Source organism: Mesoplodon densirostris, chromosome 6 (genome assembly GCF_025265405.1).
Source record: "Mesoplodon densirostris isolate mMesDen1 chromosome 6, mMesDen1 primary haplotype, whole genome shotgun sequence".
In the NCBI taxonomy this organism is placed as follows: Eukaryota; Metazoa; Chordata; class Mammalia; order Artiodactyla; family Ziphiidae; genus Mesoplodon; species Mesoplodon densirostris.
The window spans coordinates 89,949,153-90,021,241 of NC_082666.1; the positions used below are offsets into that span (position 1 = coordinate 89,949,153).

Here is a 72,089-nt window from a genome sequence, read left to right on the forward strand (position 1 = left end):
CTTCCCTCCCTTCCTCTTCTTTATTTCCTTCCTTCCTTCCTTCCATCCCTCCCTCTCTCCTTCCTTCTGGGCACATCAGTTGAAAATCCAATGAGTAACTCTCTGGAAAAAAGGCTTACCAGAGATGGGCAAACTGGGAGGATCTAGTGTGAGCTGGGTACAGGACGTCTGTGGCAATATAAGAGTGAACTCCTCTCTCTCTCTCTCTCTCTCTCTCTCTCTCTCTCTCTCTCTCTCTCTCTTTCTCCCCTTTCCTCCCTCCCTCTCTTGTTTTATAGTTTGACACAACCTCCCACCAAGAGGTAGGAACAGAATATTCCAATGAGGCAGAATGAACAGCTAATCCAAACAGCATGAAGGGAAGGAAGCAGGAACTTCATCAGCACGTGGAGGCAAGGACAGGAGAGCACAGATGAGAACTAGGGTCAGGCTCACTGCAGCATTCTGTCCTCAGATAAAAAGATGCTATAATGGCACTTGGGGATTTTTTTAATGGACTTTTTTATTCTTCTTTTTAATTCTTTTTTTTTCCTTTCAGTATTACTGAGATACAACTGACATATATCACTGTATAGTTTTAAGGTGTACAGCATAATGATTTGACTTACATGCATCATGAAAGGATTATCACAGTAAGTTTAGTAAACATCTATCATCTCATTTAGATACAAAATTAAAGAAACAGAAAAAAATTTTTTCTTGTGATGAGAAATTTTAGGGTTTACTCTCTTAACAATTTTCATGTATAACATTCAGCAGTGTTCGCTATATTTAGATGACAGCTTTCTTAAGTCACACTGTTCCAATCAGGACCATTATCCTTCTGCAACTGCAAAGTCTCTCATCCTGGGCTCTCCCTTCAGTGTATCTCTGGGACTTGCACTTCATACCATTCCTGTGCTGAATCTCTTATTTCCTATATTCCATGTCACTTACTCTTCCTTTGTTGGAACAAGTTCTCCAAGAACTTCTTTTAAAAGTGCATAGAGAGGGGGCTTCCCTGGTGGCGCAGTGGTTGGGAGTCCGCCTGCCGATGCAGGGGATGCGGGTTCTGGGCCCCGGTCCGGGAGGATCCCACGTGCCGTGGAGCGGCTGGGCCCGTGAGCCATGGCCTCTGGGCCTGCGCAACCGGAGCCTGTGCTCCGCAACGGGAGAGGCCACAACAGGGAGAGGCCCTCATACTGCAAATAAAAACAAAACAAACAAACAAACAAACAAACAAACAAAAAAATAAAAGTGCATAGAGTATATGAAAGAGAAGGTTTTTGGAGACCTTGAATATCTTGAAAATGTCATTATTATTGACATTTTCTTGATAGTTTGGCTAGGTACAGAATTAAAGTTGAGAAAGAATTTTCTTTCAGAAGTTTGAAAGCATTGCTTCATTGCCTTTTGTTTCTAGTGTTTCTGCTGAAATGTGCACAGCCATTCTAATTCTTGTTTCCTGATTTTCTTGCTTCTTCTCTCTGGAAACTGGGACAATTTTTTCACTAGGCATAGGGTCCTAATGATGGTATACTCTATTTTCATCCATTCTTCTGGGTTCTAGATAGGCTCTTTCAATCTAGCAACTCAGGTCTTTCAGCTCTGGAAATCTGTCTTATTTTGTCATCCTGCTTTCTCTGTTGCTGCCTTCCAGAACAGCTATTCTTGGATGTTGGCCTTCCTTCCTCTCCTGGTTTCTTTCTTTGTGCTTTTCTTTCTGGAAGACTCCTCAAATCTGTCTTCCAAACTCTGTATTGTTAACTTTTTTAACTTTGCTGTCATGTTTTTAATCTCTTTTTTTAATAGATCTTTATTGGAGTATAATTGCTTCACAATACTGTTAGTTTCTGTTGTACACCAAAGTGAATCAGCCATATGCATACACATATCCCCATATCCCCACTCTCTTGAGCCTCCCTCCCACCCTGCCTATCCTACCCCTCTAGGTCATCACAAAGCACTGAGCTGATCTCCCTGTGCTATGAAGCAGCTTCCCACTAGCTATCCATTTTACATTTGGTAGTATATATACGTCCATGCCACTCTCTCACTTTGTCCCAGCTTACCCTTCCCTCTCCCCGTGTCCTCAAGTCCATTCTCTATGTCTGCAACTTTATTCCTGCCCTGCCACTAGGTTCAGCAGTACCATTTTTTTAGATTCCATATATATGTGTTAGCATATGGTATTTGTTTTTCTCTTTCTTACTTCACTCTGTATGACAGACTCTAGGTCCATCCAGCTCACTACAAATAACTCAATTTCTTTCCTTTTTATGGTTGAGTAATATTGCATTGTATATATGTGCCACATCTTCTTTATCCATTCACCTGTCAATGGACACTTAGGTTGCTTCCATGTCCTGGCTATTGTAAACAGTGCTGCAGTGAACATTGTGGTACACAACTCTTTTTGAATTATGGTTTTCTCAGGGTATATGCCCAGTAGTGGGATTTCTGGGTCATGTGGTAGTTCTATTCTTAGTGTTTTAAGGAAACTCCATACTGTTCTCCATAGTGGTTGTATCAATTTACACTCCCACCAACAGTGCAGGAGGATTCCCTTTTCACCACACCCTTTCCAGCATTTATTGTTTCTAGATTTTTTGATAATAGCCATTCTGACCAGCATGAGGTGATACCTCATTGTAGTTCTGATTTGCATTTCTCTAATAATTAGTGATGTTGAGCATCTTTTCATGTGCCTCTTGGCCATCTGTATGTCTTCCTTGGTGAAATGTCTATTTAGGTGTTCCACCCATTTTTGGACTGGGTTATTTGTTTTTTTGATATTGAGTTCCATGAGCTGTTTGTATAACTTGGAGATTAATCCTTTGTCGGTTGTTTCATTTGCAAATATTTTCTCCCATTCTAAGGGTTGTCTTTTTGTCTTATTTATGGTTTCCTTTGCTGTGCAAAAGCTTTTAAGTCCCATTTGTTTTTGTTTTTATTTCCGTTACTCCAGGAGGTGGGTCAAAAAAGATCTTGCTGTGGTTTACGTCAAAGAGTGTTTTTCCTATGTTTTCCTCTAAGAGTTTTATAGTGTCTGGTCTTACATTTAGGTGTTTAATCCATTCAGAGTTTATTTTTGTGTATGGTGTTAGGGAGTGTTCTAATTTCATTCTTTTACATGTAGCTGTCCAGTTTTCCCAGCACCACTTATTGAAGAGGTTGTCCTTTCTCCATTGTGTGTTCTTGCCTCCCTTGTCGTAAATTAGGTGACCATATGTGCGTGGGTTTATCTCTGCGCATTCTATCCTGTACTGTGGATCTATATTTCTGTTTTTGTGCCAGTACCATACTGTCTTGATAACTGTAGCTTTGTGGTATCGTTTGAAGTCAGGGAGCCTGATCCTCCAACTCCGTTTTTCTTCCTTAAGATCACTTTGGTTATTTGGGGTCTTTTGTGTTTCCATACAAATTGTAAACTTTTTTGTTCTAATTCTGTGAAGAATGCCATTGGTAGTTTGATAGGGATTGCATTGAATCTGTAGATTGCTTTGGGTAGTATAGTCATTTTCACAATATTGATTGTTCCAATCCAAGAACATGGTATATTTCTCCATCTGTTTATGTCATCTTTGATTTCTTTCATCAGTGTTTTATAGTTTTCTGAGTACAAGTCTTTCGCCTCCTTAGGCAGGTTTATTCCTAGGTATTTTATTCTTTTTGTTGCGATGGTAAATGGGATTGTTTCCTTAATTTCTCTTTCTGATTTTTCATTGTTGGTGTATAGGAATGCAAGAGAGTTCTCTGCATTAATTTTGTATACTGCAACCTTACCAAGTTCACTGATTAGTTCTAGTAGTTTTCTGGTGGCATCTATAGGGTTTTCTATGTATAGTATCATGTCATCCGCAAAGAGTCACAGTTTTACTTCTTCTTTTCCAATTTGTATTCCTTTTTCTTCTCTGATTGCCATGGCTTCCAAAACTATGTTGAATAAGAGTGGCGAGAGTGAACATCCTTGTCTTGTTCCTGATCTTAGTGGAAATGTTATCAGTTTTTCACCATTGAGTATGATGCTTGCTGTGGGTTTGTCATATATGGCCTTTATTATGTTGAAGTAGGTTCCCTCTATGTCCATTTTCTGCAGAGTTTTTATCATAAATGGGTGTTGAATTTTGTCAAAAGCTTTTCCTGCATCTATTGAGATGATCATATGGTTTTTATTCCTTAATTTGTTAATGTGGTGCATCACATTGATGGATTTGCATATATTGAAGAATCCTTGCATCCTTGGGATAAATCTCACTTGATCATGGTGTATGATCCTTTTAATGTTTGTTGGATTCTGTTTGCTAGTATTTTGTTCAGGATTTTTGCATCTATGTTCATCAGTGATATTGGTCTATAATTTTCTTTTTTTGTGATACCTTTTTCTGATTTTGGTATCAGGGTTATGGTGGCTTCATAGAATGAAGTTGGGAGTGTTTCTCCCTCTGCAACTTTTTGGAAGAGTTTGAGAAGGATGGGTGTTAGCTCCTCTCTGTTTGATAGAATTCACCTGTGAAGCCATCTAGTGCTAGACTTTTGTTTCTTTGAAGATTTTTAAATCACAGTTTCATTACTTGTGATAGGTCTGTTTATATTTTCTAATTCTTCCTGGTTCAGTCTTGGAAAATTGTACCTTTCCGAGAATTTGTCCATTTCTTCGTGGTTGTCCATTTTATTGGCATATACTTGTTTGTAGTAGTCTCTTATTATCCTTTGTATTTCTGTGTCAGTTGTGATTTCTTTTTCATTTCTAATTTTACTGATTTGCGTCCTCTCCCTTTTTTTCTTGATGAGTCTGGCTAAGGGTTTATCAATTTTGTTTATCTTCTCAAAGAACCAGCTTTTAGTTTTATTGATCTTTACTATTGTTTTCTTCGTTTGTATTTCATTTATTTCTGCTCTGATTTTTGATTTCTTTCCTTCTACTGACTTTGGGTTTTCTTTGTTCTTATTTCTCTAGTTGTTTTAAGTGTAGGGTTAGATTGTTTGCAATTTTTCTTGTTTCTTGAGGTGAGATTGAATTGCTATAAACTTCCCTCTTAGAACTGCTTTTGCTGCATCCCATAGGTTTTGGGTCATCCTGTTTTCATTATCATTTCTTTCTATGTATTTTTTTTATTTCTTCTTTGATTTCTTCAGTGATCTCTTGGTTATTTAGTAGCCCACTGTTTAGCCTCCATGTATTTGTGTTTTTTACAGTTTTTTTCTTGTAATTGATTTCCAGTCTCATAGTGCTGTTGTCAGAAAAGATGCTTGATATGATTTCAATTTTCTTAAATTTTCTGAGGCTTGATTTGTGACCCAAGATGTGATCTATCCTAGAGAATGTTCTGTGTGCACTTTAGAAGAAAGTGTACTCTGCCACTTTTGGGTGGAATGTTCTATAAATATCAATTAAATCTATCTGGTCTATTGTGTCATTTAAAGCTTGTGTTTCCTTATTTATTTTCTGTTTGGATGATCTGTCCATTGGTGTAAGTGGCATGTTAATCTCCCCTACTATGATTGTGTTACTGTTGATTTCCCCTTTTATGGCTGTTAGCATTTGCCTTATGTATTGAGATGCTCCTATGTTGGGTGCATAAATATTTACAATTGTTATATCTTCTTCTTGGATTGATGCCTTGATCATTATGTAGTGTCCTTCCTTGTCTCTTGTAATAGTCTTTATTTTAAAGTCTATTTTATCAGATAAGAGTATTGCTACTTCAGCTTTCTTTTGATTTCCATTTGCATGGAATATCTCTTTCTATCCCTTCACCTTCAGTCTGTATGTGTCCCTAGGTCTTAAGTGGGTCTCTTGTAGACAGCATATATATGGATCTTGTTTTTGTATCCATTCAGCCAGTCTGTGTCTTTTGGTTGGGGCATTTAATCCATTTACATTCAAGGTTATTATTGATATGTATGTTCCTATTACCATTTTCTTAATTGTTTTGGGTTTGTTTTTGTGGGTCTTTTTCTTCTCTTGTGTTTCCCACCTAGAGAAGTTTCTTTAGCATTTGTTGTAAAGCTGGTTTGGTGGTACTGAATTCTCTTAGCTTTTGCTTGTCTGAAAAGCTTTTGAGTTTTCCGTCGAATGTGAATGAGATCCTTGCTGGGGAATCTTGGTTGTAGGTTTTTCTCTTTCATCACTTCAAGTATATCCTGCCACTCCCTTCTGGCCTGCAGTTTCTGCTGAAAAATCAGCTGATAACCTTATGGGGATTCCTTTATATGTTATTTTTTGTTTTTCCCTTGCTGCTTTTTTTCTTTGAATTTAATTTTTGTTAGTTTGATTAATATGTGTCTTGGTGTGTTTTTCCTAGGGTTTATCCTGTATGGGACTTTCTATGCTTCCTGGACTTGGGTGACTATTTCCTTTCCCATGTTAGGGAAGTTTTCCAATATAATCTCTTCAAATGTTTTCTCAGATCCTTTTTCTCTTCTTCTTCTGGGACCCCTATAATTCAAATGTTGCTGTGTTTAGTGTTATCCCAGAGGTCTCTGAGATTGTCTTCAATTCTTTTCATTCTTTTTTCTTTATTCTGCTCCTCAGCAGTTATTTCCATCATTTTGTCTTCCAGCTCACTTATTCGTTCTTCTGCCTCAGTTATTCTGTTATTGATTCCTTCTTGTGTATTTTTCATTTCAGTTAGTGTGTTGTTCATCTCTGTTTGTTTGTTCTTTAGTTCTTCTAGATCTTTTTTAAACATTTCTTGTATTTTCTCAATCCGTGCCTCCATTCTATTTCTGAGATTCTAGAGCATCTTTACTATCATTATGCTGAATTGTTTTTCAGGTAGATTGCCTATTTCCTCTTCATTTATTTGGTATTTTAGGTTTTTACCCTGCTCCTTCATCTGTGACATATTTTCTTGCCATGTTTTTTTTTTTTTTTTCCTAATGAGTGGGATTGTCTTCCTGTCTTACTGGTGGTTTGGCCTTAGGCTTCCAACACTGGAGTTTTTAGGCTGTTTGGTAGAGCTGGGTCTTGAGGTTGAGATGAGGACCTCCGTGAGACCTTACTCCGAAGAATATTCCCTGGGGTCTGAGGTTCTGTTAAGTCCAGTGGTTCCTACAGAGAGCCCCCACTGCAGGAGCTTCGGCCCAACCCCCGGTGGTTCACTTGGGGGTTCCTCCCGTCTCCTTGGGCGTCAGGGCCCCTCACCAGTGGCCGGCAGGCGCCGTTGTTGTAGGGAGACATTAACTCGGTGTCTTTCCAAACCAACATCTTGACTCTGCCCCCTTTCTTTTATTTCTAAGAGCTTATTTTTGCTCTGTGAATGTTCCTTATTGATAGTACCTTGTTCTTTTTTTTTTTTTTTTTTTTTTTTTGCTGTACGCGGGCCTCTCACTGTTGTGGCCTCTCCCGTTGTGGAGCACAGGCTCCGGACGTGCAGGCCCCACGGCCATGGCTCATGGGCCCAGCCGCTCCCCGGCATGTGGGATCTTTCCGGACCGGGGCACGAACCCGTGTCCCCTGCATCGGCAGGCGGACTCTCAACCACTGCGCCACCAGGGAAGCCCAGTACCTTGTTCTTGTTTCATGGCTGCGATAGTTTTGTCTAGCTCTCTAAATATATTAATGATAGCTTTTTTTTTTTCCTCCATAAGCTCTATTCCCCCCAAGTTGATATTTTTCTGTTTATTTGGTCTCCATTTTCCATGTTAGAGCCTTCCACAAAAAGCCAGTGATCCTTCGCTTGTTCAGGGGAGCTAAAATTGAAAGCTCTGAGTGATGGGAGCAACTTGCCAACTTTACTGTAGGGTGATGTGGGCAGGGTGCATTTCTTCGGAAGAGGTCTTACCTCTTAGCTGGTCAGTACTCCACAGAAAAGTCTTTCAATCTCTGGAAGATAAAGGCAACAGTATCCTGAAAGCCGAGTGGGTATTATTAGCTTTAGGCACTGAGCACTCAGATGTTGTCACTTAACTCCCCTGCTTTTTGAATAGTACCAGTATACTCAACTGTGCCCAGCATAGCCCCCAATCTAGCATCCCTCTCTTTCACTCCAGAAAATACATCTCCAGACTTTGGTCAGAGTAATAGTGGCACAGCATGGGAGAACAATACTTAAGGATAGAGCTGCTTCTCAAAATGCTTTCCCCCCACCTTCCCTTATACCCCCGGTTCCAGAGGTACTTGCTTCCACCAATTCCTGAGCCTTTTGGAAAATCTTCAGTGTAAATCTAGATTCCTCTCAGCTTTCCCCCACTACTGGCTTAGGATTCAGCTTTCTTAGGTTGTTAACTCATTTCCAAATTTTCCATCTGCTCTCCAGTTTCATAATTTTGTTGCTATTGTCTTCTGTCTTTGTGGGTTTGTACCTTTAAAAGAAATATCCATTTGACTCTAGTTTCAATGGAGTTTTAGACAGAAGAAAAATGATATATTGTCTCATCCCAGAAAACATTCAATATTTCTGATTCTTAACCCAATTTTCCTCAATCTTTGTACCTTCCTTACTTCCTCAGCCCATGTTCATGGCTATAAGAGGGATGATTAAATCAGGCTGGTTTCAGAGCTGCAGTTATAAGACAGGAGATGGATTACAACACATTCCTGCAAAGGCCACATTTTATTCTTAAACTTCAGCACACTTGATGGGCTTGAACCATTGGCCATGTACATCTTTTTCTTCTGTGAGATTTAGCTTGCCAGCATATAAAATAGCATCTATGGTTTTAGCACCAGGCTCCCCTTGCTTGGAGCCTCAAGGGGCATGTATTAGCAGTTAAGTGTAGATCAGGTGTGCAGGACAGAGCAGGGGGACCAAGCTCTCCTTCCCACAGTAGGCTTCCAAACTGAATTGGAGCATGGAAAGGACTAACATCTCTAAATCAAGCTTGGAGTTTTGATTACTACATTGGAATTCTCATCTGAATATACTATGTTTGCAACTTCTCACCCAGGGTAGGGGTTCTTATTTGGGGCCATGGACTCATTGGGTCTATGGATAAAAATCCATATTTCTATCTTGGATGGGAAAAAAATTACATCTTTGTGGTCAACCCCTACTATAATGTAATATGTTTGAGAGTCTGTCTTACCCACTCCACATCCCCAGTGTCTAGAATCATACCCAGGATATGATCAGGCTCAATAAATGCAACTGAATTAGTGAGGGAACAGTTAGGAGGGAGATCACCAAGGGGCTGAGAGATCATGGTAAGAAGTTTTGGGGTTTTATCTAAGAGATAAAGTATCTATTTCTAGAATGACTGATCAGGAAGAGATGATATTTGTGGTAAATTAAAGAACATTAACTTCACCCCTAAAACCACACTGGAGCTACTCATGACTCCCCATGAAGAGATCTTAATCCAGCTCCTAAGCTCTACCCTGCTGCACAGCAAGTAGGAGATGTGCCAGAAAACTGGGATTGAAAAATGTTCATAAGTCCCAAATCCTAAGAACAGTGTGAGACTCTACAAAAATGTATGTCAAATGCCATGAAACATGGTTTGTGCTCTGCCAGCCTGCAAGGTCACAAGTTAAAGGGCCTTACAACTAAATTCCCACTCTGCGGAAATTTAATAGATATAAATTCACAAATAAATCTGATACACAGATGCAGAAAAGAAAATTTTAAACTGGGTAATTATTCCTAGAATTTGCACTTGAAAATTTATCTTACCCTGTAATTTCAAGTTGAAGCATTTGTGCCTATTTTCCTTTTTCATCTATGAAGATATATCTTAATGTCTAGATCTGGAAAGAAGAGATGTTATTTTTATTTTAAGGCTTGCAAAACAATATGCTTTGCTGGGGATTCATTCCCATCTTGAGGATTTTTGCATATATTCACTGGAGATCCTTGTCAACAGGCTACTTGTCCTACTATAAAGGTTAGTTTCAATTCAGTTAGAAATAGCCACCACCACTTTTACTGCCATTTAGATTCAAAAATCACAGACAGAGCTCTGGTATTTTCTTAACCCCTTCAACTACTTCATCTAATCAGCCCTTAATAAATGGAGATCCTACACTTATAAGGACTCCATTCACAACTCTCCATTCTAACTTCCAGGCCCTCATTTTTTTCTCAATGATTTCCTTGTCTTTTAATCCACTCTACACAATATTCTATCCTATATGATACCCCAACTATGTATCCATCAAAATACCAAGAAATGTGGGAGGTCAGTGAACTTATGTCAAAGTGAATCCTCTACAATGCCCCATCCCACAGGTAATCTGGTAAATTTTGGGCATCTTATCACACACTGATGATAGTATCCATGGTCCTGAACAAGACCAATGCAATCAATTGTGCCTCAAAACTTTTTCATTTTTAATTGAGTGATCAAAGTGCCAGGTACTATTCCAAGCCCTTTCCATATAGTAACTCATTTAGTCCTCATAACAACTCCACAAGGAAGGTGCTGTTATCACCCCTATTTTACCAATGAAGAAGCTGGGTTACACCCCTTGCTCACAGTTACCTACAAGTAGATACATGAGGCCAGGTTCAAACCAGGCAGGCTGGCTACAGAGCTCAGACCAGTGGCCACTAATACATGCTGCCTCTTATTTATACTGTCCTTGACCATTGTGTATGTGCTGCCTCTTATTTATACTGTCCTTGACCATTGTGTATGTGTGTATCTCTGTCAATGTGCACCTGCAGAAATTCCACAAATCCTGCCTTAGTTAATTCTTTGAAGCAGCAGCAGACAACAGGGATAAAGCTCAGGGAATATGTCTAGTTGAACAAGTATGAGGGCAATAAGAATGCTGACCAGTTAGAAAGGATGCTACAGAAGTGAGAGCAGACAGCCTCATCCTGGTTTGAGGTCGAGAGGGGAAACTTCCTGAAGGAAGTGATGCTTAAGCTAAGGCAGAAGGATGAGCAGGAGTTAGCTAGATGTGTATGGGGGTGGGGGGACGGGTCAGAGAAAGGAACTAATCCCTGAGGTCATAAGGCTGGCCAGAGCGCATCCTATGAAAGCCTCACTATTCCTGGCCATGACACCCCAAGCTGGTCAACTGGCCGAGATGACAAGGCTGTGCCGCATGCACAACATGTGTTCATTCTTTTCTCCCCCAGCCAGCTGCCAACTGCACAGTCTCATGTAGACACATCTTAGAACTAAAACTACTTCAGGGATACCTGCAGCAAAGCTGAAGGGAACATCCAGAAGGCCAAAGAAAGCATGCTTTATTGAATTTACAATGCAGAAAATATTTGTAGTTCCTTAGACATTTGTATTGCCATAAAAATTATACTTTATGGGATAATTATTAATGGTTTGAGGAGAAATAAACAGTATAAGCGAAATAGAGCTGATACTATGAAAATGTAAACCATATAAATCAAAATCATAAAATAATTATTCAATACTCAGAGGCCTACTTAATATATACATATGAAATTTCTTACACACATATACTATAAAAGCCCACAAAGACCATCACTCTGAAGCCATTCACCGCACAAATATGAAAATAAATCTTTATCTTTAACCTCGATTTTATCTTCAGCAAGAGGATTGTGCAGTTTGGCTTTATGCAAATCACATTTCGTATTAAATAATCAAATGTCACCTATGTCATATAAAGCAGCAAGTAGAAAAAATAAATTATGAAAATGCATGAGGCTAAAGTTAGCAGTGAAAGATGTCTCCATATCCAACTTTCTTTTCCATGATGAAATTAAAGTATTATCCAGTGTGTCAGGATACATAAAAAAGAGTGTAGTGTAACTGATTTTAAAAGCTCTCAAAGGAAATACTGAGCCAAGATGAGTTACTTGCACAGAACTACGCAAATGTATCAAATTAAATCTGTTAAAAAAAATTAGATACTTTTCCTTACCCAAAATGTTCTTTAAATTTGAGAACACCTTCACGAAACCAAATGTTGATAATAATCTTGATTTCCTAGCAAGGCAATGGAAAGAGATGTAAGTAGCTTTTCTTTAAACAATATTGCTAACTGGAACTTTAATTTTCTAATTTGGCTTTTGTTGCAAAAATATTTATCCAGGTTCAAAGAGCTACAGATGATGGCTTTGTGTACCAGAGGCACCTATGTAATCTAATCAATTTGGGTGTACTGGCTGTACAACCCAGAAGCAAAGATCAAGATGATACTTCTATATCAAATTTACATTCTTATATACAGATCGTAAGACAAATATAGACACTTTTGGGGAAAATAAAGACAACACAATAACATGTATACTAACACAGTTTTGTGCAATTGCACCAAACACCTAAACATGAGTACCATAAGTCAACACATAGGTGTCGGGTCCATTCTTACCTGGGCTCTGTAGATGCCACCTAGGCAAACAGCAGTGGCAGAACTTTCGTCTGACCATGGCACAAAAATAACCACTACTCCCTCCCTGGTTCAGTTTGACATTCCCCACCAGCAAGACATTCCTCTTGGTCAAAAATGTAAATTTTTTCTAGGACCAAAAAACAGGAAACAGGAATCCATGGTAGAGTTGCTGAAGACACAACCAACTTTCCAGTTTAAAAAAAAAAAAGATCTAGTTGGTAGAGAGAAGGCACACTTTGAAAAGCTAAACAACATTGTGGCTATTTATAATCTATGTGTGTAACATATCTGGTCAATATGCATTAAAAATAATAACAATAAAGCTTGGGGAATTTAAGGTCTGATCATAAACATCATAAACAGGAGAAAAACTGCTACATGGAATTGTTTTAATTCAACAAAAAGGGATGTTTTTAGATGATGCAGTACAATAAATAAGAGCTATTATTTCAGTTTTTTCAGCAAGCTACTTGGGGCCTAGCCCTATCACAAGGTAAGTTCAAGTCTCTGGTTGGGAATAACTTGGCGAAGGCCACTGAAACTCAAAAGCCAAACCTAAAAACCAGGCCTCACTGACCCACCCTGGGGTCAGGTGTTGACTCATTTAGCTGTTGGAGACATTTCACTGGGGAATCTGGGTGGCAGCACAGCTTCTAGGAGGGCAAGACCCACCAGGCTGCGGGTGAGAGTAACTCACTAGTCTCCTCAGACAAAGGACTCTGACTTACCTGTCCCCTAACCACAATCCGCTTCAAAAGAGATGATTTTCCAAAACCACATGTAACGTTTCTTTCACCGTTCATTATTTAAGAAACTGAATGCTGGCAACCAGGGAGTTAAGGGATTTGAGTTATACTGGAGATTATGCTTTTAAATCACAGGGAGGTTCAAGCATGAGTATTTTCATTTGGCAAAATGGTAAATCGTTCTAAGTACTAGTGTGCTTTTTTAATGAGATATAATTCACATACCAAAAAATTCACCATTTAAAATACACAATTTAGTGGGTTTTAGTATATTCACAAAGTTGTGCAACATTATCACAATACAATTCCACAACATTCTCATCATCCCCCAAAGAAACCACACACCCATTAGAACTCACTCCCTGTTCCTCCCTTCACCAGCCCCTGGCAGTCACTTGCTGTTGTTGTTTTTTTAAGTGAAACGTGACAACTTTCCTGTACTTTGTATTTTCAGTAGCACATGGCTTTATACGTTTTCACTAGAATTTTTATTTATTTATTTATTTATTTATTTATTTATTTATTTATCTTTGGCTGTGTTGGGTCTTCGTTGCTGCACGTGGGCTTTCTCTAGTTGCAGCGAGCGGGGGCTACTCTTCGTTGCGGTGCACAGGCTTCTCATTGCGGTGGCTTCCCTTGTTGCGGAGCATGGGCTCTAGGCGCATGCATGGGCTTCAGTAGTTGTGGCTCGCAGGCTCTAGAGGGCAGGCTCAGTAGTTGTGGCACACTGGATTAGCTGCTCCTCGGCATGTGGGATCTTCCCGGACCAGGGCTCGAACCCGTGTCCCCTGCATTGGCAGGCAGATTCTTAACCACTATGCCACCAGGGAAGCCCTTCATTAGAACTTTTAACACTTAATTCAAACCATGGACTTTATAAGTATTCTGAGATTATAAAATACTCTCTTCTATATACAAACTATTTCTGTTGCAAAAGTTTTCTTTTTTTATACATAAAAACATAGATCTTTCTATCTCCACTGGAGCTTAAAACATTACCATTTTTTTCCTCAATTAAATTCTGTTCTTGTATATGAAGTGAGAAGAATCAATACTCCAATATTTAAAAAGCATGAATGACCCGAGTCCTTATTAACTGTGGGCCATCACGCTCTCCTTCCCACTGCTTAAAGACCTACAGAGCTTAGAGGGCCAAGGCCTGAAAGGCAAAGCTGCTTGTTTACAGACAAGGAAACGGATCTAATGTGGGCTGGTGACACGTCCAAGACCACAAGGCTAGTTTACAGCACAGCTAGGATGGTAACCCCCTTTTCCTAGTTTTCTAGTATTGAATATTGGAAGTAAATGTTATAGGTTATCTACAAAATCAGCTACCATATGAATCTGTCAGTGAATTTCTTCTGTAGCTTTGATCTGAGCATGTGATTTTTTTTTTACCACTTTAAAAATCTATATGTTATCTGGTAAGACTTTGTAAGGACAAGACAGGTACATTTAACCAGGGGGCCCACATCATTCATTGAAACATAGCAAAAAAGAGCTGAGGTCTGGAGGGACCCCAGAGCATCTCTCAGATTCCACACACTGTAACTCTCCACATGACAGTGTCCGTAGGATGCACCACTATGCTATGTAAGAAGTGAACAAGTCACATACATTTAGTACTCTGGAAATGAAGGCCTCATGGGCCAAGAATGTTTGGGATTTAACCATTGCAACAATTCATCTGGGCTGACTTTTTGGAACTGGTCCCACTCAGACTAGTAATGGATTTGCTGTCATTCTCACCGGTTCTTTTCTTCACTTTCCTGGAGAGAGAAAGAGAGAGAGACATATAGACAGAGAGAGAAAGGAGATTACTGAGGTATAAAAATGAACCGTAAACAGCTCTATAGAAATAAAACAGCACTACTGAGCACTTGCTATGCACCATCCAGTGTTCTAAATGCTTTGTAGCTGTTGACTTATTTAATTCTCACAACTACTAAGTGATTTTATTGTGCCCCATTTTATTTTTTTTAATTTTTTTTTAATGATTTTGGGTTGTGTTGGGTCTTCGTTGCGGCGAGCGGGGGCTACTCTTCGTTTGCAGTGCGCAGGCTTCTCATTGTCGTGGCTTCTCTTGTTGCGGAGCACAGGCTTAGTTGTTCCGCGGCATGTGGGATCTTCCTGGACCAGGGCTCGAACCCATGTCCCCTGCATTGGCAGGCAGATTCTTAACTACTGCGCCCACAGGGAAGCCCTGTGCCCCATTTTATATGTGAGGAAACGAAGGCAAAAAAAAAAAGTTAAGAAATTTCCCTTCGGTCACACAGCTGGAGAAGTGGCACAGCAGTTGGGCTCCAGCGCCTGCATTCTAAGCACCAGGCCACACACTCATGCATGAACACACACACATGCCCAGGTGCATACACACATGTGCACAGACACACATGCCCAGGTGCATACACATGTGTGCACACACTCACGTGCACAGACTACTCTTGCTCTCTCCTGTGGTTTCACATGGTTTATAGTCTGCCATACGCACAGCTCATGCCTTAGGATTCTGGAACCTGGCTCCCGTCCCCAGCTAATGCACAAAAGCAATGATGGGGCTTCCCTGGGGGCGCAGTGGTTGAGAGTCCGCCTGCCGATGCAGGGGATACGGGTTCGTGCCCCGGTCCGGGAAGATCCCACATGCCTCGGAGCAGCTGGGCCCGTGAGCCATGGCCACTGGGCCTGCGCGTCCGGAGCCTGTGCTCCGCAACGGGAGAGGCCCCAACAGTGAGAGGCCCACATACAGCCAAAAAAAAAAAATAAATAAAAGCTATAAAAAAGCAATGATGACTTTATAACCATTCTGTAATTATACACGATCATGGAGATAACAACAGATGGTTAAAATCCAGGAAAAGAAAGTCTTCCTTTTGCCTCTTCCTAAATTTCTTTTAGAATTAACTTCTAGAGGCAGCACTGGACCGAAGATCTCCGTGACCTTATGAAAGCCCCCTAGGAAGTCTCCTAGCCCTGGGGATGCTTGGGAAATACACCCTTAGACAAGCTGAATGGCAGTCTCTGTGGGTGAGGAGAGTGTGGCAGCTCGTCCCCAAGAGGGTCCCAAAGGATTCTGCCTCCCTCTAATGGTGAAGCTTGTGCCGCTGCCCCCTGGTCAGCACCGGCTCTGTGACTGCTCAGACCAGTAGAATGGCGAGGAAATGGTGTGCTGAGATTTCCAAGCCAGGCATTAATCAGGCCTGGCCGCTTTGAGCTGCAATTTAAGCAGCCCAGGGTTCTTCGCTGGAGAGAGGTCAGAGAGGTCCCGGGGGCTGAGATCCACAGGGAGGAGCATCCTGGCCGCACACGTGCAGACGCGCCACAGACCGTGTCCATCTGACTGAGAACACATGAGACACCCAAGGGAGAGGAGCTGAGGACTCTCCAAGTGAGATCCAGTCAATTCTGGCCATTTCAGAAAATAAAAAGTGGTGCTGTTCTAGGCAATTAGGTTTTGGGTGGTTTGTTACAGAGCAGTAGGTCCTAGGAACTGGCATATTCCCAGCACAGTGACGCTGTTCAACAGGAATAGAATGTAATATAATCCACATATGTAATTTAAAATGTTTAGCAGCCACATTAAAAAATGTAAAGAGACAAGTGAAATTAATTTTATTAATATATTTTATTTAACTCAGTATTGCAAAAATACTATCATTTCAGCATGTAACCAATAAAAATATTAATGAGGTATTTTACAATGTTTATACTGTCTTCAAAACCCAGTATTTATTTAATATATCCGGCACATCTCAGCTTGGATCAGCCATACTTCAGGCAGCTAGTGGCCACCAAACCGGTCAGCACAGCCCCAGAAGGAGCTGATACCTGCTAACCTTTGAAAACCACTGCACTGTGAGTAGGAAACAAAAGGGAAACTAGTTCTTGCTGAAGGCCAGTTAATAAATGCTATGTTACATGTCTTCACATATTCCTTATTTAATACAAATAACACTCACACCCGCTCGCACAAAATCCTGACAGGTGACAGGTGAGCATCACTGTCCTCACTTCACAGATAAGGAATCAAAGACTCAGGAAAAGAAGGAAGGTACACAGTTCAATCCATAAACCCTATAAGACTCAGTTCAGACTTCTAACCTCCAGAACTGTAAGATAATACATTTTTATTGCTTAAACCACAAGGCTAGTGGGAACTTGTTACGGTGACGATAGAAAACTAGTACAACTTCCAAATGCCAAATCTCGACCACTTGGTCATTCAATAAATGTCTGATTTATGCCAAGCTCTGGGATCCTCAACTAGTGAGCTTTGAGAGGGAGACAGATGTCTTCTAAATAAATTGTTACCAGGTCCCAAGAGAGCTGCTAACACACAAGCACAGCGTTTGCAGCAACACAAAAGGTGCACCACAGTTGTGCTGGGGCGAGGGGAAGGCAGCTTTGTGGAGACTGAGCTTCAGGGAGACTTTGACAGTGGAGCGACCTCTTGATGGGATAGGAATTCACCTTCATGTAATGAGGAAGGGAGATCTCAGGTGCAGGAAACAGCATGCATGAGGCGAAGAGGCATAAAAGAACTTGGCCACAACTGGAAGCAAAGTTTGCTGTGTGGATAGATTACCTTTCATTTGGGAAGCAAGATAAGAGATGCAAACAAAGGTAGGTGAGGTTGGGCTCTGAGGGACTATTAGCCACTTGTTAAGGAGCTTGGACTCTATGCTGTAGGTAGGACAACTACCTACAGCAAGAAAGAAAGTCTTACTTGGATTTTTATTTACAAAGATTACCCTGTTTACAGGGTGGGGGATGAACTGATGCTGGAGAAACTCTGAGGCAGAAACTGAGGTGCCTCCTGCACTACCTGGAGTAGGAAATTCTGAGGCCTGAAGCAAAACAGAAAGAGAGAGAGAGAGAGAGAGAGAGAGAGAGAGAGAGAGAGAGAGAGAGAATACGGACAGATTCAAGAAAGATTACAGAGAGGTCACCTAATCAATAGGACCCCAGAACCCACTAGAGGTAGGTGATGGAGAAAGAGAGGAAGGAGTCAAGACTGATTCTGGTTGGTAGTTTCCTGAGACAGGAAATGTAGAAGGAGGAACAATTTTAAGGAAAAATTAACACATTAGAATTTGGACATGTTGGGGCAGTCATGCCTATGGAATTCCCATTTGTTAGTGGATGGGAATATGGTCATGGAAATTTTTTAAAAGATGGGAATTAAAAATACAGAAATTGGGGCTTCCCTGGTGGCACAGTTGTTGAGAGTCCGCCTGCCAATGCAGGGGACACGGGTTTGTGCCCCGGTCCGGGAAGATCCCACATGCCGGGGAGCGGCTAGGCCCGTGAGCCATGGCCGCTGAGCCTGCGCGTCCGGAGCCTGTGCTCCGCAACGGGAGAGGCCACAACAGTGAGAGGCTCGTGTACCACAAAAAAAAAAAAAAATACAGAAATTGGAAGTCATCAGCTAGACATAGTTCTAGAAACCATGGGGGTGGAAGACATTAGGCAGAGAGAGAAAGGAAAGAGGAAGAGAGTGCAGAATAGAATCCTGAGATTACCAACATTCAAAAGGCAAGCCAGAGATTCAGAGTAGTGAAAAGTCCCAATTTTGCTCTTAGTAGCTGTGTCACTTTGAGCAAGCTGATTAAGCATTCTAATTCCCAATTTTCTGATCTGTACAATGGGAATAGTACTCACAGCATCCTCACAAGACAACTCACATCGCTCCCTTCTAGGAGGTCCAACAGCCTCTATTAGCTACATGTCATATGGCTGCCTGGTCATATATTTTGTTTTCTTTTTTTTCTCTAATATTAAATTGTATGGCCTATCTTACATACCCTGATATCCCTACACGGCTTTGATGCTGAGCACTCATAATTATGCAGATATTATTGAACCTGAAAGCAAATACTAAGGGAAAAAAAATAGGTACCCATATTGTTCACCTGGACTTCAGTTTCTTTAATCTGCCAAAAATGCAGGCACATCCCACTTTAAGGAAATCAGGAAGATACAATTTCATACAACTCAAACAGGTTTAAGGCTGGGAAGATTAAATTACCTCACCAAAAACTACCATGTGCTTCACAACTGCATTTTGAATGACTCAATCTTATGGACAGGTTTACACCCAGTGGGCTCAGCAATGGCGCTGATACATCAGCCTGAACTTTTTGTGTTTTTCTCAAATTTCAGGCCATTGATCGATTTAATGCCTGTTGAACTTGAATGTTTCAAGCCTGTGGCTCTAGTGACGGCAAATGTATTTACCAATGGACAATGGTTGGGATGCATTTCCTATCAGCCCTACAGGGAAAGTGCATTTCTAGGAGAAACGTTTCCTGGGATTGAGAGGTTTTCCAAGAAAAAGCAGAGGAGTTCAGGCTGTTAAGCAAACATTTATGGCCTCCCTTTGAAAACAAATTTTGTTTCAGACAGTGCAAATCCATAAACTCTTCTAGTTCAAGTTTTATGACATGACGTGGAATGAAAGGGACCATGTTGGGAAATATCTTATGAAATCTAAATCAAGAACTTACATGTTTTGCATTATATATAATATTCTAAAGGCTGTAACACTTTATTTTTTTGTCACATCTTTATTGGAGTATAATTGCTTTACAATGTTGTGTTAGTTTCTGCTGTACGACAAAGTGAATCAGCTATATGTATACATATATCCCCATATCCCCTCCCTCTTGCTTCTCCCTCCCACCCTCCTTATCCCACCCCTCTAGGTCATCACAAACTGAGCTGATCTCCCTGTGCTATGCAGCAGCTTCCCACTAGCTATCCATTTTACATTTGGTAGTGTATATACGTCCATGCCACTCTCTCACTTTGTCCCAGTTTACCCTTCCCTCTCCCCATGTCCTCAAGTCCATTCTCTACGTCTGCAACTTAATTCCTGCCCTGCCACTAGGTTCAGCAGTACCATTTTTTTAGATTCCATATATACGTGTTAGCATATGGTATTTGTTCTTCTCTTTCTTACTTCACTCTGTATGACAGACTCTAGGTCCATCCACCTCACTACAAATAACCCAATTTCTTTTTTAATAGCTGAGTAACATTCCATTGTATATATGTGCCACATCTTCTTTATCCATTCATCTGTCAGTGGACACTTAGGTTGATTCCATGTCCCAGCTATTATAAAACTGCTGCAGTGAACATTGTGGTACATGTTTCTTTTTGAATTATGGTTTTCTCAGGGTATATGCCCAGTAGCGGGATTCCTGGGTCATATGGTAATTCTATTTTTAGTTTTTTAAGGAACCTCCATACAGTTCTCCATAGTGGCTGTATCAATTTACATTCCCACGAACAGCACGAGAGGGTTCGCTTTTCTCCACACCCCCTCCAGCGTTTATTGTTTGTAGATATTTTGATGATGGCCATTCTGACTGGTGTGAGGTGATACTTCATTGTGGGTTTGTTTTTTTTTTTTGCCGTACGCGGGCCTCTCACTGTTGTTGTCTCTCCCGTTGCGGAGCACAGGCTCCGGAAGCACAGGCCCAGCGGCCATGGCTCACGGGCCCAGCCGCTCCGCAGCATGTGGGATCCTCCTGGACCGGGGCACGAACCCGTGTCCCCTGCATCGGCAGGCGGACTCTCAACCACTGCACCACCAGGGAAGCCCTTCATTGTGGTTTTGATTTGCATTTCTCTAATGGTTAGTGATGTTGAGCATCTTTTCATGTGTTTGTTGGCAATCTGTATGTTCCTTTGAGAAATGTCTATTTAGGTCTTCTGCCCATTTTTGGATTGGGTTATTTGTTTTTTTGATATTGAGCTACATGAGCTGCTTGTATATTTTTGAAATTAATCCTTTGTCAGTTGCTTCATTTATAAATATTTTCTCCCATTCTAAGGGTTGTCTTTTTGTCTTGCTTATGGTCTCATTTGCTGTGCAAAAGCTTTTAAGTTTCATTAGGTCCCATTTGTTTATTTTTGGTTTTATTTCCATCTCTCTAGGAGCTGGGTCAAAAAGGATCTTGCTGTGATTTATGTCATAGAGTGTTCTGCCTATGTTTTCCTCTAAGAGTTTGATAGTTTCTGGCCTTACATTTAGGTCTTTAATCCATCTGGAGTTTATTTTTGTGTATGGTGTGTAACACTTTTTTAAATGGTAGTTTTACCTGTGGTAACTATGCCATTTTCACTTAAGACTTGGGTACTTGGACAAGCAAATCTGATGGCACAGTATAAAGCAAATTAAAGTCTCTACATGTTTGTTTATTTCTAATTTTCATATTTAACACATTGTTAACAGAACTCAGAGGACTCAAGCCAGGTCACAATACAGTAACAACCATTTAAAAAACTCCTTGATAAGTGGTTCACAAGAAGTGACCTTGTTATCAAACGCTTCTGCACACCGGTGTTTTGTGTTCCCAAAGAAACACAAACCTGAGTGGAAGCTACACTGTAAACAGGGTGGTGCCGGGCTGAGCCAACTCTCTGGCAGGAGCACACGGGGGAAGGGCACAAGCGGCCTCCAGCTCTCCTATCCTTGTAACATAGAGAATCGATTATAAAAAGAGAATCAATTCTGCAATCTGGGTGTGACAGTGGCACTTTGGAGTCATTTAACTGTAATATGGCCCCACAAGGCAAGTCAGTGTTAAATAGTGATTATGTTATTCAGTGGAGTCCAGGCTGTTATATATAGAATCATAGACTGTCAGGACTAGAAAGGGCCTTAGGGATCATTTTCTTTGGCACCCTCGTTGTACAGATTAGAAATGCCTAAAGGAAGACAGGGACTTAGTCAAGACTCTTCAGCTGTTCAGGGTAGATTTAAGATCAGACTTTGAGCCTCCTGACACTACACTCCTCCAACGTGCTGGGCAGAAGCCGGCAGCCATGCGGAGGGCCTGACCTGCAGCGTCCTTTCCTGCTCATCCAGGACAGCAATGCAGCACCCCCTGCCTGAAGCTAAGGTAGCACCGAGGCCCTTATTGTACTAAAGTTAAGATTCTTATAAAACCAGAAACTTACAAATGATCAGGAAAAGAACTACACGCCTAAAGTTATGTTTTTGCTTTGTCAGCAATTAAAGTATCATTTGCCTGGATTTTGTTAATGCATGTTTCTTTTCTCTCTCTCTCTCTCTTTTTTTTAAGATATTTAATCCCTTTAGACCAGCAAAGAATCATCTTCTCATTTGTGGCAGAAAACTAGGCAGAAGAAATAAATCTAATAGAAAATATTCTTATTTCCTAAGAATGCTGCAAGGATTAAAGTACAGTTAAATCCAAGTTCTTCAATGATGCGATTTTCATTCTAATCCACATCCCAAAATATTATTTATTGTTAACACCATTGACTTAGCTTAATAATTACCTGGGTAATAATTTAAACAAAGTGCTTCCAACTGGCATGATATACAATTTGCTTTGTTGAGTTTTTTTTTTCCCTTTACCTTGGAAAATGTCATAATAGATAGCTATATTCATAATAGTCTCCTGTGTTTAAAATCTGGTTCCTGCAAGTGATTCATACATGTCAACTATTAGCTTTGTGGTGACATTTTGCAGAAACATCAACGACACCTTGGATGCACCTCCTTTGTTTGGCAGTAAAGGTATTTTGTCAAAGTTCACAGTGAACAAGCAGCATTACCAGTTTTTATAAAAACCATGTTTGTTTCTCCAGCCACTACTGAAAGACAAGACAGTGTTTTCCAATGTAGATTCATGTTATGGTCAAGAAATCTGGCACACACAGCAGCTAAGTGAAAATTCAATCCTGCATCCAGTTTTCAAAATGTAAGGCCAAACTTTACCGAGAGAGATGGAGAACAGCTTCCACTATATCCGAACCATCTTTGGCATTTGTTTTATAAAATAATGCCCCATAGGTCTGTAAAAAATATAAATACACCATTAAATGAAGGCTTTAATTAGGTTTCCTGGAATGTTAGCTTTTAAAACCAATAAAATAAAATAAAAATACTCCCCTTTTGAGTGTGCTAAAACTAATAGCTAAGAAATTGAATTCAAACTTTCAATACTTTAAAAAAAAACAGGTTTGAGCCTAGTTATTCCAGGAACAACTCCTAGTCAGAGGATTTTTATTTTGCATCCAAAAAAAAAACCCATAATACAAACTTTCATGTTTTAAGGTTCTTATTTCCAGGAGTCACACGTGCTACCAAGAGTTCTCTATCAAATAATTTGAGAGAGAGAAAAATGATAGCTTAAGGTAACCACTCAGGAATTAAATGTCCATCTAAAGTATGTGATGAATTGGGAGGTTTGGATTGACATATAGACACTAATATGTATAAAATGGATAACTAATAAGAACCTGCTGTAAAAAAATAAATAAGTAAGTAAGTAAGTAAGTAAGTAAGAAAGTAAAGTATGTCTTCTTTTGGCCAGAAGCTAACACACATTCCCCTTCACCCTATCATCTTTTCCTATCAAGATTCAACAGCCTCTCTGTCACTAAAACCAATGGACATTTTCTAGTCCTCTATTTTTCAACCCCCCAGTGGTTATGCATACAATCATCGATCATACCACTCTCCTTCTTCAAACCCTTTAATGCTTTCCCCCATCCCTCTCAAGTAATACTGAAATGCTTACCTGGCCAACAAGGCTTAGCTTGTATGTGGCCCCAGCCAACCTCCCAGTGTTACCTGTCACCACTCTCCCTCACTCACAACGCTCAAGTTACCCTGGCCATCCCTCTATTTTCCCAATGCTCCAAATTCCCTCCCACCTCAGGACCTGTGCACCTACTGTTCCCACTACTAAGTCATCCCCTACCCCACTAACCCCCTTCACCAGGCTGACTTTTACCTCCCTTCTAGATTTTTAGGTAATCCTCCCTTGAAGTTAAGTGTTTTCTAACTCTGAAAAGTCGATATTAGGTTTTCCTATTATAAAACATCTTGACATATGTATCTTCCCAGTATAGCACTTGCCACAGCTGTAATTGACCAAGTTATTTTTGTGTGTCTTTGTCTAACAAGCTGGAGACAATTTCCCTTAGGAAAGGAGAACTGTGTGTGCTGTGGGGCTGGGAGTGGGCGACATAGCCCTGTGTGGGATATGGGCAGGATGTGATGGGTGTTCCGGAGCAGAGAGAAAGGGAAGAACCTAACAACAGGCAAAGACTACCGTGAAACCTTTACCCATGAGCCCCCAAATCCAAAGAAAAGCTTTAAAAAAACAAACATGAATGTATTTCTAGTAGAAATGGGTAGTGCTGCTACCTGGCACAGCCAGGATGTTATGGGGTGAAATAGAGACTGCCTTTGAGGACGCAGGAGGGTGGAGGTCAAGAGATGCATAATAAGGAAGCAAACCTCGGGAAATCTGAGAAATCGTGAAGAGGGAATAAAACTGTTCTGCAGCCAGGAATTCTGAAACCTCTAGAGGGACACGTGGATTACATGAGTTTAATATCTATCTGCCCCAGACAGTAAACTACGTGAGGGCAAGGACAGTCTGCTTTGTTCTCTACCCTTTGCTCAGCTCACAATAAGTGCTTTTCACATGGTGGATACAATTAAATATGTGTTGAATCAAACTCTTCTGTATTTCATTGCCTAGTTTTGATGTTTATCATATTTGGTTCAAAGTTCTAAAGTTTAAAACAAGTAATAATTCCAACTTAAAACAGTGAGGTTGGGACTTCTCTGGTGGTCCAGTGGCGAAGACTCCGAGCTCCCAATGCAGGGGTCCAGCTTCAATCCCTGGTCAGGGAACTAGATCCCACATGCCACAACTAAGAGTTTTCAAGTCGCAACTAAAGACCCCGCATGTCACAACTAAAAGATCCTGCGTGCCGCAACTAAAGATCCCGTGTGCCACGACGAAGACCTGATGCAGCCAAATAAATAAATAAATAAATAATATTTTTTAAAAATAGTGAGCTTGAAACTTCTTTTTAAAGTTAACATGTATATGCTACAGAGCAGTGCTTTCATGGTGCTGAGGACAGACAGCAACGATAGCAACATCAGGTCAGCCTGTTATGGTAAGAACCTCTTATTTAACCCAAGGAGCATCTGGTTCCTTGTTTGGGTAAAACAAGTCACAGGAGGGCCATGCAGCCTTCTGATACAATGATAATAATGAGAGAATAAACATTACCCACAATAACAATCTGGACAGAAACAGGGTCCAACCACTATACAAATGCATAACCAAAAAGAATTTTACACTATTCCAACTGAATACAAACCTTACAGAAAAGAACAAGTCTTCCAATTCCCTTCACCCCTTCACGCAGGTGACACACAGCACCACCTGCTGCCCCTTGGCACAGGGACCCTCTGGAACCAAACCCATGTTTTCAAAATAGGACACCCATTCTTTTCCCTTTACCCAAATTCCGGGACTAGAGAAGGGTTCCAGGAGCTGGGGAAGAGTGAGGAGGAAGACGGGATAACTTTGCCTCCTCTTTATCCCTGACACTCAGTGGGGGGAAGCGATCACGTGATGCTTTTACCTCTCTAAGGGATTTAATTCTTGGTGCAATTACTAACAGTTATGGGGCAGACAGGCATGGGGGGTACTGGGAGTTCTGCCTGTATAAGGACGGAAGACGCATCAAACTGAGTGGAGGTCCATCAAACAACCTCTTCAGCTAAGGGTGACAAAAGTGGAAGACCCCTTCCAGCTTGGACCCACTCTCACTCTTACCATGGCCAGTTTTTCTCCAAGGTACCCTGGGACATGTTTTTGTCCCTCTGCTTCAGCAGCGTCATGAAGATCAGCCTTGTTTCCTACCAACACGATAGGAATGCTCTCATGGGCTGCAGCCTACCATGAAGAAAAGGAAAAAACTGTGCACACGTCACACATTCAACAAGTTATGAGGATGATGATGACAACAGCTACTATTTCCAAACGCCCCTTATGTGCCACGGATGTGTACACAATATCTTCAAACCTCAAACTATCTCTAAAAGGAGCCAAACTTTCTCCCGTTGCCAGGTGAGAAAATTGAAATTCAGAGAGGTTAAATAAGACCTCGTAAGGACCAGGGCCAGGGTGCTCCAAACTGATTCCATCACCCTCGCCACTCTACAAACCAATAAAACTCAAGAGGCGTGACCACAAAACTCTACTCGGCTGTGGTGCCCACATAATTTTCCACCACTTTCACTCCAAACAGTGGTGATTACAAATCAACTTCATTACCCCAGGTATAAAACACACAAGAATTCCCTCAGCTACAATGGGACAAAAATGGAGTTTGAAAGTTCCACACTCACTGCTCTATGGTTTATAACAAAAGCAAAATACAAGGGCCCTAAAGGTCAACAGTTTTCTTGCAAGGAGTCACTGAGCGATCACTCAAAGTAACAGACTCTTAGGATTAATGCCCCCAAATCAGCACAGCACGCTGTCACACAGCCCCGACACTCACAGGGGAGCTGGCGAGCACAGCGGAAGCGGTGAGAGGCAGGATTAAGCTTGAGACCCCACCAAGCCCACCACGTGGCTGCTCGCTGGCTGCGTGAAGTCAGGCAAGTCTGTTCCTGGTTCTGCCTCACCTTCCCTACCTGTAAAATGAAGGGATCAGCAAGGGCACATCCCCCTTCAGCAGGCGGGATGAGAAGGGAGGACAAGCAGACAACCCTTGCTCTGGATCCTGAACAAGAGAGACAGCAGCCCTGACTGAGACGTGGGGAATGACCCTTTGCGGTGCCTAAAGATATCCAGGTGCTCATCCGCTTCGGTGCCACACCTGATACGGCATCAAGAAATGAGCCTCAGGAACAAGGAAACTGTATTCGACTTCCTTTCTCTTCAGACCATTTTCCTCCAACTGAACGTACCAGAGTGAAGTAAAAGTGAAGGGGAGAAGGAAATGAAAGGCCTTCCCTAAAACTGGACACCCCACCCGTTAAGGTGCTAAGTAAGTGAGTTCAGTGGGGAACTGCTCAGGATCCAAGGGGGCATCACGTGGAAGCCATGAATCAAATATTCGCTTAAGGGCTTCCCTGGTGGCACAGTGGTTGAGAATCTGCCTGCTAGTGCAGGGGACACGGGTTCGAGCCCTGGTCTGGGAGGATCCCACATGCCGCGGAGCAACTAGGTCCGTGAGCCACGACTACTGAGCCTGCGTGTCTGGAGCCTGTGCTCCGCAACAAGAGGCCGTGATAGTGAGAGGCCTGCGCGCCGCAATGGGGAGTGGCCCCTGCTTGCCACAACTAGAGAAATCCTCGCACAGAAACGACGACCCAACGCAGCCATAAATAAATACATAAATAAATTTTTAAAATTAAAAAAAGTACTTAAAAAATATATATATATATTCGCTAAGTTAGCCAAGGGTCTGACCGTCTAAATGACTTCCCAAAGTCATACAGGAACATACTGGCACCTCCTTCAAGTCCTGACTCAAATATCACCTTCTGGTGTGGCTACCCTGACCACACTACCTGCAGTCCCCTGCCTCACCGTAAGGCCCGTTACCCAGCCCTCTTTTTGTTTTCATAACATTTATCACTTCCTATCATTCTACTTATTTTATTTAAGTTTGTTGTGTGTTATGCCTCCCCCACTGGAGCACAAGCTCCATAAGGGTAGGGCTCTGTGTTTTATTAATGGATATATTGCAAGCACTAGCCCAGTACACACACAAAGCAGGTATTTCAAAAATATTTTTGAATGTGTAAAAGAGATCAATATTGTTTGAATATTGTAAATATTCAAACAATAAAGGATTTATGACAGGTAAGTAAATGGTCTTCATTTTATTATAAGATTTTGTAACCCAGTGGTTTTTAATCGAAGTGTATTAATTATTCATTCAGAGGGTCCATTCACCACTGACAGTCTACTGCTTCTCAACCCTCTGGCTTACCCCAACAATCTCACCATTAGTTTCTACCCATATTTATAGTGGCCATATAAATCATCCCAATACAATTTCCTCAAATTAGAAAAGGTAAGCCATGGCAAAGGTTCACTGTGTTAAGTGAAAAGTCAAATGCCAAGTGGCATCTAATTTTTTCTACATAACAAATTCAAGAATTCATCTTGAATACAGTTTTCTTCCTTTTTAGACCACATGAAAGGTAATACGAATAGCTAAAAAGGTCGCTTATCATATGTAGGTGCTTATTTAGCAAATTATGGCCATGGGGCCCCTGGCACAGGCCACAGCTGGTCACTAAGGGCTATTTCAACCCTATGGCCGACACTGCCTTTTGTGCCTCCTTTTCTTGAATATAATCCGAAGTCTTAAAATGAAGACCAAATCCAACAGTTCCAACAATGTTTTGCTATAGATCTTAAATATCTGTAGGTATGAGTGAGCTGGGGTTATCCATTCTCACCGGATTCTCCGAACTCACTGGTCTATCCCAGGGAGGTCATCTGTTCCCTTGAGTAGATGCCTCTCCTCTATGCACTAACTACCTTGGAGATCCTTTCTTGACATCAAAAGATTTTTTTTTCTTAATCTGCTGCACACTCTGGTGCTTAATCAAAGGAGCAACCAGTGTTGAATCAGGAGGTCCCATTTCCCCTTCTACTCCTAACCCCTAAATAACCAACAACCAGTGTCATACACTTTCTATGCCTTAGGTTTCTCATAAAAAGTGAGAATAACATTACATTTCTTACCTCCTTTCTCAGATATGTTACAGAGGTGAATATAACATGTGGGAAATTTTGTGAAATAAAATACTATATAAATGTCAACACGCTTTCATTGTGTTCATAATAATTTTAAGCTATGATATTTCAGTTGAACAAAATGCATGTTTATCTATCATTGTCTAAGTCTTACTGCAATTTCAACCAGTCATTTCTTAAATCACTTCTCTAGTTAGAAAGAAAACACTCATTCTGGTGATGTACAGGGTATGAAATAGGCCCAACTGAAGAATCTAGAGGCTAACTTGAGATCAGACAGCAATCAGTTCTCTGTTCAGCAACCACTGCACTTAAAGCCTGTTAAAAATGATAGATAATAGACTTACTTGAAAAATTGTATTAGCCACCAGTTTTGTTTTGTTTTTCTCCGGGAGAGAGTGCTAAACCATGGTTTGAACTGCAGTGTCATGGTTATTAATGACTGTTGGTAGCACACTAACTGTGGTCAAAATCATTTCCTACTTTAAAAAGTATTTACCATGGGGCTTCCCTGGTGGCACAGTGGTTGAGAATCTGCCTGCTAATGCAGGGGACATGGGTTCAAGCCCTGGGCTGGGAGGATCCCACATGCCACGGAGCAACTAGGCTCGTGAGCCACAATTACTGAGCCTGCGCGTCTGGAGCCTGTGCTCCGCAACAAGAGAGGCCGTGATAGTGAGAGGCCCACGCACTGCAATGAAGAGTGGCCCCCACTTGCCACAACTAGAGAAAGCCCTCGCACAGAAACGAAGACCCAACACAGCAAAAATAAATAAATAAATAAATAAATAAATAAATAAATAAATAAATAAACTCCTATCCCCAACATCTTCTTTAAAAAAAAAAAAAGTATTTACCATGAACCCAAAGGATATGAAAGCTCCTCAGATGAAAGACACCATCTTACTGGAGCAAAACAAAGCACAGATAGTTACCACACATGTTTAAAATACCAACTGGTTATCTCAGTGGTACTTTGAGATGTGTAAATCACCCAAATCACTACCAGGAAGAATAAGGTCGAGAACACAGTTCTCTATGCTATAGAATTTGGACCTGGCACAAGCTCACACCCAGGTGGTATCTCACCTATGCCTCTAGCACACATGGCGGCCCTATTATACCTCCAATCACACTACACACCCAGCCCCATCACCCCCTTGTTTGTGAGAGCTGCTGCCCCTTCTTGGGCTGCCTGAATTTTCATTCGCTGCCCATGGGGTTCTGATTTTATCTATAAGAAAACACAGAAGTTATCTTTTTTCCCCAGAAGCTCACTTTAGTAGTGTCCTTGGCTCTGTGGGAACTTGCCCAGCTACTAAGGAAGAGACCAGTATTGCCAGATGCCACTGGGAACCCCACATCTCACATCCAGTTCTTCCTGATGCCCTGGATCAGTGGCTTCTAATCAAGTTCGTTTTGACAAAGAGGAGGAAGTGCATTTTCTAAGACAGCCCGTGACTCTCCTGTGTAACTTCTTTGTTTCTCTGTTTTCACTTCTTACCTCAACCGTATCTTCCCATTCTCAGACATTGAGAAAGCTTTTCTGACATGTAACATCATACAGCAGCAAAACACCATCTGCTCTTCTGAAGTAAGACTTAGCAATACTTCTGAATCTGGAAGAGAGAAAAGCAGGTAAGTGACGGTTCTAATCAGTCAGTCAGTTTGGGGCTGCCTCATTCTTCATCTCTTTGATGCTCACTTTCTTCTCATCTTCTAAAATAACCCCCAATTGAGAAGAATCTAATAGAAGCCTATTACTGTGAAATAGCCATCCCCGAGGCCTAGAATGACTTGGTGAACAGTAACAGCATAAGAATCTGGGCTGCTGATTTAGAAAAGCAGATCATTTTCTCCACCAAACAATCCCAAGAATGTCTACAAGCCTCAGAGCATAGCTTGAGAGCATAAGTTCTAAAAATTTCAGCCTCAGCAGCAAGCTACCAGATCCCACGTGGAGGTACAGAGAAGGATGGAAGAAGAGGCACATCAGAGAAAAATTATTTTGGTGGTGGTGGGTAGGGAATACTGTGGGTGGGTGGGAGAACTACCCATGTGCAACACCACAGGGCACACACACAGGGTACGGGGTGCTCACCAGAGGAAGAGCACACCTCCACCCACATGTCCTAACTCTAAACCAGGTGCAGCACTTTACAGGACCTTAAATTGGGCCATGTCAACCACACATATTTTTTAAATGGCTTGTCTGTGCAAACCTCAGCAGAATTCAAAGTATTATGGAAAGCACTTGCCTCTCCTGGCCAGCCGTATCCCAGTGCTGCAGGGCTGTTAGCTCTCCATCTACGACGAGAATTTTCATTTGAAAATCAACTTCTGAAAAAAAAATAAGAGGACATGGAGAACACGATGTAAATAATTCCATCGGTTTTTACTTTCAAGTCCTATTTGGATGAGACAAGGGCCACTAAGCCAAAGTTCAGCTAGGTAGAGAGAAATGAACCTGGCCTTCAAGAAGAGTAACCTTCACAAACTAATTATAAGTCAGACCACAGACATGTGCACAGATGCACATCCGCAGGTTGGCTGACTGGGGAAGGATTTGATCTATGGACAAAAGGAAAATCTATGTTCTATTTGCCCATGTAATTAGATGGACTCAGTTATATCTGTGTGTGTGCATGCACATAAATATGCCTATGTATATATGTATACATGCAGGTATACTCTGTATATGTACATATGGTACGCTCTCTAGCAACCGAACCAAATACTGTGGTATTTTTATGAATCAAACTGAAGTGAAATTTCAAATTTGTTATCTTTTTTTTTTTTTTTTTTTTTTTTTTTGCGGTATGCGGGCCTCTCACTGTTGTGGCCTCCCCCGTTGCGGAGCACAGGCTCCGGACGCGCAGGCTCCGGACGCGCAGGCTCAGCGGCCATGGCTCACGGGCCCAGCCGCTCCGCGGCATATGGGATCCTCCCAGACCGGGGCACGAACCCGTATCCCCTGCATCGGCAGGCGGACTCTCAACCACTTGCGCCACCAGGGAGGCCCCAAATTTGTTATCTTGAAGGGTATAACAGAGGACCACAAATTTACAAAGACACCCACTGTGTAAACCCCCCAAGCGGGCCCAGATGTAAAACTGGGTTCCAGAAGTAAACCCTCAGATGTAAACCCCCCCAAGTCATAAACATGGGGCCCAGATGTAAACCTGGGTGGAAGTCGTAACCTGCTCAGACGTCAGCCGAACCCCCCAATGCTGCGCGCAGGAGCAGAGAAGGTGAGCGCCCAATGCCCCACATGACTCACACCCGAGCCTGGACCTCAGGCAACTGCAACTAACCTGGAAGCCCCTGACAGGAGGCCGCCCCTCAGGTATCTCCAGAACCTGAGGAGAGGAACCCCCGACAGGATGCCTGGGCTTCAGGCAACTCCGTGACAGGATGGCTGACCAAGCCGTGTGGCTGACAGGATCTTGGTGTTCTGGCCGGGTGTCAGGGCTGTGCCTCTGAGGTGGGACAGCCGAGTTCAGGACACTGGTCCACCAGGGACCTCCTGGCTCCACATAATATCAAATGGCAAAAGCTCTCCCAGAGATATCCATCTCAAAGCTAAGACCCAGGTCCACTCAAAGACCAGCAAGCTACAGTGCTGGACACCCTATGCCAAACAACTAGCAAGACAGAAACACAACCCCACCGATTAGCAGAGAGGCTCCATAAAATCATAATAAGGTCACAGACACCCCAAAACACAACACCGGATGCAGTCCTGCCCACTGGAAAGACAAGATCCAGCCTCATCCACCAGAACACAGACACTAGTCTCCTCCACAAGAAGGCCTACACAACCCATTGAAACAACCTTAGCCACTGGGGGCAGACACCAAAAAAAATGGGAACTGCAAACCTGCAGTCTGCGAAAAGGGGATCCCAAACACAGTAAGTTAAGTGAAATGAGAAGACAGAGAAACACACAGCAGATGAAGGAGCAGGTAAACACCCACCAGACCAAACAAATGAAGAGGAAATAGGCTGTCTACCTGAAAAAGAATTCAGAGTACTGATAGTAAAGATGACCCAAAATCTTGGAAATAGCATGGAAAAAAGACAAGAAACATCGAACAAAGACCTAGAAGAACTAAAGAGCAAACAAACAATGATGAACAACACAATAAATAAATTAAAAACTCTCTAGAAGGAATCAATAGCAGAATAACTGAGGCAGAAGAATGGATAAGTGACCTGGAAGATAGTGGAAATAACTACCAGAGAGCAGAAAGAAGAAAAAAGAATGAAAAGAATCCAGGATAGTCTCAGAGACCTCTGGGACAACATTAAATGCACCATCGTTCGAATTATAGGGGTCCCAGAAGAAGAAGAGAAAAAGAAAGGGAATGAGAAAATATTTGAAGAGATTATAGTTGAAAACTTCCCTAATACAGGAAAGGAAATAGTCAATCAAGTCCAGGAAGCACAGAGAGTTCCATACAGGATAAATCCAAGGAGAAACACTCCAAGACACATATCAATCAAACTATCAAAAATTAAATACAAAAAAAACCCCTAAAAGCATCAAGGGAAAAGCAACAAGTAACATACAAGGGAATTCCCATAAGGTTAACAGCTGATCTTTCAGCAGAAACTCTGCAAGCCAGAAGGGACTGGCAGGACATATTTAAAGTGATGAAAGGGGAAAACCTACAACGAAGATTACTCTACCTGGCATGGATCTCATTCAGATTTGACGGAGAAATTAAAAACTTTACAGACAAGCAAAAAGAATTCAGCACCACCAAACCAGCTTTACAACAAATGCTAAAGGAACTTCTCTAGGCAGAAAACACAAGAGAAGGAAAAGACTTACAATAAGAAACTGAAAACAATTAAGAAAACGGTAATAGGAACTACATATCGATAACTACCTTAAATGTAAATGGATTAAATGCTCCAACCAAAAGACATAGACTGGCTGAATGGATACAAAAACAAGACCCATATATATGCTGTCTACAAGAGACCCACTTCAGGCCTACAGACACATACACACTGAAAGTGAGGGGATGGAAAAGATATTCCATGCAAATGGAAACCAAAAGAAAGCTGGAGTAGCAATTCTCATATCAGACAAAAGAGACTTTAAAATAAAGACTGTTACAAGAGACAGAGAAGGACACTACATAATGATCAAGGGATCAATACAAGAAGAAGATATAACAATTGTAAATATTTATGCACCCAACATAGGAGCACCTCAGTACATAAGGCAAATGCTAACAGCCATAAAAGGGGAAATCGACAGTAACACAATCATAGTAGGGGACTTTAACACCCCACTTTCACCAATGGACAGATCATCCAAAATGAAAATAAATAAGGAAACACAAGCTTTAAATGATACATTAAACAAGATGGACTTAATTGATATTTATAGGACATTCCATCCAAAAACAACAGAATACACTTTCTTCTCAAGCGCTCATAGAACACGCTCCAGGACAGATCATATCTTGGGTCACAAATCAAGCCCTGGTAAATTTAAGAAAATTGAAATTGTATCAAGTATCTCTTCCAACCACAACACTATGAGACTAGATATCAATTACAGGCAAAAATCTGTAAAAAATACAAACACATGGAGGCTAAACAATACATTACTAAATAACCAAGAGATCACTGAAGAAATCAAGAGGAAATCAAAAAATACCTAGAAACAAATGACAATGTAAAACAACGACCCAAAAACTATGGAATGCAGCAAAAGCAGTTCTAAAGGGAAGTTTACAGTGATAAAATCTTACCGCAAGAAACAAGAAACAACTCAAATAAACAACCTAACCTTACATCTAAAGCAATTAGAGAAAGAAGAACAAAAAATCCCCAAAGTTATCAGAAGGAAAGAAATCATAAATGGTGAACTGGGAGATTGGGATTGACATATATACACTAATATGTAAAAAATGGATAACTAATAAGAACCTGCTATATAAAAAAATAAATAAAATAAAATTCAAAAAAAATTAGAAATGAAAAAGGAGAAGTAACAAGTCACACTGCAGAAATACAAAGGATCATGAGAGATTACTAAGAGCAACTTTATGCCAATAAAATGGACAACTTGGAAGAAATGGAAAAATTCTTAGAAAAGCACAACCTTCTGAGACTGAACCAGGAGGAAATAGAGAATAAGAACAGACCAATCACAAGCACTGAAATGGAAACTGTGATTTAAAATCTTCCAACAAACAAAAGCCCAGGACCAGATGGCTTCACAGGTGAAGTCTATCAAACATTTAGAGAAGAGCTAACACCTATCCTTTTCAAACTCTCCCAAAATATAGCAGAGGGAGGAACACTCCAAACTCATTCTATGAGGCCACCGTTGCCCTGATACCAAAACCAGACAAAGATGTCACAAAGAAAGAAAATTACAGGCCAATATCACTGATAAACATAGATGCAAAAATCCTCAACAAAATACTAGCAAAGAGAATCCAACAGCACAATAAAAGGATCATACACCATGATCAAGTGGGGTTTATCCCAGGAACGCAAGGATTCTTCAATATATGCAAATCAATCAATGTGATACACCATATTAACAAATTGGAGAAAAACCATATGATCATCTCAATAGATGCAGAAAAAGCTTTCAACAAAATTCAACACCCATTTATGATAAAAACTCTCCAGAAAGTAGGCATTATGAGTAGGCATACCTCAACATAATAAAGGCCATATATGACAAACCCACAGCCAACATCGTTCTCAATGGTGAAAAACTGAAACCATTTCCACTAAGATCAGGAACAAGACAAGGTTGCCCACTCTCACCACTATTATTCAACATAGTTTTGGAGGTTTTAGCCACAGCAATCAGAGAAGAAAAACAAATAAAACGAATCCAAATTGGAAAAGAAGAGTAAAGCTGCCATTGTTTGCAGATGACATGATACAACACATAGAGAATCCTAAAGATGTTATACCAGAAAACTACTAGAGCTAATCAATGAATTTGGTAAAGTAGCAGGATACAAAATTAATGCACAGAAATCTCTTGCATTCCTATACACTAATGATGAAAAATCTGAAAGAGAAATTAAGGAACACTCCCATTTACCACTGCAACAAAAAGAATAAAATACCTAGGAATAAACCTACGTAAGGAGATAAAAGACCTGTATGCAGAAAACTGTAAGACACTGATGAAAGAAATTAAAGATGATACCAACAGATGGAGAGATATACCATACTCTTGGATTGGAAGAATCAACATTGTGAAAATGACTATACCACCCAAAGCAACCTACAGATGTAATGCAATCTCTATCAAACTACCAATGGCATATTTCACAGAACTAGAAAAAATTTTACAATCTGTATGGAAACACAAAAGACCCCGAATAGCCAAAGCAATCTTGAGAAAGAAAAACAGAGCCAGAGGAATCAGGCTCCTGGACTTCACACTATAATACAAAGCTACAGTAATCAAGACAGTATGGTACTGGCACAAAAACAGAAAGATAGATCAATGGAACAGGATAGAAAGCCCAGAGATAAACCCACACACATATGGTCGCCTTAATTTTATAAAGGAGGCAAGAATATACAATGGAGAAAAGGCAGCCTCTTCAATAAGTGGTGCTGGGAAAACTGGACAGCTATATGTAAAAGAATGAAACTAGAACACTCCCTAACACCATACACACAAAAAAAACCTCAAAATGGATTAAAGACCTAAATGTAAGGCCAGACACTATAAAACTCTTAGAAGAAAACAAGGCAGAATACTCAATGACATAAATCACAGCAAGATCCTTTTTGACCCACCTCCTAGAGAAATGGAAATAAAAACAAAAATAAACAAATGGGACCTAATGAAACTTAAAAGCTTTTGCACAGCAAAGGAAACCACAAACAAGACAAAAAGACAACTCACAGAATGGGAGAAAAGATTTGCAAATAAAGCAACTGACAAAGGATTCATCTCCAAAATTTACAAGCAGCTCATGCAGCTCAATATGAAAAAAACAGACAACCCAATCCAAAAATGGGCAGAAGACCTAGACATTTCTCCAAAGAAGATATACAGATTGCCAAAAAACACATGAAAGGATGCTCAACATCACTAATCATTAGAGAAATGCAGATCAAAACTACAATGAGGTATCATCTCACACCGGTCAGAATGGCTATCATCAAAAAATCTAGAAACAATAAATGCTGGAGAGGGTGTAGAGAAAAGGGAACCCTCTTGCACTGTTGGTGGGAATGTAAATTGATACAGCCACTATGGAGAACTGTATGGAGGTTCCTTAAAAAACTAAAAGTAGAACTACCATACGACCCAACAATTCCACTACTGGGCATATACCATGAGAAATCCATAGTTCAAAAAGAGTCATGTACCACAATGTTCATTGCAGCTCTATTTACAATAGCCAGGATATGGAAGTAACCTAAGTGTCATCAACAGATGAATGGATAAAGAAGATGTGGCACATATATACAATGGAATATTAATCAGCCATAAAAAGAAACGAAATTGAGTTATTTGTAGTGAGGTGGATTGACCCAGGGTCTGTCATACAGAGTGAAGTAAGTCAGAAAGAGGAAAAACAAATACCGTATGCTAACACATATATATGGAATCTAAAAAAAAAAAAATGTTCTGAAGAACCTAGGGGCAGGACAGGAATAAAGACTCAGACGTAGAGAATGGACTTGAGGACATGGGGAGTGGGAAGGGTAAGCTGGGATGAAGAGAGTGGCATGGACATATATACACTACCAAATGTAAAATAGATAGCTAGTGGGAAGCAGCCACATAGCACAGGGAGATCAGCTCAGTGCTTTGTGACCACCTAGAGGGGTGGGTTAGGGAGGATGGGATGGAGGCTCAAAAGGGAGGGGATATGGGGACATATGTACGCATATGGCTGATTCATTTTGGTGTACAACAGAAACTAACACAGTATTGTGTAGCAATTATACTCCAATAAAGATCTATTAAAAAATTAAAAGAATGGAAGAGGGGCCCATCAGCAGTAAAGTGATTTAAACACATTGCTGGAAAAAGGAAACTGGATGGTAATGTACTGACAAAGGGAAGAGAGCTGGGGAAAAGGAGGTCCAGAAGATGTGTGTTGAAGGTCCTACTGTACACAAAGAAGAGACAACTGGTCATGCAGAACCCCAGAGAGTGAGAAGGGGGGCTGAAAATAGAGATTAAAATTGTATACTAAGGCACACTGCCTCTCAAGCCCATAGCTGCTTTTACTCTAGGAAAGAAGAGCAGATAAGCCACAGCTGATTCCAAATGCAACAAGACAGGGTCTGTCTTCTTAAAAATAACTGAATGATTCCCAAAAGGAAAGCTAAGACTTCTCTCTAAACATCCATACCCCATGCACCTAGTAATCGGGGTCCCCTGTCTGACAGCCAGCTTCACACACAGAACTCCAAGGAAGACCATCTTTCAGAGGAGATGCCTTGAGGTAAACAGATCTACTTGCTACATTAGCTACCTAAAATGATCTGAAATTCCAAGATGACATCTGGGTAGCAAGTTTAAAAAGCAATCAGTCCAATAAGAATAGAAATTTCCTGGACTCCAAAATTAGTACTTTCAAGGAGAAAAAAAAACAAATTCCATGCACTGCAAAGAATAAGTAAGTTGCAAGGTATCAGTGATATCATGAAGATGGCAGAGTTTCTTTTTACAAGAAACCAAAAACTCAACCAGAGAATCCAAGAGAAATAAGCAACTTTACAAGAAAGTCATGAACCAAACACAAAACCAATTAAGAGGTAGCAAAACTTGGAACTGGCAGTACATAAAGGGGATTCATCTGACCACAAAGCTAGGAACCTTCTCTTTTGAGTGGCATAGGAATAATGACTTGAGAGAAAGAAATGAGTTTCTCAGAACCAGTGGCATAAGGTGTTGACAATTATACTAAATTGGTAAACTTCTGTATAGTTCTTTGCAGCCTTTAACATGCTCTCCCATAAATCATCTCCTACTCTCTTACAGGACAACCCTAAGAGGCAGGCAGGAAGTCTGGTATGTTTATACCAGAAAGCACCACCTGTGTAAAGACAGAAAGACAACCCATTGCTTATTAGCTGAGTGACTTTGAACAAGTTATTAAACCTGGAACTCATTGTTCCCATCCATAAAAGTGGGGAATTTGCACTTTCCTCAGAGAAAGTTTGAGAATTGAATTTTTTTAATTATGAAAAAGAGCTTCATAAACTACAAAGTCAATAAAATGTTAGTTATTAGGGTTAGACAGGACAGTTTATTATTAATCCCCATTTACAGATGAGAAGCTAATGATCAAAATGAGGAAGTCAATTGTCCCATGTATTACAGGCAGAAATTGGCAGGTCTTGATAAGGACTCAGGCCTCGTCACTACTGACTCTCACTGTTCAGGGCCTGTTTGGTCTTCATCATATGCTGTATCAGGGCAAGAAACTCTGTCTCCTTTTGCAAACATCCTCTTAGTCTAAAGATTTGGGATGACATGGAAATAAGTAAAGACAGTGGCTAGGAGAATCTGTGACTCTAGCATAAAGCAAAGGATTGGTCCATTCAAATTCTGTAATAAAAGCTTTGTATGTGTGGTCTAATGACCTGTGGAAATCAGATATAAGGTTGACATTGATAATAATTTTCCAAGAAGGATATGGGGAGAATTCTTAATAATTCCAGAGGTTTCAATAGCAATAACCCACAAAATGCAGTTAATTGTCAATCTCATTCAGTATAAATACTGGAAGGAGCATTAAAGGTTATCATATGAACAATCAGAAAAGCAAAGTGATGTGCCCAAATTGCACAATGCCACTTTCATGGATGATTATTTTTTAAGCACCCATTTTCATTTTAGCTAAGATAATTCCATTAGTTATGGAGACCATCCACATGCAGGAAGTGAATCCAGTACTGTGCTGGAGACGATGTGTACCAGCAAGTGAGAGGCTATTTGTTTTAAGCATCTCTTCCCAAACTCTGTATTCAGTGATGTTGACTTGGGAGCTTGAAATCGGTAACAGCAGGAGTATTTATACCATGGAAATCATCAAATGCTACAAATCCCTTCTTCCCTTCCTCCCCTCTCCAGAGCCTGTTGTTATTAAACATCTACCAGCACAGCAGAGTGAAACAGACCCTACTCATTAGAAACCAAATAGAGCAAAGGCCAAAACCAATCACACCTTTGCTTTCACTTCAGCAGGTTCTCTCCTACTTCTTGCTCATCAGGGATCCTCTAGTTCTGGAACTTTCCACAGAGAAGAGAAATGTTCATTTCATTTAATAAACATTCACTGAATACATGTTCCTTGTAGTAAGCTGGGTGTAGGGCTGCATGACAAGGAAAGACCATTTCCCTACTGTCATAAGCAGACCCGGGACTTGAGGGCCCTTGGTTGGTAAAGACCAAGGAAAGAAAACTGAGGTTTGATGGACAAGTGTTCAGGGGACCAGAAATATTTATTAGATCTATGCAAAAGATAAGCTGCCCTTAGAAACAGAAGAAGAAATTAGGGGCCTTAAAAATTTTTTTTTTTGTCAAGGAGTCCAATTTGATTCTGAAATCTGATCCATTTGCTGCTTCAATATGATTCCATATATTTTTAGTTGCTAATAATTCAGACACACTGAGATACTGAAGGTATCCCTCAAAGTCCAGCTGCCACATACCTACCTTTCTGAGTTTCTTTACTGTCACTGTAGATCTCCCACTTCTGTTTCACGCTGAAGTCTGAGGTCACTGAGGGCTTCCTCAGCTTTGCATTTTTCCTGAAAGAAAAAAAAAAAAGAAAGATTTTGTTCACTTAAATAGGTTCTTCAAAACCCTGTGGGTGAGAAACATTCTGTGTCAAAAAGGCTGATCCCAAGTCTCCTACAGAGATGCTGAGAAGGGATAAGGGAAGTAACCAAACTTTAGATGCCCAGCACGTCCATAACGGAAACCTACAAGAGTGAAAGAATTGAGGAATCTCACAACCTACTTATACACATCACCTGGGGTGACACCTCTATGACCACGACTCAATTGTGATAGAGGGCTGTAACACATCAATTAACTAGCTAATTAATTGCTGCTGTGTTTAATTAAAAGCTACTGGCACAGCCAAGGGCCCCAGTGCTTGCCTGAATCCTATCATGTCATCAGGACTCAGGAAGTCCTGGTGGGTTTACTGTTTTTCCAAGAGCTCACGCCTTATCTACATTCAAATCACATCACATGCAAATGTCTATGCAAGTGCTGCCCCTTAGGCTGGTATTTCTCACATGTGTCACCCCTGGTGCAGAGAAGGGCAGAAGGGCACCCCAGGAGGTCAGAGGCTGAAGCGCTCATGAGTCCAGATACCTTGGAATGTTCTTCTCTTAACACATTATGGAAATTTATATCCTATGTTCAGTATTCAAATAAAGCTTTAAGTTTATAACTACTGGAATTGAGTGTAACAAGGCCTAAATAAATGGAGAGTATACCAGGTTTGTTCATTATTTATTATTATTAAGATGCCAATTCTTCCCCAATTGATCCTTAGATGCAACTGAAGTCCAAGCAAACCCCCCAGCAGGGGACTTCCCTGGCGGTCCAGTGGGTAGGACTCCAAGCTCCCAATGCAGGGGGCCCAGGTTCGATCCCTGGCCAGGGAACTAGATTCCACATGCATGCCACAACTAAGACCTGGCACAGCCTAAATAAGTAAATAATAAATAAATAAATATTTTAAAAAAACAGCAGGTTTTGTTTTTTAGTTGTTGTTTTTGGGTTTTTTTTAAGAAACTGACAATGTGATTCTATGGAAATTAGAGGACTTAAAATAGCCAGGACAACTTTGAGAAATAAAAAAGTTGAAGAACTAATACCACCTGATTTTAAGACTTATCATAAAGCAATGGTCATCAAGACAATGTAACACTGGCATAAATATAGACAACTCAATCAATGTAACAGAGCAGAGAACTCAGAGATAAACCCAACACGAACACAGAAAACTGATTTTGGACAAAGTGCAAAAGCAATCCAGCAGAGATAGTCTTTTCAACAAATGGGCTGAAACAATTAGATATGCATGTGCAAAAAAATGAACTTTGATCCATACCTTGCAAAATGGATACTAAATGTGAAACCTAAAACAAAAAAACTTATAGAAGAAACATAGGAGAAAATCTTTGCAAACTTGGGGTAGGCAAAGATTTCTTAAACACCAAAAGCATGATCTGTGAAAGAAAAAATTGACAAACTGGACTTCATCAAAATAAAACATTTCTACTCTTCAAAGACAGTGTCAAATTAGTTCCGCTCATTTTATTCACAAGAAAATTTTGGTTTGGAGAACCATTTCTATGGCCACTCTACTCTCCTATCTCATTTCCTTCAAACTTCCCAACTTCTAAACACTCTTAGGTGCTCACTGTCCTCAAATATTTTGCATAGCACCCAACACATAATACATAAATTTTCAACAGAGGAGACAAATATGTTATCTTGGTTGACTTCACATCATCCCATCCCTTAACTATTTTTTTTTTCAATTTTTGAGACTGAAGAGTTGGGAAATAGCTTTATCCCTCCCTAGTCAAAGTATATTTTAATATCAGTCTCTGATCAAAACCAAAACTCTTTGCAGTTCCTATCTAGAAATCAAACACTGCACATCAGTCAAGGCTCTCCCAAAAGTCACTTGTTCCATGAGGCCTGCCTGCCTGCCCTGACTGATTCAACCACAAGAAATCCCTTCCCCTGCTACATTTTATCTGAAGCTCTGTCTACTGAGTTTTCTGTGGATGTTTATCTTCCCAGTTACCCTATCAGTCTCCATACCCCCTGCAGCACCCAGAGATCTGACTGGCAACAGATCCTGCATTAATGAATAAATGAGGTCGGAGCCCAGGGAAGAAGGACACAGTGGGAGGTGAAGTGAAGAAGGCAGCGTTTTGTACTGGATCTGAGGCAGGTGAAGGACTCTGCCGCAGGGAGGGTAAAGAACACAGTGGTGAGGAAGGAGCAGGGGACCCTTGCTGGGCACAGGGTCAGGAAGGAGACAAACGATGGGAAATCTGATTGACAAGCTGAAAAGGGTCAATCCCCTTCTGAACACAGTGAGAAAGGAGAGATTCTAGAAAGCACAACAGATTGCATCTGAAATCTACAGTCAAGAGCATACGCTCCACTTCAACCTGCTGGTTGCCAACTCCTTCCTTTATTTTTCCTTCTTCTCCTTTTACATTGTTTTGAATGGGGGAGGTGCCCAATATTTCCTATATAACCTACGCTAAGAACGCTGAAAATACTCAAAAATTATCAGCTGGAGAAACTGTCTGTCCTGCAGGGATCTGTAACTAATATTTCTGATATGCAGAGATCCCTTCATTTTCTTCCACCTCAGATTTGTGTTTTTATGGGTCGAGGTTACTGAAATCAGAACTCTGGCTGAATGGCTAAAACAATGTTGTGAATCCTAAATATATTTCAATAACAAACTAGGATGCATTTTTAATAAAAGGATATTTATGTTTAAGTTTATAAGCATTATTATATGTATGTAAGTCCCCACAAATCAAGTCACATGATTATGTAGATGAAAATGCACTTAAAATCCTGCGTAACATAGATTACCCACCACCAGCTTCTACAGAAGGTGAGGACTTGCTTGTCTTTCTACATCTCCCAATGACTTCTTAATGTACTATAGAACCATGAGTACCAGTAAAGAGCTCATTTCCTCTCCTAAAATTAGCATATTCTGGGATATAAGTGCATTCTATCTGTTCACTCAGCAGCAAATGTATTTCTTGAATTCATATTTAATATATATTGAACACCTACTACTAACTATTGAATGATTGGCATTTACCTATACTATTATTGATATTGTGGAAGAATAACTGTTGGGTGCATAAGCTATAGCCAAATTTTCTTCAACAGTTAAATCTTGACCTTACACTTGAGTATATATGGTACTGGCAAGAAAATCTGTTGGAGATTGTGTACAACCCGCTCTGGCCTCCTTAAAAGTCTTTCTCAAAGGTTACAAGAGTTCGCTCTGAAAAATCATGTAATTAAATGAGAATTTATTTTCTATGATGTCTTTGAACTATCTTAAAACTATCTGTACACATGTAGAGTTTGTTTAGTTACTATACAAAAAACATATCACAAAAAGAAGTCTTTAATCTACTTTTAATTTAAAAATCATTGATTTTTACCTACCTACCCTGCTACCTAACCTTCAAACACAAAGATAAACCAATCATCATTTTCCAGTCTCTCTGTTTTATGCAGATAGACCAAAAAATATCAAACTAAAGCAAAATTATAGAGATTTTCTTCAACACATTTCCCCTTTAAAACAAAATGTTGTTGACATCTTCAATTTCAACATTTCAACAGTTAAAACCCTTTGAGACATCATCTCATTCAATGATGCCTGGGGTGTATTTTCCACAAGGTAGAAGTTTCCTGAGATACTCTCCACTTCATTGCTTCCCCAGAAACCTGCAGGAAATTTTAATTACTTTTTCATTTGATTTTCTAAAGAACCGAAGGGTGATTTTCTGGAATGTGATTTTAAAAAGAAGGTAGCCGGGGCTTCCCTGGTGGCACAGTGGTTGAGAGTCCACCTGCCGATGCAGGGGACACAGGTTCATGCCCCGGTCCGGGAAGATCCCCACATGCTGCGGAGCGGCTGGGCCCGTGAGCCATGGCCAGTGGGCCTGCGCGTCCGGAGCCTGTGCTCCACAACGGGAGAGGCTGCAGCAGTGAGAAGCCTGCGTACCGCAAAAAAAAAAAAAAAAAAAAAAAAGAAGGTAGCCAAAAACCCTATTAAAATCTTTTTCACACTATACTAGGATCATTTGCCCTGAAAGCTAGTCCACTTTTGTGCTCCCAGAGCTACAGCCGCTAAAACAGCAAACAACCTTCAGATCTGCAAACACTATCTCCTGAAGGAATCTGACCTCAACCCCTCAGGAGATCCAAGAAAAGAAAAGTCAGTCTTTGGGACTTCCCTGGTTGCTCAGTGGTTAAGACTCCATGCTTCCAACGCAGAGGGCCCAGGTTTGATCCCTGGTCAGGGAACTAGATCCCATATGCATGCCGCAACTAAGAGTTTGCATGCCACAACCAAGACCCTGTGCAACCAAATACATAAATTAATTAATTAGTAACCAAAAAAAAAGTCAGTCTTCTCTTAATTGAGTCACCACTTAACTCACTGGTTCATCAGATAAGGAAAAAGCAATTTCAGTCAGCTGTGTATTTACAGTTATCTCAATTTACATTTTTCATCCCCAAACTTCACTGGTTTCCAGTTCTGGTTCCCTGAGGTATGAGCTACCCTCTCTCACCTGTGTGGATAACATCCTTTTTGGGCAGTACAACTGGCTTAAAAGCTACTAAACAAAACAGAAATAAATGCTGAATGGTTTCTTTAAATGCAAGTGGTACTAAAGAAGAAGCCATAATAAAGTTATTACAATAATCTGCTTGAGTGGACAAGGAGAACCCACAAAGCAGTAGTATCTGTTTACCTCCATGTACAGTTTTTGTAGCATTTTTCCAAGACAAAAAAAAAAAGAGCATTAAAGATAATCTCAATGACCAACGATTGGGCTGGGGGCCCAAGACACAGGTGCAAGCCCATATCTTGCTTATGGCTTCATATCAGCATAAGACTATGCCCACTTTTGGCTAGACGCCTACTTCTCACATGTATTCATAATATTATAAATCCATGTTTTGTTTACCTTTCTAAATGACATAATTTCTACAAAGATAATTTAGAACTACAGTGTCTGCTTTGGGGAACGTTCAAAATGAACAAAAGGGGGAAAGGGGTTAAAATATACATAAAAACAGAAAAGGAATAAAACTGCAAAAAATACCAATTTCAAAATGATGGCAGCACTCCAGTCATCTGAAACTGACATATCTGGCACCATGAAGAATCCAAAAGAAGATTGAAAGTCAGGAAAGGATGAACAGCACCTTGTGAGACACCCCTCCTTGGCACAGGACTACATTCAAGGGGGTTTAAAACTCAATTCTAGTATATCTGATCATTTTGCTTTCTGAGTCTTCAGCAAACGAAGGTACTCAGGAAGGAAGGAAGGAAGAACCAACAATAGTAAATTGTAACCTGGCAGCCAGACAGCAAAAACAGAAAATGCACACAGGAACTCAAAAAGCCAGGCTGAACTACCGTCCCCCAAATCCTGAGGATATCACTATACTACAGTCCAGGATGAAACTCGGCTTCATAATGATGACCCTGAGTTAGCAAGGAAAGCTGAAGGTATTTTGCAAACAGTTATTCAAAGCAAGGCATTGGGTGACTCCATATGCTTACCAAAAGACATGTGACAGACTGCCCATGGCGGCACTCTACGCGACAGCCACAAAGTAGAAAGTACCCAAATGGCCATTAACAGTAAAACAGATAAATGAATTGTGGTATCTTCACACAGTGAATACTCTACAGCAGTGGAAATGACAGATCTACAACAACAAGCTCACAAGCATAATGGTGAGTGCAAGAAGCCAAACCCGTGTATAGTAAGGAAAAGAACAGGCAAGAGATCATGCCTGGGGGTCAGGGAGGGGCTGTAGGGATTGGTTGGAAGGGAGCACGGGAGCTTCTAAGTAACATGCTGTTTCCTGATCTGGATGCTGAATATGCGAGCATTCCATCTGGAAAGATTCAGCAAGCTGTACACCAAGCTCTGTGCCCTTTTCTGTATGTGTATTTGTCTCTGAAGAACACATTCACAAAATATTACACAATATACTTGATGAAGTATAAATTTCTTATCTTCGTGGTAAATCCAATCATGAACACTTCACAATTCAGATTTCAAGTAACCAGAGGCAACTCCAGGCAAAATTTGAAGCACGTGATGTTTATCTTTCCTCCCTCAGTTCCACATTCTCTTTCTGGGGCTTTTCTATCTTTTGAAAAGAAAAACTCCCCCGACCAAGCGTGGTCACACACCACGCCCTCCCCGTTTCTCACTTCCTCAGCAGAGTTTAATACACACACAAATCTCCCAGGGATCCTGTTAAAATGCAGATGCCCCAGTAGGTCTGTGGTGGGACCTAGAGCCTGCATTTCTAGAAAAACTCCCAGGTGTGGCCAATGCTGCTTGACTGAGGCCTTGAGCTGCAGAGCCTGAAAAAAGACGTGATTTAAAACCAGTGCCTGCCAAGCTGAGGAATGCCTCATCCCGGAAATATGAGCATGGAAGTTTTAGGACCCATATCTGGTGGAACATTCTTGGCTTCCCAATGCCTCTCAAATTGCATCCCTATTAGCTCTACCAACTCAGGGACAAAAACTAGTAGTTGGGGACAGTAAAGTAAAAACCTGCTCCTACTCTAGGGAGTTTTGCTCTGTTTCTCATTAAAACTTCACCTTTGGACTTGTTAGCATAGTGCCTTTCCCATAGCACTTACAGGAGGGAGGGAGGGAGGGAGGGAGGGAGGGAAGGAGGGAGGGAGGGAGGGAGAAGAAGGGAAATAAAGAAAGGAAGTGAGCAAGCAAGCAGTTAGTTTGCCTGGGAAAGTGCAGCAATGTAAAGTGCTGGTGTGACTTGCCAGATGGCTGAGAGGCTGCTTAAATCCAAGATGTCTCTTCCATGAGGGGCTCAGTTTGCAGTTACGAATATTTTCATGAAGAGTGAGGTTGTAGGGTGAGAATGGAGGGGTAGACACCAGGGTGAGTAGGCCCTCTTCTCCCAGGGCATCTCAGAGCCATGAACACAGATAGGGCAAGCCTTTTCCTGGCAGATAGAAAAATGTTAATAACTTTAAAGCCTCCCCAGAAACTTGGTATGTGGTTTTGAAGTGTTTAGGAATTTGGAAGGGGTACAAGGGGAATATAACATATGTATAGGGATTTTTCCCAGATTCAAATAAATATTTGAAAATTTTCTGGTGTGTATTTTATAAGATGGAAGCAATAAAAAAAAAGAAAGAAAGAAATGCTCTCTGATCTCTCCAAAACATTCTCGTAACATAGGGAATCTCGAAAACAGAGTATCTGAAAAACATTTTATTTAGTAGCTGCAATGGTTAATTTTATGTGTCAACTTGGCTAGGCTGCAGTGCTTACGTATTTGGTTGTACGTGTCTGGACGGTGCTGTGAAGGTCTTTTGTACGTGAGATTAATAAAGCAGATTACCCTCCATAATGTGGGCAGGCCTCTTCCAGTGAGTTGAAGACCTTTAAATGAAAACTTATCATCCCCAAGAAAGAGGGAATTTTGCCAGCCCACTGCCTTCCCTGAGTCTCCAGCCTACCAGCCCAGCCTGCAGATTCAGACTTGCTAGCCTCCACAATTGTGTGAGCTAATTCCTTAAAATAAATCCACCCCCAGCCTCTATACACTCACTCACACACACACTCACACACACACACACACACACACACACACACACACACTCACATCTTACTGGTTCTGTTTCTCTGGAGAACCCCAACTAACATAATGGGTTATGTCATTGTACTTTCATTGGAGTTAATCACATAAACAAATACACCAGCTTCACAGTGAATAAATGTTAGCACTGCTTAAAAGAGTTGAGTAAGATTATTCAGCTTACTTGGTTGAATAAATTGAACTCAAGAAGAACTGAATTCTTATTCAGCTGCTGAATGAGAACTTTAATTTTGAATATCATTCAGCAGAATAGGTCACTTTTTAAGGGCCCAGATGCTCACATAATATAACATTTTAATTCTCACAGGGCTCATTAGGATTGTAACAGCCTGTCTAATAGATCAGAGGACTTCTGTGGACAGATTTTATTAGTCCAAAGACAGCTTATTCACTGTAATCTTTTAGGAGAGAGGCAATACATTATCTTTTTAGAACAATATAAAACCTCCAGATCTGTACACATGGAATCAATCTAACGCTCATTTCTGGCTCAGTGCCTTCCTTTAGCCTCCCATGAATTTGTACTCAAGACTAGGACTGCTCAGACAGGGTGCATGTTCCTAGAGCCTCAATTAGCTCATCCCCTCGGTCAATAGGTGAGAGATGCAGAAGTGGAAGCTGCATTTCCCAGCATGTCAGTGCTCTGTGCCCAAGTAACAGCCACCAAACGCAAGCCTATTACCGCCACTGAAGGCAGCCAGCTGCAAGTGAACCCAGTGCTAGGCACAGTGCCCACTCCCCGGGGACTTCCTGCTGGCACAGACATTCCACATGCTTTGTGTTTGTTCATTTTGTCCTTGCTCCCGTAACTTGGTAGCCACAACCCATATACCTCCATCCATGAAGTTACCTTCACCGTAAAAAAATAAATAAATAAACTGCAAAATCCTATATTTTCACTGTTTAAAACATCTACAGTTTATCCTGGACTGATATTCTGGACTGCTGCATGTCTCTGTCTATTAAGAACGTAACGTGGGTTTTTTTGGGGGGGGGCTAATATCTTATTAGGATTGTTACTGTTTTTGAGTATTCTGGCTGCAAAGCTGTACAGATATGGAGAGGTCAGCCCCATTCCTACTTTTTTTTTAATATGTCTTGTGTGTGTTTGCAGAATATTAGGTTTTTCTGGAATGCACATACTATATTAGAGCAGAAATGCATGCGCTACTATTCATTCATTAACATCCCCAAGCTACTCATATCTGCCAGACTGAAGTATAGGCTATGCTGACAGATCCCCAAGGAGGAAAAGAAAAAGTATTTGCATCACCAACACTGACACTAGTTTACGGCATGTCTGTCAGAAAGCATGACATACAAATGTCCTAAAACACGGATTTTCTAAGCAAATGTCAGTTGACTCCTCAGAAATTCTTCTGCCTCAGCCAGAACAGACTGTAACTCTGCTCTATAGGAGAAAGAATTACAGCGTGACTGTGTCACATCAAGGGATGAACTGTGCGGCCACCACACCTAAGGAGATGGGCAACAAGCCAGCACATGCTGCCTCAACACCCCTGACCCTCCACCTCGGGACCAGGCAGCCACAGGTGGCTCACAGCAGGGGAGACTTTCACCACTGCATTCAGGTTTCAAAATGAATAATTCACTTGCACTTTTTTGTTTTCTAGCCAGACATTAAAACAAACAAACAAAAACACTCTAGGTCAGAGATACCATTATGACAACATGGCCACTTGAGCATGCTCCATAACTGTGTAGTTGTAAATGATCACAAGTGGGTATCATGGCTGAACATTCCCCAGAATGTCCCCCCAAAATTTTTAAAAATTGAAATAAAAAAAGAAATTGAAGAGAGTGGTTGCCATCAGTGTGGGGTGGTGGCAGGGGGTGCGGATGGAGCTCTCAGAATCTCTTTATCTGGAGTGTTTCTGCCTGGTCACCTGAAAAGAACAGGTATGAGTACATTTAAGGGGAAACTCTTGATGGAGCCTGTATTTGGGGCTGACAAAAATTACAAGACACAGAGCTTTTGTAGCTATCCAAATTTCTTATCTCTATAAAAAACAAATTTCATATTTCCATAGTTTTTCTTTCCTTGTGGTTAAGAAACATATAACGTGAAATCTACCTTCTTGACAAACTTGTAAGTGTGCAGTACTGTCACCTACATGCACACTGTTGCAGAGCAGATCTCTAGAGCTTGTTCACGTTGAACGACTGAAACTCTCTAACCCACGGAACAGCGACTCTTCATTTCCCAATCCCCCAACACCTGCCAACCACCATTCTACTTTCTAAGGGTTGGCTATTTCTGATACCTCATGGAAGTGGAATTATACATTATTGGTCCTTCTGTGACTGGTTTATTTCACTTAGCATAATGTCCTCAAGGTTCACCCATGTTGTCACATACTGCAGAAGTTCCTTCTTTTTTTTAAAGCTGAGTGATATTCCACTGTATGTATACACCCCATTTTCTTTATTCATTCATCTGTCAATGGACACTTCAGCTGTTTCCAACTCTTAGCTATTGTGAATAGTGTTGCAATGATCATGGGAGTGCAGATATCTCTTCAAGATCCTGATTTCAATCCTTTTGGATATACATGCAGAAGTGGGATTCCTGGATCATATGGTAGTTCTATCTTCAATTTTTTGGAGGAAACTGCACACTGTTTTCCATAGTGGCTGCACCACTTTACATTCCCACCAACAGTGTACAGGTTCCCAATTTCTCCACATTCTAACTAGCACTTATTACCTTCTCTGTTTTTAATAACAGCCATCATAACAGGTATGAGGCAATATTTCACTGTGGTTTTGATCTACATTCCTCTGATGATTAGTGATGTTGAGCATCTTTGTATCTCCTCAAAAATTTTTTGCCTGAAGGACAAAATATTCCAGCAATGAAAGGAAACACCATTGTGGTACCAGAAAATATGACCTCTCATCACTAAATTCCCTTATTTTTGATCAGAAATCATTCCATTCCAATTGATTTTTTACCTGTCTTAAAACTGTGACAGACAGGTACTTCCAGCTTCAAATGAAGAGAAGGAAAGACATCAGGGGAAAAGGTGTTCTGGATATCACAGTGTTTTCAGAGTTCAGCCTTCCTCCCCCAAGGACACACCTATCAGGGCAGCATAACCTGGAGGTAGAAAATATTGTACAGCACTACCTGTTGAGCCTGAACAAGGTAACTCTGAAATGACAAGAATATCCAAGAGCAAAAAAGAGAGTAAAGATAGACTAGCTTTGGGTCAAAATATGATCCCACAAACTTGAAAGGGGAAGAAGTAACATGATTAAAGGTCTAAGGGCACATAGAACCACATGTTCACGGATCTTCAAAGCAGGATCACAACTGACACTTGAATTTACCAGGCCATATTCACAGGTAGGAAACAGGGGTTTCAAACTGGAAATGCTATCTTTCCCACCTCACGGAGTATGCAAAATTAGAAATTTCTACTTAAAAGCCGGATGTTTCACCATCCTTTATAAGCTGGCATCGCTGGCAACACTGGGCCTACATCCTGCCTGTCAGCATCTGTCCATCCCCCCAGCAGATAAAGCAGAGGCTGCTACTGGACCCCAACTCCATTCTATCGGGTCAGTGTTACCTGCCTGGCCGCGGAGGCCTCTGAGTTTGTGAGCCCCTCTCTGTGACATCAGTCACAGCCCACGGGACGGTGAGGATGGGAACCTGAAGATAATCTGACCAGGACCTAGAATCTCTCTTGTTGAAACTGTATCATCACCACACAAGATAAGTGGAGATAAAGTCTCTACTGAAGAGAGGAAAACACTGCCTGAATTTAGTAGGTGTGCTTGATTTCCGACCCCCAGTGAGACCTGGACCCAGACCATCCACCTCATGATTCTTCCCATTCATTACACTCACTGGTGCCTCTGGAGAGAGAGCAGCTGGCCAAGAAACTTGGATTTTTGACTGGATATGATTTTTAAGCACCCAGTTCCTAGCACAGTCCCAGGCACATGTGGATACAAAAAAAATCATTTTTAAATGAAGTAATTAAAATGAATGACATAGGAAAAAAGCAAGAAGAGTTTCTTCTGTGGGCAAATGGCAAACATGATCCTTAAGACTGGGACCAATTTAAGATGAACTTCTTCCACAATATTTTTGCCCTCAATTTAAATGATGGACAAGATCAATAAGCAATGAAAAATGGAGAAACTAATGTTTTCAATCTTTTAGAGATCTTGAGGAGTTCAAGTCCCTTTAGAACAGTATTTCTCACACTTGACTAACATGTAGACCTTATTAAAGAAAATATCTCCTATGGATTGCAGAGTTGACGTAAATATTGTCTATATCATGTTAAGAACTATGAACAAACATAAACAGATATAAACTGATTATAATTATAGTTCCAAAACATTAATGTGTCCAACACACGTTTGAAAATCAATGGAATGATAATTAACAACATTCATTTAATCCAACAAGGGATGCACTTCCACTGAAACTACATCCCCACAGCTAATGTCAGTAGGCACTGGCAGCTTGTGTGCTTCACTTTTGAGTTACATTTACAAGATCAAAATCCCATTCCCCATCACTTTTCCATTGAGAACACAGAGACTCCAACACTCTATATTGTCAATCAGTTCATTTTACACGGACACATCACTTACACTAAGCCCACTGCTGTGCCTTCCTCATCAGCCCATGACAAGTGGTGCTGTGGGTGCCGCATAACCAGTCTGAAACAAAGAGGCAGGTTTTGAAATGCTGTAGCCAAATCTGTCATGCAAGGGTCATCCAGGTGATTGCAAATGTGCTCCAAATAATTTGTTTTATATTATCATATAATGATAACATAAAATGAAAACAAAAATGTTAAGTCTTCTAAGACTCCCAAGCATACAAGACCCAAAGGGCCCCTGATTGGAGAAACATTCTTGACATGAAATGTCCATAGTCCGAGGATGTGACCAGAGGTACTTTTCCATTTATTATACTGCATCCCAGGTCCTTCAGGTGTTAGAAACTCCTAGGGTTTTTTTTTTTTTTTTTGCGGTATGCAGGCCTCTCACTGTTGTGGCCTCTCCTGTTGCGGAGCACAGGCTCCGGACGTGGAGGCCCATCAGCCATGGCTCACGGGCCCAGCCGCTCTGCGTCATGTGGGATCTTCCCAGACCGGGGCACAAAGCCGTGTCCCCTGCATTGGCAGGCGGACTCTCAACCACTGTGCCACCAGGGAGGCCCTACTCCTAGGTATTTTAAAAGGTGAAACAATAAGCTTCTTGAAGGTCAGGGTCACTCTAGTGCCTGGGACACTGGCAGGCACATGAACACTGAGGGAATTAAAGAAACATGTCTGAGCTACTGCATCTATATATCTTTATAAGACATACAAACGAAGGCCTTAAGGTTTAAAATTCACTTTCCTCTTTTTATAATTACTCTGACAAAAGCAATTATAATTTGGAAGACCCCAAACACTTACCAGTTGAAGCAATGAAACTGTTTTTCTTGTTTGTTTGTTTGTTTTTTAAATTTTTGGCCGGGCCGTGTGGCATGTCGGATCTTAGTTCCCCAACCAGGAATCGAACCCTGCCCCCTGCATTGGAAGCACGGAGTCTTAACCACTGGACCACCAGGGAAGTCCCATGAAACTTTTTTTGAGGAACGAATTTCAATGAAATCATATGTGTCATACCACCATTACAACTTTCCTCTGGGAAATAGTGTTTACTTCCCATTTTACAACATGGTATGAGACTAATAGTCAGATAGGAGAAGCCTGAGTACCATGATAATCTCTTCCCATTTCTTCCTTCTAACAATATACCGCAGTCAGGCCCTACCTAAGCTTTCCAAGCTACACATGAAGCAAGAAGGTATATTGTATATACCCTCTTAGGAGAAGAAAGCAGACATCTGAATCACTACAGCATCCTAACCTTTCCCATCATCTAAAAGCTCTCTCTGCCGTCAGCCTCTAAGCTTCCATTCACAGCACATTAGCCTGTTTCAACTACTTCCATTTTACAAATGAAATAAGATCATGTAACCTGGGAAGAAACTGAGAAACAGGTAAAGATGTTTACATGCTCAAAGTGACAGGAGTAGTAAGACTGTGAATTTGAACAGTGATACAGGAGAGGAGTAAACGAAAACTTCAGGTTAAAAGACAAGCCAGAGAAGAGTCTGCGCTCTTAGAGCATAGTCTTCCAATGATACCTCATTTTCAGCCTTTCTCTCTCTTTTTTTTTTTTTCTTTTTTTTGCGGTACGCGGGCCTCTCACTGCAGTGGCCTCTCCCGTTGCGGAGCACAGGCTCCGGACGCGCAGGCTCAGCGGCCATGGCTCACGGGCCCAGCCGCTCCGCAGCATGTGGGATCTTCCAGGACCGGGGCACGAACCCGTGTCCCCTGCATCGGCAGGCGGACTCTCAACCACTGCGCCACCAGGGAAGCCCCTAAGCCTTTCTCTTTTTGTCCACACCATAAGGCAGAGTAAACAAGCTCTCATCAAAATCTGACAGCAAAGCTCGTAACAAACAGTGAGATCTGAGGGTAAGAGCAGGCCACTGTCCCAATGGCCAACACTGGTAGTCCTCTAAGGATGGGAAAGCCAGAATACCTTTCTGGGGCCAGGAGGTCAAAAAGAAGTTACTATCTTGAGATGAAACTCAAATATCAGAACCAGAAGGGGTCACCACCAGCAAGCAGAGCTCAGAAAAACTAAGCCACACACAGATTCCTGCCAGGCCCAGGCACAAGGTTTGGAAGGTTCAAGGTAGGCTGTGCTTTTCACAGACAGGTAGGCTTCTCCCACTCAGCAGTAATGACACATAATTGTGACAGAGGATATACTGAAGGGAAGAAACAAAAAGCAACAAGCCAGCAACAATTAGAAAACAAAGATATATATAGAGAGATACAGATAAAGATATAGATAGATAGATGGATAGATCTTTATGCATCTGTCTCTATATATCTCCAGTTCTGAATGCATAAAAGGCAAAGGATCTCTGGAAAGCCTGTGGCTAGCACACTGATAGGCCCCAAAGCCAGTGCCAAAGGAAAGCATTACACACAGTCAAAAACACTCGGTGGAGCAGTGGTTAAGAATCTGCCTGCCAATGCAGGGAACAGGGGTTCAAGCCCTGGTCCAGGAAGATCCCACATGCCACGGAGCAGCACAACTACTGAGCCTGCGCTCTAGAGCCCACAACCCACAACTACTGAGCCCGCGTGCCACAGCTACTGAGCCTGTGCTCCGCAACAACAGAAGCCACAACAATGAGAAGCCACCACAAGGAGAAGCCCGTGCATCACAACGAAGATTAGCTCCCTCTTGACACAACTAGAGAAAGCCCGAGTGCAGCAACGAAGATGCAATGCAGTCAAAAATAAATAAATAAAAATAAATACATTTTAAAAATAAATAAATAAATACTGTATTTAAAAAAAAAAAAACAAACACTCTTCCAGGACCGAGGCTCAACCCACCATCATGCCTCAAGGCTGAAACAAATCTTTATCTCCTTGGAGAGCACAAGATATTACTGGCCATATGAGTGAAAAAAATATATTTATCTTCAAACACTACAAACACAGTCCAAAGCACCCAGATGCTCACATTTGGAAGATACTCAAGAGCTGAGATCAACCAGAGAAGAGCTGATTTAACTCTCGCATCTCAAGCTGCCTCAGGGCCGTTCTCATTGAGTGGGAAGAGAAGGGAAACTGAGGCACTATCTCATCAATCAGTCAGTGTCTCTCCATCCGTCTGCTCGTCTTCTGCCGCCTCTCACCCTGTCCCTCTCCCTCTGTGTCTCCAGATCACTCTCTGTGTTTCTCTCTTTGCGTCCACCTCTCCTCTCTTCCGTTCTCATCTTGCAAAGCACCACATCATGTAGGTAAAGTGGGTTTATGAAGCAACTGCACTATTACAAAAGAAGATGATCAGAGGGAAAAGCCCTAAAGTGGAACCCAAGAAAGGGAAATGTAAAGGAAACGCCGACCAATGCTGAAACCATGCCTCTGTGTACTTGTAGTTATGTGTTTTAAAAAATCTAGTGAAGTGGGATTGGTGTTCAACTGTTGCTCTTTTCCTCTCTATTTTAGCCATCATCTTTATAGTTGTACAGACATGCTGAAGTAATCCATTTTGACAACCCATATACAGGTCACACATGGGTAGTTTTGGTTCCTTCTGCATTAAATTTCTTGCTTCTAAATTATTCAGCAAAAGAGTCCTCTTCAACACTGTGTGTGTAGAAAAGGTGCAAATCACATGAAACAGCTGACAGCATGGGTCCAATTTTGGCACCTGAACGAATCCCACCCTAGCGCTGTCTGGCAGGTCACCAATCACACTAACCCCTGCTACACTAGATGCACCCACCCTGGGTCTGTCCCTGGTCTGGCTACTGTGGCACAACCAGTGCCCATGCACAAACCCATTGTGGTTCCAGTGCCAGCTGGACCCTTGTGTTTCTGTTTCTAAGAATGCGGGGTTCTGGGTTAATTTATCAACGTGAATCAGTCCAGAAATGACAATCGCTATCACTACAAATGGAACTGAGAAAACTCTGAAAAGCTTCAGCTCTGATTAGAGGAGAGAGATGAATTCCTCTTATGCCTTGCCTCAGTCAAATGCTCAACGTGTGCGTGCGCATACATTTCTCCATCAATTTCTCCAGCAACCAGAGATAAGAAAGTCTACGACCCTGTTTAATTCTGAAAATCAAACAAATGAGCTTGTAAAGTAGTAGGCATCCATGAATATTTGTGTGCAATATAAATGCACAACAATGTCTTGTTTTCTATGTAGTAGCAGGAAAACAGGGAGTACAAAAACTGCTATAGCGAAAGCCAAACTGGCTAACAGCCCGGGTCGCGGCTCAGGTGCCGCTCAGGTGCATCCAGGAGGCCTGGAGTACAAGGTGCCGTAATCAAGTCGTTGAGAAGTGGGAGCGCTGCTAAATCAGTGTCTGGGAAGATTCTCCGGACGCTGCGGATTTCACTTTGGCCTGTATAACTAACAAAGTGCCCTTTGCAGGGCTCAGATATGAGCAAGTAAAACTTTCTCCCCAAACTCTGACTCTGAACGCATTCCCTTTCCTTAACGCTAGGGCATCTCGTCTTGGGGAAGTTAAAGCGAGTCGGTGAAGGGAGAAAAAGGAGAGAGACTAGGCGGGCTGCACACTCCGCAGTGTAAGGAGGAGAGATGGCAGCGCCCCTGGGAGGACAGGAAACACCACCACCACCTCCCGCCCTCCAAACTACACACGAACCTAGGGATGAACTTGGCCTCGTCCCAGAGTCGTGCCTGGAAGTCCTGCCAAGCCTAGCCAGGGCTCGCCACGTCCCAGGAGGCGGCCAGAGCCGCCGCCGCGTCCTTGTCGCCCTCGTCCTCCTCGCTGTCCCCGGGGTCGGACCCCGCCTGGTTCTTGCGGGCCCCAGCCAAGGCGCCGTCCCCCGCGCCCGGCCCAGCGGAAGCCGAGAGCAAACTCCTGGAAGGTGAGGCGCAGTCGCAGTCGGCTTCCAGCCTCCGGAGCCGGCCTCGGCGTCGGCCGAGAGCACACGCAGCTCCGCCCACAGCGTGCTGAACTTCTTGCGCTCCAGCTGCCCTGAGCGGTTCGCAGGCGACGAAGACGGAGCGCAGTCCGGTCAGCTCCTCCAGGTCCCCGTCCGCCTCCGTCCCGCCTGGTGGGGCCAACCGAAAGGGCTCCGCGGCGCGACGGGGCACGCGGTCCGCCCCGGATGTGGCGACAGCGGGGAGTCCGGAGCCACCTGCTGCCCCCGGGAGCCGCGGCAAGTTCGGCGACTCGGGCTGGTTTGGCCACTGGCGGGAACCTCCGGGCGGGGCGAGGCGCCTGGGTGGGTCGTAATGGCGCGCTCCGACGCGGCTTCGCGTTCTGCCAGCCCTGGAGCGGTGCCAGCGCGCCCCTGACCCCGCGCAAAAATGCCCGCCCGCGACTGAGACCCCGGCGCGGCCGCACGCGCCTTCCCGGCGGGGCCTGGCTCTGCCCAGCCTGGGAGAAGGAGCGCCCAGCTCCGGTTCCCGCGCCTCCGGGATCCCGGCTGTGCTTCCCGTGCAGAGCTCTGGAGCCTGGGTTTGGGGCTCTTGGAGTTGGGGGGCCCGGCCGGAGCTGGGAGTGAGGCAGTAGGCTCTTCGGCGTCAACAGTGTTTACTCGGGTCAATCAAGAGCTGGCAGGAGCGTAGGGAGCTAACTAACTGGACAGAAAGGGGAAAGGAAAGTAGGGGTAGGATTCCAAATTGGTTAACGTTATGTGTATTTTATTCTTTTCCGATTCCGGAAAATTGGTAAACTTCTGTATATACAAGATTTACCAGAAGACCCCCATTCTCTGATTTTACTGGCTTTCTTTAATGCATGTCCGTCCAACATTAAGATCCAACTAGTTAATGCACATTAGGAATCACATAGATCTTCCAGATCCTCAAATCCAAATAATTTTTCACAGTTCTTGTCTCCAAAACCTGAGAAAATTAATAACCAAAATCCTTGACAGGCAGCAATATTTAAACAAGGACTGAGGTAGCTTTTAAACAAATCTTATGGAAATTATATGTGCAGATGTATGTTACCCTTTGATCTTAATTTCAACAGTACTGTTGTTTCCTTAATACTGGCTGCTTAATGGGTATAAGATCTTTAAAATTCATCCATTTTTATCCTTTTTTTAAAAAAAAAAAACTCATCTTATTTTCAAGAGACCCTCACTTTGTCCTATGACTTATGTATATGTTCCCTTTGGTGATTCTCATAGCTTGTGAAAATGCATTTGGGTTATTTTTACTTTATCACATCAGTTCCCTCCACTTTTTAGACTTTTTTATTTATTTCCATTTCTTTTAGTAATGACTATATTCCATTTATTCTCATTCTGAATCCTCTCTATTGCTTATTACTTTGTTTTCAGTGTCATAAAAATAGAGGATTTGACTGACACATTTCTTCAAGCTGATGTTCTTAAACAGAAAGCTAAATGCTAAACATCCGAAGAACTGTTTCTTCTTGAATAGTACAATAAATAAGGTCAACACTCACAGCATCCGTCAAGCTGTAAATGCCACTGATATTTGCCATCTGTAAATTTAACTAGTAAATTATGAGAGGCATTCTTTTTTTTTTTTTTTTTTTTTTTTTTGCGGTACGCGGGCCTCTCACTGTTGTGGCCTCTCCCGTTGCGGAGCACAGGCTCCGGACGACGCACAGGCTCAGTGGCCATGGCTCACGGGCCTGGCCGCTCCTCGGCATGTGGGATCTTCCCACAGCGGGGCACGAACCCGTGTCCCCTGCATCGGCAGGCGGACTCTCAACCACTGCGCCACCAGGAAAGCCCTGAAAGACATTCTATTAATAAGCCTTGGTCTTAGCAATCTAATTGCTAAGTGAATATAGTTCTGTACAAGTAGATAACTAATACATTGGAATGAATTTTATTATTAGTGCAAAAAAATTGTTATTGATTTTGGGTTTATGTGCTTTCCTGTTTATTCTAAAGACTGATTTTTCCATATAAAGTAAAAAGTGGCCTCGGTAATCCCACTTATTACCTCGGTAATGCCTTTAAAGCTTTTCAGATATACTTATTAAACTGGATCTTTGAAATATTATTATAATCATTCTGTTAGCAATTAATAAATATCTGTATTTTTCAAAATAGATGTTAATATTTTTAACTGCTTTGCCAGAAATGCTTTCTTGAAGACTGCTTTTGCAACTTCCTTCCTTAACTCACACTGACCTTTGCACTCAATTCGAAATTCTTATATTCTTTGACCTGCTTTGTCCTTTCAATAAGCCCCTTCACTGAGGAGTCATCAAGAAACATGGATTATTCCAAACGTCTGTATACACACCTTCTCATTTCCACTGATTTTAATCTACTCCAGTTATCACAACAGTTATCATAACAACACAACAAACACCTAGTGATTTAAAATAGCAGCATAATCTCACCACCATCAACTTGGGCAGGGCTCAGGTAGGTGGTTTTTCTGCTGGCTTGCCTGGGATCATATAGTCACGGTAGCTTTACTGTGGCTGCTTGGTCTTAAGAGTGCCTCACCCATACGTCTGGAAGTTGGTGCTGGCTGTTAGCTGGACACGTGTCCTCAGGAGGCTCACACCAGCTTTGTCACATGGTGGCAGTGCTCCAAGAGGTTTAGGACCAATGCACAAATGCTTTTCAAGCCTCAGCTTGGGTCATGTTTGTTGCTATTCCATGGATCAAAGGAAGTCACATGGCCAAGCTCTAAGTCAATGGAGGAGGAGATTATACAAGGTCGTGAATACAGGGAGATGTACTTTACTGGAGGCCCTTACTATAATAATATACCATACTTAGCCTCTAACACATTCTCTCAGGCTTCTGTCCTGCCAACCTCCTGTTCGTTCTACACAACCACAGCTGGACAGTCCTTCTTAAACACCAATTATTCTGTCATTTTGGAGCTTAGTGTTTCTCAATCAGTGGTAATTTTGTTCCCCAGGAGACATTTGGCAATATCTGGAGACATTTTTGGTTGTCACAATTTGAAAAGGGGGAGATGCTAGTATCTAGTAGGTATAGGCCAGGGATGCTGCTAAACATCCTATGATGTACAGGCCCAGCCACCCATAACAAAAAAATTATCTGGTCAAAAATGTCAGTAGTCCTGGGCTTCCCTGGTGGCACCGTGGTTGTGAGTCCGCCTGCTGATGCAGGGGATGCAGGTTCGTGCACCGGTCCGGGAAGATCCCACATGCCACAGAGCGGCTGGGCCCATGAGCCATGGCCGCTGAGCCTGAGCGTCCGGAGCCTGTGCTCCGCAATGGGAGAGGCCACAACAGTGAGAGGCCCGTGTACCGCAAAAAAAAAAAAAAAAAGTCAGTAGTCCTGAGGTTGCGAAAGCCTGCACCCAAGCTCATCGACCCCTAGAGGTGTCTCAGTAAAAAGAGAACCAAGGGTAAGCTCTTCATCTGGGCATACAAAATCCTCTACAATCTGGTCCCACCTTATACTGTATATACAAACTTTTCTGCTTTAGTCTCCATCAGGGCTCCTCCTGTCCCCCAAATATGCCACACTTGATTACATGACTAACTTGATAGCTCCTTATTGTCATGACAAAATGTAAATACTGAACATCCCTTAGCTTTTTTCACTTCTCCCTAACCAAACCATTTCCCAGCCTTAGGGGAAGAGTTGGATCCTGCTTTTCCTACCAAAGTTTCCACAATTTCATTATGACCTGTCACTTACAAGGACATTGCTTACCATGTACTATGTCAGCTCAGGCCACAGGAATGCTTTTTTCTTTTTTTAGTCTTTTTCACAGTTTTATTTTTCACGTTTAAACACTGATTCAGGACTTCCCTGGTGGCGCAGTGGTTGAGAGTCCGCCTGCCGATGCAGGGGACACGGGTTCGTGCCCTGGTCCGGGAGGATCCCACATGCCGCAGAGCGGCTGGGCCTGTGAGCCATGGCCACTGAGCCTGTGTGTCCGGAGCCTGTGCTCTGCAACGGGAGAGGCCACAACAGTGAGAGGCCCGCGTACCGCAAAAACAAAAACAAAAACTCTGATTCATCTGGAATTTATTTTGGGTCAGGTGTTAGTTGTAGATTCAACTTTATTTTTTTCTGAATTTCTGCCTAGTTGTCTCAACACCATTTATACAACAATCTCTTCGCCATGGATTTAAATACCACCTTTGGCATATACTAAATTCCTGTACGTATTTGAGTTTATTTCTGGACTTTGTAGTCTGTTCTATTGAGGAATCACTCACATTTTGAAAGGACTCTTCAGCTTATAAAAAGATTCTTAAAGGAGTCCTATTGGGTTGCTTTTTGTATTTTTAAGTGTTTAAAGTACCTCACAAGGTACTAAGGAATGCTTTTGAATATCCGTACTCAGGGGAAGGCAAAGGTTACATAATCTATCTTTACTATTTTGAAAAATTAGAGGAAAGAGAGGAGAAAAAAGAAATAGGAGGCATTTATTTTCTATTTTAGCATCCAGAAACAGCTAAAGGCAGTGCACAACTATTTCCTTGGCGTGAAATATTCTCCACAGTAACTCAAGTCTAAGGGCGTGGCATTGTCTGCAGTTTGTGAAAGGGCCCTATGGAATACATGGGCTACCTAGAAGTCACTGCAATGCCCTGACACAAGTCCTGCTGAAATCAACACATCTGACATTGCTGTAGTACACTGTAGTACATACAAAACCAGAGTGTATACAATTAAATATTTGTGAGTTATAAGAGAATAAATATTCCTTTCAGAGTTATCCAACTTATTCTTGTCTCATAATACATTGAGTAACTGAAGAAAAGTAGATTGTAATGTACCATAGTAATCTCAGGTAAAAATTTAAATGCATTACAAGCAAGCAAGAAAATACAAACACTTAAAATTCTGTACTTTTTCACTTTATCATTATTTAGAGGGGTGGAGAGGACAGAGATGTTTGGCATGCAAAATGCATTATTTTTGTATGATGTCAAAATTTCATGTGCAGTTACCTCTTGCTTACCTATCTCCATCTAAATTTTAAAATAATTTATATCTACAGCTGGCAGAACTTAAAGTGATGTCTGTATTTTTTTTTTTTTTTTTTTTTTTTTTTTGCAGTACGTGGCCCTCTCACTGTTGTGGCCTCTCCCGTTGCGGAGCACAGGCTCCGGACGCGCAGGCTCAGCAGCCATGGCTCATGGGCCCAGCCGCTCCACGGCATGTGGGATCTTCCCGGGCCGGGGCACAAACCCGTGTCCCCTGCATCGGCAGGTGGACTCTCAACCACTGCGCCACCAGGGAAGCTTGATGTCTGTATTACTGATCAATCTATGACTCAAAATACTGAATAAAATAAGGTTACTTCAAAAAATCTTATATCTTATTTTAATTGGGAAAATTTCTGGGCATATTTAAGTATATTTTCAAAGTCTTTGTTACTAGAAATGCTATTTTCCTGAAAACATTAGCAGGTAAGGGCAGATGTGTTGTGAAATACTTTGACCCTTTCGTAAGCTTCTTTTATTTTGCACAGGTCAGAAGTGATGGTGCAGCTGCAAAGATGGAGAATCTTCAATATAAAAAAGAAAAGACAAGGCCATAGATTATGTGGAGGAGATACAGTTGAGCCTAGATTCTAAGCATGTTAAATGCATGAAAAGTGTTTAAAGTAACCTTGACTTGTACTTTGTTTCTCAAAGGAGATGCCATCAAACTTGAGAAAACAGATACATATATATATATATATATATATATATATATATATATATATATTTTTTTTTTTTTTTTCGGTACGTGGGCCTCTCACTGTTGTGGCCTCTCCCATTGCAGAGCACAGGCTCTGGACGCACAGGCCCAGCGGCCATGGCTCACAGGCCCAGCCGCTCCGCAGCATGTGGGATCCTTCCGGACCCTGCATCGGCAGGCAGATTTCCAATCACTGCGCCACCAGGGAAGCCCTAGTCTTAAATAAAGTTACCAGAAGCTATTTTCTGGGAAATATTTAATGATTGCTAGAACTCTGTTAATAAAATGGAAACAACCACGAGGATTTATATAGCACAAACCAATGCACAGCTAATATCACGTTTCCTCTTTACTTCATAATGGCATTTGGGACTGAAAGAGACTCAAGTGGGCAAAATCAACATCTCTTACCGTCGACAGTTTTTACAAAGTTTTTTAACCACATCCAGGATGACATTCTTGCAGAAACTGAATTTTACACATTCCAAACTAATATGACAATAGTTAGCCAATGAGCAAACCCTGGAAAGAAGGAAGAGGACCAAAGGTTATTAGAATAGATTGTGAAATGCACTTTTTACAAAGTTTACAAGAAGTCAACCCTCAAATTTACCTTGGCCCTACATATCCACTAACCCCACCCCATCGCTCCTCACCTACTGGTCCTGCCTTCCCAACCAGGCTGAGGCTACAAATGGACCTTCCAGAAACACACACAATGAACATACCTAATACAATTTCCAGGCCATAAAAATAAAGTAAAAAAGTAAACATGACGGGGGCAAGGATTTAAAGATGTCAGAGTTTCATTCTGAGATTCTGAGAAAAATGGTAAAAGTAAATAAATTGAGATAATTGTTACAGTGTTATCATTTTGATGTGTATTTAATAATAATGAGGTAAAAGTAATCATTATCTTAACATCTGGCACCAGAATTACTCCCAGAAGGGAACCATCTTAGTTTGGGATAATACCTTTATTTAAAAAAAAAAACGATTTATTTATTTATTATCTATCTTTATTCATTTTGGGCTGCATCAGGTCTTAGTTGTGGCATGCAGGCTCTTCGTTGTGTTGTGTGGGCTTCTCTCTAGTTGTGGCGAGAGGGTTTTCTCTTCTCCAGTTGTGGTGCACAGGCTCTAGAGCATGTGGGCTCTGTAGTTTGTGGCATGCGGGCTCTAGTTGAGGTGCGCAAGCTCAGTAGTTGCGGCACACAGGCTTAGCTGCCCTGTGGCATGTGGGATCTTAGTTCCCTGACCAGGGGTCAAACCCACATCCCCTGCATTGGAAGGCGGATTCTTAACCACTGGACCACCAGGGAAGTCCCTGGGGTAATACCTTGATAGACTCTTGCAAGAGAAAAGAATCTGCAGAATAACATGTAATAGTTCTGCCAATTTTCATAGACAAGGATGGATTTTTCTTCCTCCTGACAAGTGAATAAGGAAGACAGTGGAGAGAAGAGAGACGACAGAAAAATGGAGAAAGGCTGGAGCCAGCAAGGTGAGAAGGCTACTGGGGAACCAGTGGAAGAACTTGTGAAAGTGCTATAAGCCCTTCCTAGGGTACCTGAAACATTTCTGCTGAAATCTGTTTTGCTCACAAATGAACTAGAAGAAGAGGCTGATGTAACACTGATCATGTGAAAGGGAGCAGGAACCCAGGAGGCAAGAGAAGACAGGAGGGAACATGAGCACATAGATCCCACCCCAGAATTTGTCAAAATTATGGGCATGGAATTTTGATGACCTTAAGCAAATGTTTACCTAGATCTCAGGAGTCAAAAAGCCTCCTTCAGGACAAGGGATCTCTATAACCTAAATCACAAGTTCTCAAAGGATGGCTCCCAGACCAGCAGCAGCAGCAGCAGCAGCACCTGGGAAATTGTTAGAAATTTGGGGGGCTTCACCCCGAACCACTAAATCAGAAATTCCAGGGGTCAGGCTCACCAATCTAACAAGTCTTTCAGGTGATCCTGATGCACAAAAAATCTGAGAACCACTGGCCTGAAAAATGATTCACAGCCTTGGCCATGTATTAGTTTCACCTGTGACATGATGAATAAAAAATACTGATGCCAGAGAATCATTCTCAATGTTTTCTACCAACATAAACAAATTATACTTCAAAGAAACAAGTTCTTGGGCCTCCCTGGTGGCGCAGTGGTTGAGAGACCGCCTGCCGATGCAGGGGATACGGGTTCGTGCCCCGATCTGGGAGGATCCCATATGCCGCGGAGCGGCTGGGCCCGTGAGCCATGGCCGCTGGGCCTGCGCATCCGGAGCCTGTGCTCCGCAACGGGAGAGGCCACAACAGTGAGAGGCCCGCATACCTCAAAAAGAAAAAAAAAAAAGAAACAAGTTCTTGAAAATAAGTCTATAGGCAGAAACACCAAAAATCTCTATTAGACATAGCTTCAGGATGGCGGAGGAGTAAGACGTAGAGATCACCTTCCTCCCCACAAATACAGCAAAATTACATCTCCATGAGGAACAGCTCCTACAGAACACCTACTGAACGCTGGCAGAAGACCTTAGACTTCCCAAAAGGCAAGAAACTCCCCATGTACCTGGGTAGGGCAAAAGAAAAAAGAAAAAATAGAGACAAAAGAATAGGGACAGGACCTGCACCTCAGGGAGGGAGCTGTGAAGGAGGAAAAGTTCCCACACACTAGGAAGCCCCTTCACTGGTGGAGATGGCAGGTGGCAGGGTTGGGGGAGCTTCAGGGCCAGAGGAGAGTGCAGCAACAGGGGTGCAGAGAGCAAAGCAGAAAGATTACCACACAGAGGATCGGTGCCGACCAGCACTCACCAGCCTGAGAGGCGTGTCTGCTCACCCACCGGGGCGGGTGGGGGCTGCAAGCTGAGGCTAGGGCTTCAGAGCTTAGATCCCAGGGAGAGGACTGGGGTTGGCGGCGTGAACACAGCCTGAAGGGGGCTAGTGTGCCACAGCTAGCCGGGAGGGAGTCCGGGAAAAAGTCTGGAACTGCCTAACAGGCAAAAGACCATTGTTTCAGGGTGCACGAGGAGACAGGGTTCAGGGCACCACCTAAACAAGCTCCAGAGATGAGCATGAGCTGTGGCTATGAGCGCGGACCTCAGAGACAGTCATGAAATGCTAAGGCTGCTGCTGCCGCCACCAAGAAGCCTGTATGCAAGCACAGGTCACTATCCATACTTCCCCTCCCAGGAGCCTGTGCACCCCGCCACTGCCATGGTCCTGTAATCCAGGGACAACTTCCCCGGGAGAACACACATCATGCCTCAGGCTGTTCCAACGTCACACCGGCCTCTGCCGCCACAGGCTTGCCCTGCATTCCGTACCCCTCCCTCCCCCACTGGCCTGAGTGAGCCAGATCCCCCTAATCAGCTGCTCCTTTAACCACGTCCTGTCTGGGCAGGGAACACATGCCCTCAGGCGACCTACACACAGAAGAAGGGCCACATCCAAAGCTGAACACCAAGAGCTGTGCGAACAAAGAAGAGAAAGGGAAATCTCTCCCAGCAGCCTCAGGAGCAGTGGATCAAAGCTCCATAATCAACCTGATGAACCCTGCATCTCTGTAATGCCTGAATAGACAATGAATCATCCCAAAATTGAGGCAGTGGACTTCGGGAGCAACTGTAGACTTGGGGTTTGCTTTCTGCATCTAATTTGTTTCTGGTTTTATGCCTAAATTAATTTAGTATTTAGAGCTTATTATCATTGGTAGATTTGTTTATTGATTTGGTCGCTCTCTTCCTTTTTTTTTTTTTTTTTTTTTTTTTGCGGTACGCGGGCCTCTCACTGTTGTGCCTCTCCCGTTGTGGAGCACAGGCTCCAGACACACAGGCTCAGTGGCCATGGCTCACGGGCCCAGCCACTCCGCAGCATGTGGGATCCTCCCGGACCGGAGCACAAACTCATGTCCCCTGCATTGGCAGGCAGACTCTCAACCACTGTGCCACCAGGGAAGCCCTTTTTTTTAATGTATACATATTTTTTTTCCTTTTTCTCCTTTTCTGAGTATGTATGTGTATGCTTCTTTGTGTGATTTTGTCTGTGTAGCTTTGCTTTCACCATTTGTCCTAGGGTCTGTCTGTCCATTTCTGGTTTTGGAGGTATTTTTTAGTATAGTTTTTAGTGCTTGTTGTCATTGGTGAATTTTTTTTTTTGTTTTGGTGGCTCTCTTCTTTCTGTCTTTTTTTATTACCTTTTTATTTTTAATTTCTTATTTTCATTATTTTATTTTATTTTTCTTTCTTTCTTTTTTTTCTCCCTTTCTTCTGAGCAGTGTGGCTGACACGGTCTTGGTGCTCCAGCCGGGTGTCAGGCCTGAGGCTCTGAGGTGGGAGAGCGAAGTTCAGGACATTGGGCCACCAGAGACCTCCTGGCCCCACGTAATATCAAATGGCAAAACCTCTCTCAGAGATCTCCATCGCAACGTGAAGACCCAGCTCCACTCAACAACCAGTAAGCTACTGTGTTGGACACCCTATGCAACTAGAAAGACAGGAACACCCAACCCCACCCATTAGCAGAGAGGCTGCCTAAAATCATAATAAGTTCACAGACACCCCAAAACACAACACTGGACACGGTCCTGCCCACCAAAAAGACAAGATCCAGCCTCATCCACCGGAACACAGGCACCAGTGCCCTCCACCAGGAAGCCTACACAACCCACTGAACTAAACTTACCCACTGGGGGTAGACAACAAAAACAACGGGATCTGCGAACCTGCAGCCTGTGAAAAGTAGATCCCAAACACAGTGAGTTAAGCAAAATGAGAAGACAGAGAAAAACACAGCAGATGAAGGAGCAAGGTAAAAACCCACCAGACCAAACAAATGAAGAGGAAATAGGCTGTCTACCTGAAAAAGAATTCAGAGTACTGATAGTAAAGATGATCCAAAATCTTGGAAATAGAATGGAGAAAATACAAGAAATGTTTAACAATGACCTAGAAGAACTAAAGAGTAAACAAACAGTGATGAAAAACACACTAAATGGAATAAAAAATTCTCCAGAAGGAATCAATAGCAGATTAACTGAGGCAGAAGAACGGATAAGTGACCAGGAAGATAAAACAGTGGAAATAATTACTGCAGACCAGAATAAAGAAAAAAGAATGAAGAGAATTGAGGACAGTCTCAGAGACCTCTGGGACAACATTAAACGTACCAACATTTGAATTACAGGGATCCCAGAAGAAGAAGAGAAAAAAAAAGGACTGAAAAAATATTTGAAGAGATTATACTTGAAAATTTCCCTAATACAGGAAAGGAAATAGTCAATCAAGTCCAGGAAGCACAGAGAGTCCCATACAGGATTAAACCAAGGAGGAACACGCCGACACATATTAATCAAACTATCAAAAATAAAATACAAAGAAAAAATATTAAAAGCAGCAAGGGAAAAGCAACAAATAACATACAAAGGAATTCCCATAACATTAACAGCTGTCCTTTCAGCAGAAACTCTGCAAGCCAGAAGGGAGTGGAAGGAAATATTTAAAGTGATGAAAGAGAAAAACCTACAACCAAGATTACTCTACCCAGCAAGGATCTCATTCAGATTTGACAGAGAAATTAAAACCTTTACAGAAAAGCAAAGACTAAGAGAATTCAGCACCACCAAACCAGCTTTACAACAAATGCTGGAGGAACTTCTCTAGGCAGGAAACACAAGAGAAGGAAAAGACGTACAGTAACAAACCCAAAACAATTGAGAAAATGGTAATAGGAACACACATATCGATAACTATCTTAAATGTAAATGGATTAAATGCTCCAACCAAAAGACATAGACTGGCTGAATGGATCCAAAAACAAAACCCACATATAGGCTGTCTACAAGAGACCCACGTCAGACCTAGGAACACATACAGACTGAAAGTGACAGGATGGAAAAAGATATTCCATGCAAATGGAAATCAAAAGAAAGCTGGAGTAGCAATTCTCATATCACATAAAATAGACTTTAAAATTAAGACTATTACAAGAGACAAAGAAGGACACTCCATAATGATCAAGGGATCAATCCAAGAAGAAGATATAACAATTGTAAATATTTATGCACCCAACATAGGAGCACCTCAATACATAAGGCAAAGGCTAACAGTCATGAAAGGGGAAATTGACAGTAACACTATCATAGTAAGGAACTTTTAACACCCCACTATCACCAATGGACAGACCATCCAAAATGAAAATAAATAATGAAACACAAGCTTTAAATGATACATTAAACAAGATGGACTTAATTGATATTTATAGGACATTTCATCAAAAAACAGCAGATTACACTTTCTTCTCAAGTGCACAAGGAACATTCTCCAGGACAGGTCACATCTTGGGTCACAAATCAAGCCTTGGTAAATTTAAGAAAATTGAAATTGTATCAAGTATCTTTTCCGACCACAGTGCTAGGAGACTAGATTTCAATTACAGGAAAAGATCTGTAATAAATACAAACACATGGAGGCTAAACAATACACTACTTAATAACCAAGTGATCACTGAAGAAATCAAAGAGGAAATTAAAAAATACCTAGAAACATATGACAATGGAGACACTACAACCCAAAACCTATGGGATGCAGCAAAAGCAGTACTAAAGGGAAGTTTATAGCAATACAATCCCACCTTAAGAAACAGGAAACATCTCAAGTAAAACAACCTGACCTTGCATCTAAAGCAATTAGAGAAACAAGAACAAAAAAACCCCAAAGTTAGCAGAAGGAAAGAAATCATAAAAATCAGATCAGAAATAAATGAAAAAGAAATGAACGAAACGATAGCAAAGATCAATAAAACTAAAAGCCAGTTCTTTGAGAAGATAAACAAAATTGATAAACCATTAGCCAGACTCATCAAGAAAAAAAGAGGGAAGACTCAAATCAATAGAATTAGAAATGAAAAAGGAGAAGTAACAACTGACACTGCAGAAATACAAAAGATCATGAGAGATTACTACAAGCAACTCTATGCCAATAAAATGGACAATCTCGAAGAAATGGACAAATTCTTAGAAATGCACAACCTGCCAAGACTGAATCAGGAAGAAATATAAAATATGAACATACCAATCACAAGCACTGAAATTGACACTGTGATAAAAAATCTTCCAACAAACAAAAGCCCAGGACCAGATGGCTTCACAGGTGAATTCTATCAAACATTTAGAGAAGAGCTAACACCTATCCTCAAACTCTTCCAAAATATAGCAGAGGGAGGAACACTCCCAAACTCATTCTACGAGGCCACCATCACCTTGATACCAAAACCAGACAAGGATGTCATAAAGAAAGAAAACTACAGGCCAATATCACTGATGAACATAGATGCAAAAATCCTCAACAAAATACTAGCAAACAGAATCCAACAGCACATTAAAAAGATCATACACCATGATCAAGTGGGGTTTATTCCAGGAATGCAAGGATTCTTCAATATACGCAAATCAATCAACATGATACACCATATTAACAAATTGAAGGAGAAAAACCATATGATCATCTCAATAGATGCAGAAAAAGCTTTCGACAAAATTCAACACCGATTTATGATAAAAACCCTGCAGAAAGTAGGCATAGAGGGAACTTTCCTCAACATAATAAAGGCCATATATGACAAACCCACAGCCAATGCCGTCCTCAATGGTGAAAAGCTGAAACCATTTCCACTAAGATCAGGAACAAGACAAGGTTGCCCACTCTCACCACTCTTATTCAACATAGTTTTTGACACAGCAATCAGAGAAGAAAAGGAAATAAAAGGAATCCAAATCAGAAAAGAAGTGAAGGGCTTCCCTGGTGGCACAGTGGTTGAGAGTCCGCCTGCCGATGCAGGGGATACGGGTTTGTGCCCTGCTCCGGGAAGGCCCCACGTGCCGCGGAGCGGCTGGGCCCGTGAGCCATGGCCGCTAAGCCTGCGCGTCCGCAGCCTGTGCTCAGCAACAGGAGAGGCCACAACAGTGAGAGGCCCGCGTACCGCAAAAAAAAAAAAAAAAAAAAAAGAAAAGAAGTAAAGCTGTCACTGTTTGCAAATGACATGATACTATAAATAGAGAATCCTAAAGATGCTACGAGAAAACTACTAGAGCTAATCAATGAATTTGGTAAAGTAGCAGGATACAAAATTAATGCACAGAAATCTCTGGCATTCCTGTACACTAATGATGAAAAATTTGAAAGTGAAATCAAGGAAACACTTCCATTTACCACTGCAACAAAAAGAATAAAATATCTAGGAATAAACCTACCTAAGGAGACAAAAGACCTGTATGCAGAAAATTATAAGACACTGATGAAAGAAATTAAAGATGATACAAATCGATGGAGAGATATACCATGCTCCTGGATTGGAAGAATCAACATTGTGAAAATGACTCTACTACCCAAAGCAATCTACAGATTCAGTGCAAGCCCTATCAAACTACCACTGGCATTTTTCACAGAACTAGAACAAAAAATGTCACAATTTGTATGGAAACACAAAAGACCCCAAATAGCCACAGCAATCTTGAGAACGAAAAACGGAGCTGGAGGAATCAGGCTCCCTGAATTCAGACTATATTACAAAGCTACAGTAATCAAGAGAGTATGGTACTGGCACAAAAGCAGAAAGATAGATCAATGGAACAGGAGATAAAGCCCAGAGATAAACCCACGCACATATGGTCACCTTATCTTTGATAAAGGAGGCAGGAATATACAGTGGAGAAAGGACAGCCTCTTCAATAAGTAGTGCTGGGAAAACTGGACAGGGACATGTAAAAGTATGAGATTAGATCACTCCCTAACACCATACACAAAAATAAGCTCAAAATGGATTAAAGACCTAAATGTAAGGCCAGACACTATC

The 72,089-nt window shown here is 41.7% G+C and overlaps 1 protein-coding gene across 1 annotated transcript; it reads right to left on the bottom strand.

Moving 5' to 3' along the window:
* Positions 1 to 30,804: 30,804 nt before the first annotated feature.
* Positions 30,805 to 52,708, bottom strand: LOC132491659 (ras-related protein Rab-19-like). Its single transcript, XM_060100495.1, has 3 exons — positions 52,644 to 52,708; positions 40,258 to 40,352; positions 30,805 to 30,911 (listed from the first exon to the last, which is right to left on the bottom strand). The coding sequence occupies exons 1-3, from the start codon at positions 52,703 to 52,705 to the stop codon at positions 30,805 to 30,807; spliced, it is 264 nt and encodes an 87-aa protein (XP_059956478.1). The 5' UTR covers positions 52,706 to 52,708.
* Positions 52,709 to 72,089: the final 19,381 nt, after the last annotated feature.

Bases quoted from the DNA above. Each gene is read 5' to 3' on its own strand.
- LOC132491659 (XM_060100495.1), bottom strand. From the start codon at position 52,705: ATGCGGCACCCACAGCACCACTTGTCATGGGCTGATGAGGAAGGCACA. The intron at 40,353-52,643 runs GTAAGTGATGTG...TTTTTCTTTCAG, and splicing joins GGCACAGCAGTGGGCTTAGT to GAAAAATGCAAAGCTGAGGA. The intron at 30,912-40,257 runs GTAGGTATGTGG...TTTTTTTTTCAG, and splicing joins CAGTAAAGAAACTCAGAAAG to AAGTTGATTTTCAAATGAAA.